This window comes from Triticum dicoccoides, chromosome 5A (assembly GCF_002162155.2).
Source record: "Triticum dicoccoides isolate Atlit2015 ecotype Zavitan chromosome 5A, WEW_v2.0, whole genome shotgun sequence".
Classification (NCBI taxonomy): domain Eukaryota; kingdom Viridiplantae; phylum Streptophyta; class Magnoliopsida; order Poales; family Poaceae; genus Triticum; species Triticum dicoccoides.
The window spans coordinates 592,648,590-592,720,209 of record NC_041388.1 but is presented as its reverse complement, the minus strand read 5'-3'; the positions used below and the strand labels follow the sequence as shown (position 1 = coordinate 592,720,209).

At 51.7% G+C, this 71,620-nt stretch overlaps 1 protein-coding gene across 1 annotated transcript; it reads left to right on the top strand.

The window, feature by feature from the left end:
- The first annotated feature begins 65,018 nt into the window (after positions 1-65,018).
- On the top strand, positions 65,019-68,397 carry LOC119303156. Its single transcript, XM_037580249.1, has 5 exons — positions 65,019-65,730; positions 65,815-65,973; positions 66,058-66,156; positions 67,773-67,883; positions 67,990-68,397. The coding sequence occupies exons 1-5, from the start codon at positions 65,206-65,208 to the stop codon at positions 68,173-68,175; spliced, it is 1,080 nt and encodes a 359-aa protein (XP_037436146.1). The 5' UTR covers positions 65,019-65,205; the 3' UTR covers positions 68,176-68,397.
- The last annotated feature ends 3,223 nt before the right edge of the window (positions 68,398-71,620 follow it).

Below are 71,620 nucleotides of genomic sequence, written 5' to 3'. Positions count from 1 at the left end.
CATGGTAATTTGCTTTGGTTATGAAACTAGTCCTAATATGATGGGCATCCAAGATGGATTTAATAAAAACTTCCATATAATGTGCATTGAATACTATGAGAAGTTTAATACTTGATGATTGTTTTGAGATATAAAGATGGTGATATTAGAGTCATGCTAGTTGAGTAGTTCTGAATTTGATAAATACTTGTGTTGAAGTTTGTGATTCCCGTAGCATGCACGTATGGTGAACCGTTATGTGATGAAGTCGGAGCATGATTTATTTATTGATTGCCTTCCTTATGAGTGGCTGTCGGTGTCAAAACCGGCGGATCTCAGGTAGGGGGTCCCGAACTGTGCGTCTAGGCCGGATGGTAACATGAGGCAAGGGACACGAAGTTTTACCTAGGTTCGGGCCCTCTCGATGGAGGTAAAACCCTACATCCTGCTTGATTAATATTGATGATATGGGTAGTACAAGAGTAGATCTATCACGAGATCGGAGAGGCTAAACCCTAGAAGCTAGCCTATCGTATGATTGTTGTTGTGTATGTTGTTCTACGGACTAAAACCCTCCGGTTTATATAGACACTGGAGAGGGTTAGGGTTACACAAAGTCGGTTACAATGGTAGGAGATCTGCATATCCGTATCGCCAAGCTTGCCTTCCACGCCAAGGGAAGTCCCTTCCGGACACGGGACGAAGTCTTCAATCTTATATCTTCATAGTCCAGGAGTCCGGCTGAAGGTATAGTCCGGCTATCTGAACACCCCCTTATCCAGGACTCCCTTAGTAGCCCCCGAACCAGGCTTCAATGACGATGAGTCCAGCGCGCATATTGTCTTCGGCATTGCAAGGCGGGTTCTCCTCCAAATTCCGTGTACCTGTTGAATAAAGTCTGGTTTCTTGTAGATATTGCGCTCCTTGGCTTCTACGCCCAATAATGGTCATTTCCCACGTGTCAAACGAATATGAAAAGTCTAAGTGTTTTTACATTCACACCCCTAGCCGCGTAAATGAGCTGCCCTATTTAAGGGGACGAGGATTTAGATCCAAACCACATCTTCCCCCCTTCGCGAGTGTTCATCAGAGCGCATCCGACAAAGGTCCATTCCACCAAGGCCAGCCATCGCAACTCCTCCTTTCGCCCTTCCAGCCCTCAGCCTGGATATTGGGAGAGATGCTCCGTCCCGCATAGCGAGCTAGTGACGCTCCAGACCAAGGGATTTCTCCCCCCGGCCTATATGATCCCGGTTCGAGCCAGTCTTGCCATCTATAACGGCGGAAAGCAAGCGGAGAGTGCCCCTAATCCCTCCAAAGGAGAGCGGGTATGCCTCGTCCCTTATTTAATAAGGGGGCTCGGGTTTCCAATCCATCCATTTCTCCGGGGGCTGCTGGAGTTCTACGGCCTCCAGCTACACAATCTCACGCCTGCCTCCGTATTGCATATCGTGGGCTTTGTAGCCCTCTGCAAGCTGTTTTTGGGTGTCGAGGCTCATTACAGGCTATGGAAAAAGTTATTCTGCCTTGTTCCCCGCTCTAAGGAGGGGTCAATGCATCAAGTGGGCAGAGCCGAAGTGTGGCGCATCACTGGGACCGGATATCTGTCCAGAACCCCAAAGAAGGCGTCCGAAGACTGGCCCTCGGAATGGTTTTATATAGAGGACGTCCCGCTGCCGGATCCTGTCCGGATCGGCCTCCCTGGATTCGATAGCGCTCCCTTCAAGAAGCGCCTAAGCTGGCGTCCACGGAGCCCTCAAAGGGAAAGTGACAGGGACATCATTTACCTGATGGGCCGGATAAGATTGTTAGCCCATTCTGGACTGACCATGATCGGGGTTATGGCCGAATGCATCATGCGGGGGGTGCAGCCGCTTCAGTATAGAAGCCACCCCATGTGGGACTTCAACGGGGAGGACGACGCCACCCGCTACAGCCGTAAGGGGCCGGATTCAGCTGCCGCTCTACTGAAGATCTTGTCCACTTTGCACAAGGGAGAAGAGGAGGAATTTCTCCGCGTCAACCCACAGGGTGGATTCCCTATGCACAATCCCCCAAGCTGGGTAAGCGATCGCATTTACTTGCCCATCCGTTTTGTATTCCCATTGTTAAATATTCAGTCTAACGACTTCAACGCAGGAACTGCGCCGGGCTGTTAAGGAAATAAACAGCCCTCCTCCACAACCCAAGGACCCAGGACGGTCCCTCAACCCGGCCTCTCAAGAGGATCCGGACATATCTGTGGAGCTGATCGATGGAGTGTTCCATCAATTGAGCAAGGACAACGCCTTGGTGGCCATTACGGCCGATTACCCAGGGCTAATCCCGGCCTCCCAGGTAACTGATATCGAAGTCCCAGTACCCCGAATAGGTGTCCGCCCTCTCGTGCTTTCAGTTTCCTGATTACAACCCAGCTTTGCAGGGGAGGTTTTTGAGACGAGAGGCCGAACCTGCGGCGGCAAGCCAACAAGGGGCCGCAGGGCCCCGTGGGCAGAAAAGAGGCGTAGTCCGGACAGAGGTGTCAGCGCAAAGGTATGGCGCGCCCCCTTATCCCAGGTGTTACACCTGCGAGGCATATTAACACTCGTGCTCTCTTCAGGACAAAGAGACCTCGCCGGACTATACCCGGAGAGGCTGCCAACCGCGCCTCCACCAACCAGGCTCCAAAGCATGGTCCGGAGGTGGAGGCGAACACAAGGCGCGCACCGGACGCTCCTCCGATGGAGAATGTGGACAGGTTGTCTGCCACCAACTCTGAGGTGGAGAGTGCCATGAACCACAGGCGTCGCCGGACAATTCTTCGTGACGCTTGTTTCTCCCAAGAGGCATTAGATGCCTTTAATTCGGGAGATGCGTACCTCCGTGCCGCTCAAAATGGTCTAGCCAGAGCCATGGAGCAATATGTAAAAGACATACGGGTAAGAAAATTTTGGTAATTATATATATATATACCAGTAGCCCCGAGACTTGAAACAGTTAGAATAACTGATTTAAGGATCATTTGTTATGCAGGTTCTTACAGAAAAGAATTCCCTACTGTCCAAGGAGCTGTAAGAGTGCAAACCCCAACTTGAGGCCGCACTAGCCGGGGCATGGGAGCCCAAGGAGACCCCCTCTGGTAATATACACTTCGAAAGATAAGTATTTTGCGAAGCACGGCATGGGTGCGAATCTGACAAATGAAATTGCATATGGCGCCGGATTGAATCCGGAAAGGCAACACCTCCTACGCCAGCTAAAGGCTGGTGAGAAGGTGCTGACAAAGGTGAGGCGGGAGAAGAACGATCTCCAAGATGCCAACACCAAGCTGGGCGTCGAGCTGAAAGATGTTCGTGCCCAGCTGTCAGACTCCGTTAAGGAGAATCAGCGGCTTCGGCGCGGCATATTTAGTAAGTGCTTGAATGAACCTTTGAAAGAAAGTTCGGCGGGGAAGTCGACTAACAGAGCAATGTCTGTAGGTGTGCTAACAGGTCATCCTACAGAGGAGATGCCCGGTTCTACGGGTGACCTTCTTCCCGAGCTCTCGCAACTGCTCGATCGAGTTCGGCAGGCGATGCAAGGCGTCGCCCAGGCCCTGTGGCCATCCATCTCCATGCCCGAAGGTCTTGGAGAGCTTGCGGAGAAGCTAAAGGGAGCACGGCGGCGCTTCCGATTGTGGAAGATATCGGCCTGCCGTCAAGGCGCTAGGGAGGCCTGGGCCATGGTGAAGACGCGGTACACAAAGGCTGACCCCAACCACATGGCCGAGGTGTTGGGGAACGTTGCAGAAAACAAAAAAAATTCCTACGTTTCACCAAGATCCATCTATGAGTTCATCTAGCAATGAGTGATCGGATGCATCTACATACCTTTGTAGCTCGCGAGCGGAAGCGTTCAAGAGAACGGGGATGAGGGAGTCGTACTCGACGTGATCCAAATCACCGGAGATCCTAGCGTCGAACAGACGGCACCTCCGCGTTCAACACACGTACGGTCAGCATGACGTCTCCTCCTTCTTGATCCAGCAAGGGGGAAGGAGAGGTTGATGAAGATCCAGCAGCACGAACGGCGTGGTGGTGGAGGCAGCAGTCACCGCAGCAGGGCTTCGCCGTTCTATTGCGAGAGGGAGAGGTGTAGCAGGGGAGAGGGAGGCGCCAAGACTTCAGGGTGCGACTGCCCTCCCTCCCCCTTTATATAGGCTCCCCTAGGGGGCGGCGGCCCTAGGAGATGGGATCTCCTAGGGGGGCGGCGGCCAAGGGGTGGAGTGCCCCCCAAGCCAGGTGGGGCGCCCCCCACCCTAGGGTTCCCAACCCTAGGCGCATGGGGTGGGTCAAAGGGGGCACACCAGCCCACTATGGGCTGGTTCCCCTCCCCACTTCAGCCCATGGGGCCCTCCGGGATGGGTGGCCCCACCTGGTGGACCCCCGGGACCCTTCCGATGGTCCCGGTACAATACCGGTGACCCCCGAAACTCTCCCGATGGCCGAAACTGCACTTCCTATATATAATTCTTCACCTCCGGACCATTCCGGAACTCCTCGTGACGTCCGGGATCTCATCCGGGACTCCGAACAACTTTCGGGTTACTGCATATTCATATCTCTACAACCCTAGCGTCACCGAACCTTAAGTGTGTAGACCCTACGGGTTCGGGAGACATGTAGACATGACCGAGAGGGCTCTCCGGTCAATAACCAACAGTGGGATCTGGATACCCATGTTGGTTCCCACATGCTCCTCGATGATCTCATCAGATGAACCACGATGTCGAGGATTCAAGCAACCCCGTATACAATTCCCTTTGTCAATCGGTATTTTACTTGCCCGAGATTCGATCGTCGGTATCCCAATACCTTGTTCAATCTCGTTACCGGCAAGTCACTTTACTCGTACCGTAATGCATGATCCCGTGACCAGACACTTGGTCACTTTGAGCTCATTATGATGATGCATTACCGAGTGGGCCCAGAGATACCTCTCCGTCATACGGAGTGACAAATCCCAGTCTTGATCCGTGTCAACCCAACAGATACTTTCGGAGATACCCGTAGTATACCTTTATAGTCACCCAGTTATGTTGTGACGTTTGGTACACCCAAAGCATTCCTACGGTATCCGGGAGTTACATGATCTCATGGTCTAAGGAAAAGATACTTGACATTGGAAAAACTCTAGCAAACGAACTATACGATCTTGTGCTATGTTTAGGATTGGGTCTTGTCCATCACATCATTCTCCTAATGATGTGATCTCGTTATCAATGACATCCAATGTCCATAGTCAGGAAACCATGACTATCTATTGATCAACGAGCTAGTCAACTAGAGGCTTACTAGGGACATGTTGATGTCTATGTATTCACACATGTATTACGATTTCCGGATAACACAATTATAGCATGAATAAAAGACAATTATCATGAACAAGGAAATATAATAATAATCCTTTTATTATTGCCTCTAGGGCATATTTCCAACAGTCTCCCACTTGCACTAGAGTCAATAATCTAGTTACATTGTGACGAATCGAACACCCATAGAGTTCTGGTGTTGATCATGTTTTGCCCTAGGGAGAGGTTTAGTCAACGGATCTGCGACATTCAGATCCGTATGTACTTTACAAATTTCTATGTCTCCATCTTGAACATTTTCACGGATGGAGTTGAAGCGACGCTTGATGTGCCTGGTCTTCTTGTGAAACCTGGGCTCCTTGGCAAGTGCAATAGCTCCAGTGTTGTCACAGAAGAGCTTGATCGGCCCCGACGCATTGGGTATGACTCCTAGGTCGGTGATGAACTCCTTCACCCAGATTGCTTCATGTGCTGCCTCCGAGGCAGCCATGTACTCCGCTTCACATGTAGATCCCACCACGACGCTCTGCTTGCAGCTGCACCAGCTTACTGCTCCACCATTCAACATATACACGTATCCGGTTTGTGACTTAGAGTCATCCAGCATCGACGTAACCCTTTATGACGAGCTCTGCGTCACCTCCATAAACAACAAACATGTCCTTAGTCCTTTTCAGGTACTTCAGGATATTCTTGACCGTTGTCCAGTGTTCCTTGCCGGGATTACTTTGGTACCTACCTACCAAACTTACGGCAAGGTTTACATCAGGTCTGGTACATAGCATGGCATACATAATAAACCCTATGGCTGAGGCATAGGGGATGACACACATCTCTTCTATATCTTCTGCCGTGGTCGGACATTGAGCTGAGCTCAATTTCACACCTTGCAACACAGGCAAGAACCCCTTCTTAGACTGATCCATATTGAACTTCTTCAATATCTTATCAAGGTATGTTCTTTGTGAAAGACCTATGAGGCGTCTTGATCTATCTCTATAGATCTTGATGCCTAATATATAAGCAGCTTCTCCAAGGTCCTTCATTGAAAAACTCTTATTCAAGTAGGCCTTAATGCTGTCCAAAAGTTCTATATCATTTCCCATCAAATGTATGTCATCTACATATAATATGAGAAATGCTACAGAGCTCCCACTCACTTTCTTGTAAACGCAGGCTTCTCCATAAGTCTGCATAAACCCAAACGCTTTGATCATCTCATCAAAGCGAATATTCCAACTCCGAGATGCTTGCACCAGCCCATAAATGGATCGCTGGAGCTTGCATACCTTGTTAGCATTCTTAGGGTCGACAAAACCTTCTGGCTGCATCATATACAATTCTTCCTTAAGGAAACCATTAAGGAATGCCGTTTTGACGTCCATTTGCCATATCTCATAATCATAGTATGCGGCAATTGCTAACATAATTCGGACGGATTTCAGCTTCGCTACGGGAGAGAAAGTCTCATCGTAGTCAACCCCCTTGAACTTGCCGATAACCCTTAGCGATAAGTCGAGCTTTATAGATGGTAACATTACCATCCGCGTCTGTCTTCTTCTTAAAGATTCATTTGTTTTCTATCGCTCGCCGATCATCGGGCAAGTCTGTCAAAGTCCATACTTTGTTTTCATACATGAATCCTATCTCGGATTGCATGGCTTCAAGCCATTTGTTGGAATCTAGGCCCGCCATCACTTCTTCATAGTTTGAAGGTTCACCGTTGTCTAACAACATGATTTTCAAGACAGGGTTGCCGTACCACTCTGGTGCGGAACGTGTCCTTGTGGACCTACGAAGTTCAGCAGCAACTTGATCTGAAGTTTCATGATCATCATCATTAACTTCCTCTCTAGTCGGTGCAGGCACCTCAGGAACATTTTCTTGAGTTGCACCACTTTTCGGTTCAAGAGGTAATACTTCATCAAGTTCTACTTTCCTCCCACTTACTTCTTTCGAGAGAAACTCTTTCTCTAGAAAGGATCCATTCTTGGCAACAAAGATCTTGCCTTCGTATCTGAGGTAGAAGGTTTACCCAATAGTTTCTTTAGGGTATCCTATGAAGACGCATTTTTCCGACTTGGGTTCGAGCTTTTTAGGTTGAAGTTTCTTGACATAAGCATCGCATCCCCAAACTTTTAGAAACGACAGCTTATGTTTCTTCCCAAACCATAATTCATACGGTGTCGTCTCAACGGATTTCGATGGAGCCCTATTTAAAGTGAATGCGGCAGTCTCTAAAGCATAGCCCCAAAATGATAGCGGTAAATTGGTAAGAGACATCATAGATCGCATCATGTCTAATAGAGTGCGATTACGACGTTCAAACACACCATTATGCTGAGGTGTTCCAGGCGGCGTGAGTTGTGAAACTATTCCACATTTTCTTAAGTGTGTGCCAAATTCGTGACTCAAGTATTCTCCTCCACGATTTGATCGCAGGAACTTGATTTTCCTATCACGTTGATTCTCAACCTCACTCTAAAATTCCTTGAACCTTTCAAAGGTCTTAGACTTGTGTTTCATTAAGTAGACATACCCATATCTACTCAAGTCATCAGTGAGGGTGAGAACATAACGATAACCACCGCGAGCCTCAACACTCATTGGACCGCACACATCAGTATGTATGATTTCCAATAAGTTGGTTGCTCGCTCCATTGTTCCTGAGAACGGAGTCTTGGTCATTTTACCCATGAGGCATGGTTCGCATGTCTCAAATGATTCGTAATCAAGAGACTCTAAAATTCCATCTGCATGGAGCTTCTTCATGCGTTTGACACCTATGTGACCAAGGCGGCAGTGCCATAAGTATGTGGGACTATCATTATCAACCTTACATCTTTTGGTACTCACACTATGAATATGTGTAGCATTACGCTCGAGATTCATTAAGAATAAACCATTCACCATCAGAGCATGACCATAAAACATATCTCTCATATAAATAGAACAACCATTATTCTTGGATTTAAATGAGTATCCATCTCGTATTAGACGAGATCCTGATACAATGTTCATGCTCAAATTTGGCACTAAATAACAATTATTGAGGTTCAAAACTAATCCCGTAGGTAAATGTAGAGGTAGCGTGCCGACGGCGATCACATCGACCTTGGAACCATTCCCGACGTGCATCGTCACCTCGTCCTTCGCCAGTCTCTACTTATTCCGCAGCTCCTGCTTTGAGTTATAAATGTGAGCAACTGCACCGGTATCAAATACCCAGGAGCTACTACGAGTACTGGTAAGGTACACATCAATTACATGTATATCACATATACCTTTCGTGTTGCCGGCCTTCTTGTCCGCTAAGTATTTGGGGCAGTTCCGCTTCCAGTGACCAGTTCCCTTGCAATAAAAGCACTCAGTCTCGAGCTTGGGTCCATTCTTTGGCTTCTTCCCGGCAGCTTGCTTACCGGGCGCGGCAACTCCCTTGCCGTCCTTCTTGAAGTTCTTCTTACCCTTGCCCTTCTTGAACTTAGTGGTTTTATTCACCATCAACACTTGATGTTCCTTTTTGACTTCTACCTCTACTGATTTCAGCATTGCAAATACTTCAGGAATGGTCTTTTCCATCCCCTGCATATTGAAGTTCATCACAAAGCTCTTGTAGCTCGGTGGAAGCGACTGAAGGATTATGTCAATGACCGCGTCATCCGGGAGATTAACTCCCAGCTGAGTCAAGCGGTTATGTAACCCTGACATAGTGAGTATGTGCTCATTGACAGAACTATTTTCCTCCATCTTACAGCTGAAGAACTTGTCGGAGACTTCATATCTCTCGACCCGGGCATGAGCTTGAAAAACCATTTTGAGCTCTTCGAACATCTCATATGCTCTGTGTCTCTCAAAATGCTTTTGGAGCCCCGGTTCTAAGTTGTAAAGCATGCCGCACTGAACGAGGGAGTAATCATCAGTACATGTCTGCCAAGCATTCATAACGTCTTGTTCTACAGGGAGAGCGGGTGCTTCACCTAGCGGTGCTTGTAGGACATAATCTTTCTTGGCAGCTATGAGGATGATCCTCAGGTTCTGGACCCAGTCCGTATAATTGCTGCCATCGTCTTTCAGCTTGGTTTTCTCTAGGAACGCGTTGAAGTTGAGGACAACATTGGCCATTTGATCTACAAGACATATTGTAAATATTTTAGACTAAGTTCATCATAATTAAGTTCATCTATTTAATGAACTCCCACTCAGATAGACATCCCTCCAGTCATCTAAGTATAACATGATCCGAGTTAACTAGGCCGTGTCCGATCATCACGTGAGACGGACTAGTCAACATCGGTGAACATCTTCATGTTGATCGTATCTTCTATACACTCATGCTCGACCTTTCGGTCTTCTGTGTTCCGAGGCCATGTATGTAGATGTTAGGCTCGTCAAGTCAACCTAAGTGTTTCCATGTGTGAATCTGTCTTACACCCGTTGTATGTGAACGTTGGAATCTATCACACCCGATCATCATGTGGTGCTTCGAAACAACAAACTGTCGCAACGGCGCATAGTTAGGGGGAATACTTTCTTGAAATTATTATGAGGTATCATCTTATTTACTACCGTCGTTCTAAGTAAACAAGATGCAAAAACATGATAAACATCACATGCAATCAAATAATAATAGTGACATGATATGGCCAATATCACATAGCTCCTTTGATCTCCATCTTGGGGCTCCATGATCATCTTGTCACCGGCATGACACCATGATCTCCATCATCATGATCTCCATCATCGTGTCTCCATGAAGTTGCTCGCCAACTATTACTTCTACTACTATGGCTAACACGTTTAGCAATAAAGTAAAGTAATTTACATGGCGTTTCTCAATGACACGCAGGTCATACAAAAAATAAAGACAACTCCTATGGCTCCTGCCGGTTGTCATACTCATCGACATGCAAGTCGTGATTCCTATTACGATAGCATGAACATCTCATACATCACATATATATCATTCATCATTCATCACAACTTTGGCCATATCACATCACAAAACACTAGCTGCAAAAACAAGTTAGACGTCCTCTAATTGTTGTTGCAAGTTTTACATGGCTGCAATAGGGTTCTAGCAAGAATGTTTTCTTACCTACGTGAAAGCCACAACGTGATTTGTCAACTTCTATTTACCCTTCATAAGGACCCTTTTCATCGAATCCGCTCCAACTAAAGTGGGAGAGACAGACACCCGCCAGCCACCTTATGCAACTAGTGCATGTCAGTCGGTGGAACCGGTCTCACGTAAGCGTACGTGTAAGGTTGGTCCGGGCTGCTTCATCCCACAATACTGCTGAAGCAAAATAAGACTAGTAGCAGCAAGAAAATTGACAACATCTGCGCCCACAACAAATTGTGTTCTACTCGTGCAAAGAGAACTACGCATAGACCTGGCTCTGATACCACTTTTGGGGAACGTTGCAGAAAACAAAAAAAATTCCTAAGTTTTCACCAAGATCCATCTATGAGTTCATCTAGCAACGAGTGATCGGATGCATCTACATACCTTTGTAGATCGCGAGCGGAAGCGTTCAAGAGAACGGGGATGAGGGAGTCGTACTCGATGTGATCCAAATCACCGGAGATCCTAGCGCCGAACGGACGGCACCTCCGCGTTCAACACACGTACGGTCAGCGTGACGTCTCCTCCTTCTTGATCCAGCAAGGGGAAAGGAGAGGTTGATGAAGATCCAGTAGCATGACGGCGTGGTGGTGGAGGCAGCAGTCACCGCAGCAGGGCTTCGTCGTTCTACTGCGAGAGGGAGAGGTGTAGCGGGGGAGAGGGAGGCGCCAAGACTTCAGGGTGCAGCTGCCCTCCCTCCCCCCCTTTATATAGGCTCCCCTAGGGGGGCGCCGGCCCTAGGAGATGGGATCTCCTAGGGGGGGCGGCGGCCAAGGGGTGGAGTGCCCCCCAAGCCAGGTGGGGCGCCCCCCCCCCCACCCATGGGTTCCCAACCCTAGGCGCATGGGGTGGGCCAAAGGGGGCACACCAGCCCACTATGGGATGATTCCCCTCCCCACTTCAGCCCATGGGGCCCTCCGGGATGGGTGGCCCCACCCGGTGGACCCCCGGGACCCTTCCGGTGGTCCCGGTACAATACCGGTGACCCCCGAAACTCTCCTGATGGCTGAAACTGCACTTCCCATATATAATTCTTCACCTCCGGACCATTCCGGAACTCCTCGTGACATCCGGGATATCATCCGGGACTTCTAACAACTTTCGGGTTACTGCATATTCATATCTCTACAACCCTAGCGTCACCGAACCTTAAGTGTGTAGACCCTACGGGTTCGGGACACATGTAGACATGACCGAGACGGCTCTCCGGTCAATAACCAACTGCGGGATCTGGATACCCATGTTGGCTCCCACATGCTCCTCGATGATCTCATCGGATGAACCACGATGTCGAGGATTCAAGCAACCCCGTATACAATTCTCTTTGTCAATCGGTATTTTACTTGCCCAAGATTCGATCGTCGGTATCCCAATACCTCGTTCAATCTCGTTACCGGCAAGTCACTTTACTCGTACCATAATGCATGATCCCGTGACCAGACACTTGGACACTTTGAGCTCATTATGATGATGCATTACCGAGTGGGCCCAGAGATACCTCTCCGTCATACGGAGTGACAAATCCCAGTCTTGATCCGTGTCAACCCAACAGATACTTTTGGAGATACCCGTAGTATACCTTTATAGTCACCCAGTTACGTTGTGACATTTGGTACACCCAAAGCATTCCTACGGTATCCGGGAGTTACACGATCTCATGGTCTAAGGAAAAGATACTTGACATTGAAAAAACTCTAGCAAACGAACTATACGATCTTGTGCTATGTTTAGGATTGGGTCTTGTCCATCACATCATTCTCCTAATGATGTGATCTCGTTATCAATGACATCCAATGTCCATAGTCAGGAAACCATGACTATCTATTGATCAACGAGCTAGTCAACTAGAGGCTTACTAGGGACATGTTGGTGTCTATGTATTCACACATGTATTACGATTTCTGGATAACACAATTATAGCATGAATAAAAGACAATTATCATGAACAAGGAAATATAATAATAATCCTTTTATTATTGCCTCTAAGGCATATTTCCAACACGAGGTCGGTCCTGTAGGGCCCGATTGGAAGGAGATCCCTGTAAGCTTAGTATACGGCCAAGTAGAGTTGGCCGCAAAGTATTCCCAGCAGGACTGTAAATTAGACATCCTGTTAGATGGTATTGAAGAGGAATACAATCAGTCAAAATGACTATGTAATGAAATTTATAATGCCTTCTAGCCGGATTATAGATCATTTGTCATGGATGGCCTTTTCGCTTCAGCCTCGGGACCTGACGGTCCGGAGTGTGTCCGAATTCCCATGCGGTTATATAGGAACCGGGGAATGCATGGAGACCAGGCGTAGGGGTTATTAGTGCGTGAACAGACAAGTGCCCGACTAGTTATGTCATATTACATGGTTAGTAAGAAACATCTTCTAGGGAGAATAGTTCCGTTAGGGGTTCCTTTCCCTGGGAGGCATGCCCTAAAGTGCATGTCCATGCTGCAAAAAGAAAGGCAGGAAAAACATCTAGGGGCGTATAGATAAATAAAATAAAAAAGATCATCTTTAGTTCATCGACCGAATATTCCCTTAAGAACGCTAGCTTTCGGCTTCACCCAGTCTGAGGTACACGTCCGGCTGACCCGGCAGTAACAATCGTAGAGGTGCTCCCTTTACCACCTAGCCGAACAATCGGGAACGTAGGGGTAAGCACATGAGCCAGGCAACCCAGCTTGGCCAAAACTTAAGTCATATCGATGCATATAATGGTGAATAAAAGGTACATGCGGAAGTGTGACACATGTGTTGGGCATGAAGCCCGTATAAATAAGCTTCTGTTTAAAGAAGCCCCCAGGTTTAATGAGCGCGGATAGCACGTCACTTTATGAGCCTTTAAAGGCTACAAGAGAGATTAAGAGGAGAAGAGGAATGTAAGACAGAAAGTATATAAAAAATGGACAGAGGAAGGAGACGAACACAGAGTCCGGCGCTAGGCATAGAATCTTTGGAGACGGGCTGTGTTCCATGGGTTCGGCTCGAGTCGGTTATCCGATGCATCTCGCAGGCGGTACGCTCCACCAGTCAGGACTTGGTCAATTATGAAGGGACCTTCCCACTTGGGCTTGAGTTTGTCCTTTTTCTTGTCCGGTAGTCGTAGAACTAATTCGCCAACATTGTAATTTTTGGCCCGTACTTCTCTGCTTTGGTATCTTCGAGTCTGCTGTTGATAGAATGCGGAACGGGCTTTTGCCACGTCACGCTCCTCCTCCAATGCGTCCAAGCTGTCCTGCCGATCGAGCTCGGCTTCTCTTTCTTCGTACATGCGCACTCGAGGTGAGTCATGAATTATATCGCAAGGCAAAACTGCCTCTGCGCCATACACCATAAAGAATGGTGTATATCCGGTGGTGCGATTCGGCATGGTCCGCATCCCCCAGAGTAAGGAGTCGAGCTCCTCTACCCAGTGCGTGTTAGATTCCTTGAGGGACCGCACTAATCTGGGTTTGATGCTGCTCATGATAAGACCATTTGCACGTTCGACCTGGCCGTTAGTTTGTGGGTGATAGACGGAAGCATAATCGAGCATGATGCCCATGTTTTTGCACCATAGTTTTACCTCGTCGGCCGTAAAGTTTGTGCCGTTATCCGTGATGATGCTGTGGGGGACGCTGTAACAGTGTACAACCCTGGATATAAAGTCTATCACCGGTCCGGATTCGGCCGTCTTAACAGGCTTGGCTTCTATCCATTTGGTGAACTTATCCACCATGACCAGTAAGTATTTTTGCTTGTGAGTTCCGCCTTTAAGGGGTCCAACCAAGTCAAGCCCCCAGACCGCGAAGGGCCAAGTGATGGGGATAGTTTGGAGGGCGGTGGGTGGCATATGGCTTTGGTTTGCAAAGAGTTGGCAACCGGTGCATCGTTGGACTAAGTCCTGGGCGTCTGCCCGGGCCGTCAGTCAATAAAAGCCTGTACGGAAGGCCTTGCTTACAAGGGACCGAGCTGCCGCGTGATGACCGCCGAGTCCGGCATGAATTTCAGCCAGGAGGTTCCGCCCTTCCTCTTCGGAGATGCACCTTTGAAGGACTCCGATAGTGCTTTTCTTATAAAGCTCTCCCTCGTGGACTTTGTAGGCTTTGGTTCGCCGCACTATGCAGCGTGCCTCATTTTGGTCCTCGGGAGTTCCTGCCTAGTAAGGTAGGCGAGGAATGGTTCCGTCCACGGGGCGATAACGGCCATTATTACATGGGATGAAGGTGTTATTTCATTGGCAGAGCCTCCGATTGTGTCGGAATGTTCGGTGTCGGGCAGTGCGGTTGGGTCCGGGCTGTTATTGTTCGGCTCCCCTTCCCATACTACGGATGGCTTGAACAGCCTTTCCAAGAAGATGTTGGGGGGGACTACATCGCGTTTTGTGCCGATGCGTGCCAGGACATCTGCCGCCTGATTATTTTCCCGGGCTACATGGTGGAATTCAAGCCCTTCGAACCGAGCTGACATTTTTAGGACGGCGTTGCGGTAAGCTGCCATTTTTAGATCCTTAGCATCGAGGTCTCCATTTATTTGGGATATTGCGAGGTTCGAGTCCCCGCGCACCTCTAGGCGTTGAATGCCCATGGATACTGCCATCCGGTGACCATGTAAAAGGGCCTCATATTCGGCTGCATTGTTGGAGTCCGTGTACATAATATGGAGTACGTATTGAACTGTGTCTCTTGTGGGGGACGTCAGAACGACACCAGCCCCCAGTCTGGCCAACATCTTGGAGCCGTCGAAATGCATGATCCAATTTGAATATGTGCCGTACTCTTTAGGGATTTCGTCCTCCGTCCATTCTGCGACGAAGTCGGCCAAGACTTGCGACTTGATGGCTCGCCGTGGCTTATAAGTTATGTCGAATGGGAGGAGCTCAATGGCCCATTTTGCAATCCGGCCCGTTGTGTCACGGTTGTTTATAATATCGTTAAGTGGTACTTCCGAGGCTACTGTTATTGAACACTCTTGAAAGTAGTGTCGTAGCTTCCGGGATGCCATGAATACCGCGTACGCAATCTTTTGATAATGCGGGTACCGTGATTTGCAGGGAGTGAGGACAATGGACACATAATAGACTGGCTTTTGAAGGGGGAATTTGTGTCCATCCGTTTCTCTTTCGACGACGAGCACTGCGCTTACAACCTGATGTGTTGCTGCAATGTATAATAGCATTGGTTCACTAATGTTTGGCGCGGCCAGGACTAGGTTTGTTGCCAGTATGGCTTTTATTTCATCGAGTCCGGCCGTGGCTGCATCCGACCATTCGAAGTGTTCGGTGCGCCGAAGGAGGCGGTAAAGGGGTAGGGCCTTTTCTCCCAAGTGGGAGATAAAGCGGCTTAGAGCCGCCACGCATCCGGTTAATTTTTGTATTTGTTTGAGGTCCTTTGGGATATCCAATTGTGACAGAGCTCGGATCTTGGCTGGATTTGCTTCAATTCCTCTACCGGATACAATGAAGCCCAAGAGCTTTCAGGCTGGGACGCCGAAAACGCGTTTTTCCGGGTTGAGCTTGATGTCGTGTGTTCGGAGGTTATCGAATGTGAGCCTCAAGTCGTCTACTAGAGATTCGACATGTCTTGTTTTGATGACCACATCATCTACATATGCCTCCACCGTTTTGCCGATCTGGTTTGCCAGACATGTCTGAATCATGCGCTGATATGTTGTGCCGGTGTTTTTGAGCCCGAAGGGCATTGTGTTGACGCAGAATGGGCCGTATGGTGTGATAAATGCCGTTGCGGCTTGGTCTGATTCTGCCATCTTGATTTGATGGTAGCCGGAATATGCGTCGAGGAAACACAACGAGTCGTGTCCTGTGGTAGCGTCGATAATTTGATCGATGCAGGGGAGGGGAAGGGATCCTTTGGGCAAGCCTTGTTAAGGTCTTTAAAATCAACGCACACGCGCCAGGATTTGTCCTTCTTTGGTACCATCACCAGGTTTGCTAGCCAGTCTGGATGTTTTATATCTCTGATGAATCCAGCCTCCAATAGCTTTGCTAGCTCCTCTCCCATGGCCTGTCTCTTAGGTTCGAAAAAATGCCGAAGAGCTTGCTTGACAGGTTTGAATTCGTTTAGGATATTTAAGCTGTGCTCGGCCAGCCTGCGTGGGATTCCTGGCATGTCTGAAGGGTGCCAGGCAAAAATGTCCCATTTCTCTCGTAGGAACTCTCGCAGTGCGGCATCTACATCAGGGTTTAAATGTGCCCCGATGGAAGCTGTTTTATTGGGGTCCGTTGGATGGACCTGGAATTTGACTATTTCGTCCGCGGGTTTAAAGGAGGTGGACTTGGATCTTTTGTCGAGTACCACATCGTCTCTATTCACCATGGAGCACAGCGCAATCAGTTCCTCAGCCGCTAGGGCTTCGGATAGTGCCTCAAGGGCCAGTGCGGCTGTCTTGTTTTCGGCGCGGAGTGCTATGTCCGGATCACTAGCGAGAGTGATGATCCCGTTGGGCCCAGGCATCTTGAGCTTCATGTACCCGTAATGGGGTATTACTTGGAAGATTGTAAACGCTTCCCGCCCTAGCAGAGCGTGATAATTGCTGCTGAATGAAGCCACATGGAACGTGACCTCTTCGGACCTGTAATTATCCGGCGTGCCGAACACCACATCTAGTGTGATTTTTCCTGTACAGCACGCTTCCCGACTGGGAATTATTCCTCTAAAGGTTGTGCTTCTTCGCTCAATGCGGTTCCAGTCTATTTCCATTTTTTGAAGGGTTTCCTCGTAAATGAGGTTCAATCCGCTGCCGCTGTCCATGAGTACCTTGGTAAGACGAAAGCCATCCACTATTGGACTGAGGACCAATGCAGCTGGTACTCGGGCTGTTCGGAATTTAGGTTCATCACTGGCGTTAAAGGTCATAGCCATGTCACTCCACGGGTTTATTGTTGCCACTTGGTAGATTTCGGCAAGGCTGCGAAGTGTCCTTTTTCGCATGTTATTTGATGCGAAAGTCTCGAAGACTGTTAATACCGTATTGGTGTCTCTGGGGTGGCTTTCTGTGGCCTCCAGAATTAGGAGATCTTCGCCAATTTTGGCCACCTGCCGGAGTATCCAACATGCTCTAAGGCTGTGAGTTGGTGTGGCGTCCTCTGTACTCTGAATTTTACAGGGTCCATTAAGCCATCTGTCGGTGTCAAAACTAGCGGATCTCGGGTAGTGGGTCCTGAACTGTGCGTCTAGGCCGGATGGTAACAGGAGGTAGGGAACACGATGTTTTACCCAGGTTCGGGCCCTCTTGATGGAGGTAAAACCCTACGTCCTGCTTGATTAATATTGATGATATGGGTAGTACAAGAGTAGATCTACCACGAGATCAAGGAGGCTAAACCCTAGAAGCTAGCCTATGGTATGATTGTTGTATATGGAGTTGATTGCCTACGGACTACAACCCTCCGGTTTATATAGACACCGGATAGGGTTAGGGTTACATAGAGTCGGTTACAATGGTAGGAGATCTTGAATATCCGCATCGCCAAGCTTGCCTTCCACGCCAAGGAAAGTCCCATTTGGACACGGGACGAAGTCTTCAATCTTGTATCTTCATAGTCCAGGAGTCCGGCTGAAGGTATAGTCCGTCTACTCGAACACCCCCTAATCCAGGACTCCCTCAGTAGCCCCTGAACCAGGCTTCAATGACGACGAGTCCGGCACGCAAATTGTCTTCGGCATTGCAAGGCGGGTTCCTCCTCCAAGTCCTTCATAGAAGATTGTAAACACCAAGAGTAGTGTCTGGCTCTGCAAAATAAGCTTCCACATATTGCCATAGAGAGAATAATATTAACACAAATCAAATCTGCTGACGTATTCCATAGTGCGTCATCACACTACAGCCAAGTCCTTCACTCGAATCGTTTTCACTTTTCCACCTCAGCGTGTTTTGCGAGGCGGTTTCCTTGGCACGTCTTGTCAAAGCAGAGATCGTGTACCCCCCTTTTGCGGGATTCTCATCAATACGGACGTGGGTAACCCAACCGCGCCACTTATCACGGCGCTTGGGAGGCAAGCGAGTTTTACTAGGGAGGTGGGGACGCACAACCGCATCCGCCCATATAAGGGGACAAGGATCCACCTTTTTACCTACGCCTTCTTCCTCCTTTGCCTATCCATCTCCTGCGCACCCGAGCTCCAGCGCCCAAGCCCGCACTTCCCACCTCAACCTTCTCCAGCAATGTCCGGAGCGGGAGGCAAGTGGATGGTCTCCTCCATCACGGAGGGCAAAGTCAAGAAGCTAAGGAAGGCCGGATACCTGTCCAAGGACATCGCGCACCGGCTTCCCGAAGAGGGGCAGGTTCTCCCCACCCCAAGGCCCCATGAGAGGGTAGTATTTATCCCCCACTTCCTCCGCGGACTAGGTTTTCCACTCCACCCATTTGTCCGGGGGCTCATGTTCTACTACGGCCTGGATTTCCACGATCTGGCTCCGAACTTCATCCTCAACATCTCGGCGTTTATCATCGTGTGCGAGGCTTTTCTCCGCATCCGCCCTCATTTCGGCCTCTGGCTCAAGACCTTCAACGTCAAGCCCAAGGTGGTGCGCGGCAGCCAGGCGGAGTGCGGAGGCGCCATGGCGGGCAAGATGTCCAACGTCCTATGGTTCGAGGGCTCTTTCATGGAGACCCTAAAGGGATGGCAATCCGGGTGGTTTTATATCACTGAGCCGCGCGATCCGAAATGGACCGCAGCCCCCGAGTTCCGATCCGGACCCCCTACGCGGCTTATGTCCTGGAAAGAGACGGGCCTGTCGTGGGGTGACGAAAAATAGGTGACCGGATTGCAAACATGCATCTAGTCCCTGGTGAACAAGCCAGTCCGGCTTGTTAATGTAATCCAGGTTATGCTCATCCGCCGGATCCTCCCGTGCCAACAATGGGATTTTAATCTGTGGGAGTTCGACCCGGCGCAGCATCAAACCCTCAGCAGGCTCTTCGACACGACGTACGAAGACGCCTGGAAGATGCTATTCAAGGGCGTCGAGGCTCCCGCATCCGCTTCCGAGGACCGCGGATACAGCTCGCAGCGTCACGCTAGCGAGGTATGCCATCTACACCTTTTACATGATGTTAAGCTTTTTTCATAGTTTGACTCTATGCGGGATCTAAACTCCCTTACCTTTGACAGGCTTGGCGGGCGATATCCGGACCGATTAACTGTCCGGCTCCGCTGCCCGAAGACCCAGCCCCAGCTCTACTAGCAAAGCTGCTGGTTTCGGCGCCTTATGTGGTGCCAGAGAAGAAGGCCAAGAAGAAGAAGACCACGGGGACTCGAAAGAGTGCCCGCAACATGGTGGTGTCGGACTCGTCATCTGATGAGTCCGAGACGCCCTCCTCCCGCGAAAACGAGGAGGAGGAAGAAGAAAACTCTCCCCCCCCCCCCAGCGGAGGGAGGAGAGAAGAGGAAGGCCGCCCCAACGGGGGAGGCCGAGGGGTCTAGGAAAAGGAATACCCCTCTGCCGGACTACGCCCCCAACGCCGAAGAGGGCAGAGAGGAGTGGCCAAACAGGGCCGAGCATCCGGCGAAATCGTAAGTTCGGATATCAGAGTAACTCATGATGTTCCTTTGTTGCACAGCTCTCCCTAATGTCGAATGTAATTATGCAGTCCGCCCCGGGCCGAATTTGATGAATCGTCGGGCGGCTCCCTGGACTCATCGGACGTGAACTCAGTTTCGTCTGCTGTCTCCCCCCGCACTGCAGACGACGCCGAAGTGGCATCGCGACAAGCTCCGGGGCAGGAGGAGGTGGTCCCGGAGGAGCCGCAAGGCAACCTCCCGGACTCCGGTAGTGAAGGGGATAAGGCTCCCCAGGGCTCTCAGTCCGGCTTTGTGCCGGACACCGCGCCGGAATCTTCCACAGTTCCGGACCGCGGTAGGTGAACTCCTTTCAAGAGGAGCAAGCCTTCTGAGCCGGCGGCCTCCGTCCAACCGGAGGTGCCGGACAATCTGCAGGAGGTGCTTGATGACACCTCCATCGACGAGGGGCACCGTACTATTATGAGTACGGTGATCCAGAAGGTTCGGTCCGCCAAGAGCGGACTGACTGAAGCTTGCGCTAGCCTTCTAACAGGCTTCGAGGTAAGTAAAAATATGTAAAAATATTACCGCATAGACAGTAGCCCCTGATGCTCTGTTTGGCGTTCGGAAAGAAAAGCCGAATAGAGGATCTATTAAATTTCGCAGGAGTCTAAAATAAAAGAGTAAATATGCGTATGCAGGCTTCGCTGCTATCCACCGCCGCACTGACTGCGGAGGTGGGTGTCCTGAAGCAGGACCTCGAGCGGACCAAGCGAGAGCTCGGCCTTGCCAAGCGGCGGCTCGAGGAGGAAGAAGGTAAGAAATACCTTACAGGAAAAGTGCCTATAAAAAGGCTTGATTGCAAAAAAGTAACAGGATTGTACTTCTTATTGTAGGGGCCACGACTGAGGTGGCGACCCTTAAGCAGGCGCTGTCTGAGGCCGAAAAGAAAACGGTCGTGGAGCGCACCGAGCGAGACAGACTTGGGGCTCAGGTCGGCGAGGTGCAGCAAGAGCTTCAGGCTCTCATGAAAAAACATGAGAGTTTGGAGCTGGAGTCGAAGGCGCAAGCATCCAAGCTTGCAATGGCCCTAGAGGCTGCCAAGTCTGCCAAGGCCGAAGCCCAAAAGGCCCTCCAAGAGTTGGAGGAGATGAGGAAGATAGCAGCGGGTAAGGCATTCTTTATGCAAAGCAGAATAATAAAAGTGAACTACCTGTTACTTAACCGAATCCGGAGCTCTCCAGGGGCATTCGCAGATCTTCCTCGCAGCGTATCCGACGCCGCCGGATTCTACCGAGCTGAAGAGGGTAGCTCGACGGAGAAGGTGTTCTGGTCTCAGTATTCTGAGGCCGGACACCCTGTGCCCTTGAGCGACCAGCTGAAACAGCTGGTCGAGCTCCACAAGGCGGCCGAGAAGGCCATGAAGGGCTTCATAGTTCGGCTGTGGCCCGGAGAGGCCCTGCTTGGGAGCTATTTTGGGCTGGTGCGGCGGCTGGTGGAGGCCTGTCCGAGGCTTGAGGTCATCAAGCGCTCCATCTGCATCGAAGGTGCCCATCGGGCCCTTGCCCGTGCGAAGGTGCACTAGGGTAAGCTGGACGGTAAGAAGCTTGTGAAGGACGGGCCGCCGCCGGGGAAGGAGCATCGCAAGCCCGAGAACTACTACAAGGATGTTCTTGCAGGTGCCCGCCTTGTGGCGGATGAATGTACCAAGGATGTGATGTTTGAATGAACTCGCTCGTGTTTATCCTGTGCGCTGAAAACTTGTTCATATGCGCTAAGCAATGCTTATTGAATTTAAAATATTACTTTCTGTGCGGACGTTTATCAAAAATTGAGAGATGGCCAGTCGTCGGCTTCTGCCCCCATGCCACTAGTGCTGGGGTGTTCGGGATAAACCTGAGCGCTCTTTTTCCCATAGTTGGGTCCTTCGAGGGAGGCGCTCAGCACAACGAACCAGGCAATCGGACTATAATGCTTGAACACTCTCACTTAGCCATAGAACTCTATAATTTTAAATTTCGGCGAAGCCCCTAGTTCGGAAGACCGAGTTCGGGGCGCTATCCACGCCTTGGACGGACAAAGCCAGCTCCTCGCTCGAAGTGGCATAAGCCTTTAGGGACTCGAAAAACCTCTCGAACAGCGACCGGTCTCTCGCCACATCATGACAGTCAGTTTTAGCTTTCTCCACTGAGGTGCTTAACCCAGCTGAACCGGGGCACAATCGCAGTGGTTCTCCTAGTGCTACCTTAGCCGATAGAGCGGAACGTAAGGCACCAAAACATAGGAGCCGGGCAAACCCAACTATTGACCCAAATCATGATTCGGAGCCGATGCATATAGTGCTATAAGTTCGGGGTGCCACACTTGTGAAAGTGTACGGACTTCTCACACCATTATGAGGGGTACTGAAGCCCCTGGCGTGTTTGCCGTACCATGGTGTACGGGTGCAATCATGTCATTTAATAAACATAAATGTGAAAAAAAGATAATGCAAAAAATAGACAAGAAGCTAAGCATTGTTTATAGAGAGGCTATTTATCAAAGCCGAACGATACAAATAGTGCGGTAAGCAAAAGATATTGGACTATTCAGTATGTCCTGACCAGGGGCAGGCCACAGAATTGTATTTAAAACAGATATACCGCTCGTAACAGAGACCACCTGGGAGTTCCATAATGCGGCATGGCTTGTCTGCCTCCCTGGATCTTGCATCGTTTGTGCGGCAGTCGAATTGCCGAATAGGTCGTCCCAAGTATGGAGTCCTGAAAGTAAGAAAAAATTAAAAAAAGAATCCGGCAGCCCCTAGTACGTTTTAAGCCGTATTTTTGGGCGTGCCATTATTGTGCCCCTTCCCCTGTGCCCATGGTATTTCAAGGGCGTAGTTATGTACGCGAGGTACTGGTTTCGCTATGTCGCGAAAGCTGGGGTTGGGGCCGCATTGCTATGCTTGCTCAGAGTGTGCCAGGCGGTCCTGTTGTGGGTTACTCCGGGCGCGCTTGGCAGTGTCTGGCTTTTTAATGGCCGGACTGGAGAATTGCCTGAGAAGGCTACTTTGTACCTCCACTGCGAGAGCCGCCGTATGCTCCTCCGTACGGAGGGAGCGTTCGGTGTTTCCATTGACCGTAATTACTCCTCGAGGGCCAGGCATCTTGAGCTTGAGATATGCATAGTGCGGCACCGCATTGAACTTTGCGAATGCGGTTCATCCGAGCAGGGCGTGATAGCCACTACGAAACGGGACTATATCGAAGATTAACTCTTCGCTTCGGAAATTGTCCGGGGATCCGAAGACCACGTCAAGTGTTACTGAGCCTGTACAGTTGGCTTCTGCACCTGGTATAATGCCTTTAAAGGTCGTTCTTGTGGGCTTAATCCTTGAGGGATCTATGCCCATTTTCCGCACTGTATCCTAATAAAGCAGGTTCAGGCTACTGCCGCCGTCCATGAGGACTCTTGTGAGATGAAATCCGTCGATGATTGGGTTGAGAACCAATGCGGCGAAGCCGCCATGACGGATGCTAGTGGGATGGTCCCTTTGATCAAAAGTGATCGGGCAGGAGGACCATGGGTTGAACTTTGGGGCGACTCGCTCCATCGCGTATACGTCCCGTAGCGCACGCTTCTGCTCCCGCTTGGGAATGTGGGTTGCGTATATCATGTTCACCGTCCGCACTTGTGGGGGAAAGCCCTTCTATCCATTGTTGTTTGGCGGCTTGGGCTCCTCGTCGTCGATGTGCAGCCCCTTGTCTCTGTTTTCGGCCCTTAACTTGCCTGCCTGCTTGAACACCCAACAATCCATGTTACTGTGATTGGCTGGCCTTTTGGGGGTGCCATGTACCTGGCACAAGCGATCGAGTATTCGGTCCAAACTGGACGGGCCCTGAGTATTCTTTTTGAATGGCTTTTTCCGCTAACCGGATTTATAGCCTTTGAATCCGGCATTGACTGTCGTGTCTTCATTGCTGTCGCTGCTAACCCGGCGTTTTTGCTTATTCTGACGTGTCCTGCCACTTTTGTCCTCGGTATCCGAATTACCAGGGTTCTTTGATAAGTTGTTACTGTGAGCTAGCCAGCTGTCTTCTCCCGCGCAAAAGCGGGTCATGAGTGTCGTGAGGGCTGCCATGGATTTTGGCTTTTCCTGTCCCAGGTGCCGGGCAAGCCACTCGTCGCGGATGTTATGCTTGAAGGCTGCTAGGGCCTCTGTGTCCGGACAGTCGACTATCTGGTTTTTCTTTGTTAGGAACCGTGTCCAGAATTGTCTGGCCGATTCCTCTGGCTGCTGAATTATGTGGCTTAAGTTGTCGGCATCCGGTGGTCGCACGTAAGTGCCCTGGAAGTTGTCGAGGAATGCGGCTTCCAGGTCCTCCCAAGAACCGATTGAGTCTACTGGCAAGATGTTAAGCCAATGCTGGGCCGGTCCTTTAAGTTTGAGCGGGAGGTATTTGATGGTGTGTAGATCATCACCGCGTGCCATGTGGATGTGAAGGAGATAATCCTCGATTCATACCGCCGGATCTGTTGTGCCATCGTATGATTCAATGTTTACGGGTTTGAAACCCTCTGGGATTTTATGATCCATTACTTCATTCTTGAAGCATAGCGGGTGTGCGGCGCCTCTGTACTGGGCTATATCACGACGCAGCTCGGAAGAGCTATGTCTGTTGTGTTTGGCCTGGCCGGATTTGTTGTATCCGGGGTGAAGATCATTGTCACATGCCGTAGGGCGCCTACGCGATCCATAGATCGATCTTGTTCGTCTTGCCTTATCCTCCAGTATGTCTCGCAGGTCTGGCACATTTTCCCGTGCCTTAGTTGAGCGGCGTCGGGGCATGGCTTGGGTGGAGGGCTGTCGGTGTCAAAACCGGCGGATCTCGGGTAGTGGGTCCCGAACTGTGCGTCTAGGCCGGATGGTAACAAGAGGCAGGGAACACTATGTTTTACCCAGGTTCGGGCCCTCTTGATGGAGGTAAAACCCTACATCCTACTTGATTAATATTGATGATATGGGTAGTACAAGAGTAGATCTACCACAAGATCAAGGAGGCTAAACCCTAGAAGCTAGCCTATGGTATGATTGTTGTATATGGAGTTGATTGCCTACGGACTACAACCCTCCGGTTTATATAGACACCGGATAGGGTTAGGGTTACATAGAGTCGGTTACAATGGTAGGAGATCTTGAATATCCGCATCGCCAAGCTTGCCTTCCACGCCAAGGAAAGTCCCATCCGGACACGGGACGAAGTCTTCAATCTTGTATCTTCATAGTCCGGGAGTCCGGCTGAAGGTATAGTCCGGCTACCCGAACATCCCCTAATCCAGGACTCCCTCAGTAGCCCCCGAACCAGGCTTCAATGATGATGAGTCCGGCGCGCAGATTGTTCGGCATTGCAAGGCGGGTTCTTCTCCAAATCCTGTGTACCTGTAGGAATAATGTCCGATTTTTGTAATGTAGCGCTCCTCGGCTCCCACGCCCAATAATGGATGTCTTCCACGTGTCAAATGAATGCGAAAAGCCAGGGCGTTTTTACATCCACACCCCTAGCCGTATAAACAAGCCGCCTATTTAACAGGATGGGGATTTAGGTCCAAACCACATCTTCTCCTCTCCGCGAGTTATCATCAGAGCGCTTCCAGCAAAGGTCCATTCCAACATGACCAGCCGTCGCAGCTCCTCCCCTCGCCCCTCCGGTCCCAAACCCGGGGACTGGGAGAGTTGCACCATCCCGCATAGCGAGTTAGTGTCGCTCCAGGCCAAGGGATTTCTCCCTCAGACATACATGGTCCCGGTCCGAGCCGGTCTCGCCACCTATAATGGCGGAAAACAAGCGGAGAGCACCCCCAATCCTTCTAAAGGAGAGCGGGTGTGCCTCGTCCCCTATCTAATAAGGGGACTGGTGAAAGAACATGCGGTGCCCCCATGTTTGGTTTTGGTAATTGATGACAATCTCTATGGACTAATGGTTTCCTTGAGTTATATTTGAAGGTTTTGTCCATAGGCTTTTCTTGGAGTACATGTGTTGGTTTCAAGGAGAGTTTGTGTCGACCAAGGTGTTATTCAAGGAATTATCCAAAGATTGGTCATGTGAGAGTTGAGCTTATTGCAAGCATGTCTTGAAGAAGAAGATTGTGTGATCATTCATGTCTACCTTCAAGACATCATTCAAATGAAGAGAACTGGAAAGGTTCAAGGATGATCAAGACTAAGTCAAGAGTGAATCAAGTTGATCAACTCACAAAGCGCAGAAGATGTACCGAGAGGGATCAAGTGATCCCATGGTATGGTAAGAATTGTCAATTACGCTTTGTGTACTAACCCATGGTCTTCGTGAGAGTTCTTTGTGGGGTTAGGTTGCGATGTGCAAGTTCAAGTGGAGCATCACGAAGAGATCAAATGCTTGAAGCTTGCCGTCCTTTGTGGTGATAATGGACTTGTGAAGATGTGCGAAAGAGTGGCTCACCCATAGTGGAGTATGGGGGAGCAATCAACTAGTCTTCATCGAGTCAACACAATTAAGAAAGGTGGTCCAACTTGAGGGAGTCAAGGTTGTCATCATCTAGCTCAAGTGGACCATGTGCAAGGCAAAGGTTTTCCCTTGATAGGTTTTCTATTTTACCGGTCTCATGATGGTAGTTGGGAGACCGGGTTATAGGATCGATTGCCGTACTATCAAGGGGGGCTCTCGATGAGTAGCTTGATCGTATCGTTCGTAAAGAGCTCAAACCATTGCATCCTTGCATCATCTTTCTTGGTTCTTGTTTGGTTCTCTTTGTGAGTCTTAGAGCTTATGGTCATCTTGATGACAAGCTTGAGTTCATCGAAAACGGAGTTCACATGCATCTTCTATGATGTTTTCCATGTTGGAGGTTTTGCCGGTTCTTCTCGGTTGGAGGTTTTGATGCTACTCGTCGTCTTGTTTCCAACAAGCTTGAGTTTGCTCAATTCGGAGCTCATATGCAGAAGTTATGGCAGTTCTAGTTTTCTTGAGAGTGGTTTTCGTTTGGTCCCAGCGGTAGTACCGCGTGCCCCAGCGGTAGTACCGCTTGGAGCTCTCAGCCGTTGTACCGCTGCTTCCGGGCGGTGGTACCGCCAACTTTCTTAGCAAAGACTTGGGCGGTTGTTCCGGCCAGGCACCGCCCAAGTACCGGTCAGGCCTCTGTTTTGATACGGTACTCGGGCGGTGGTGGCCCGGTTGGTCCGGTCGTACCGGTACCACCGGTGTCCGGAGCGGTTCGATCGCTCAGGACTTAGCCACCCGAGCGCTCAAGGCCATGCGGTTGCACCAACCCGATACCGCTCGACTACCGCACTCAGGGGTGACTCCCTTCTGTTCCTATGCGGTGGTTAAGCGGTGGCTGGGCGGTTGGTCCGGTTGTTCTTCTCAACCGGTGCTACCGCCTGGTCGCCCGGTTGTACCGCCTGGTAGGGTTATGCACGTATACTGTGAGTCCCGGTTGTACCGGGACCAGGAGCGGTAGTACCGCTCGTGTGCGGGCTGAGCACATAACAGTTGGATTTCCCCCCTCTTATAAAAGGGGGTCTTCTTTCCCATTGAACCTAACCCTTTTGAGCTTGTGTTCTTCCCCCTTTGTTGACCTTCTTTGAGCTTGCTAACTCTCATTCCCTCCATGGATTCTTGCTAGTTTTTGAGGAAAAAGAGAGAGGAGATCTAGATCCACATTTCCACCAATCACTTTCTCCTCTATGTGAGGGGTACCCCTTGGATCTAGATCTTGGAGTTCTTGGTGTTCTCCTTCTTGTTCTTCCTCCCATTTTCCTCCCTAGCATTAGTTGCTCCGGTGGGATTTGAGAGAGAAGGACTTGGGAACTCCGTGTGCCCTTGCCATTGCATTTGGTGCATCGGTTTGAGTTCTCCACGGTGATACGTGGAAGTGAAGTTTGAGAAGCTTATTACTCTTGGGTGTTTGGGCACCCTAGAGCTTGTTCCTCTTGGGTGCCTTGGCGCCCTAGACGGTTGGTGTTGTTCGGAGCTCAATCATTGTGGTGTAAAGCTCCGGGCAAGCATCGGGGTCTCCAATTAGGTTGTGGAGATCGCCCCGAGCAATTTGACGGGTACCGGTGACCGCCCCCAAGGGTTGCCAAAGTTACAGGTTCGGTGACCGCCCCAAGGGTTGCCATTTGTACGGGTTCGGTGACCGCCCTCAAGGGTCCCTTAGTGGAATCACGGCATCTTGCATTGTGCGAGGGCGTGAGGAGATTACGGTGGCCCTAGTGGCTTCTTGGGGAGCATTGTGCCTCCACACTGCTCCAAACGGAGATTAGCATCCGCAAGGGTGTGAACTTCGGGATACACCATCGTCTCCGCGTGCCTCGGTTATCTCTTACCCGAGCTCTTTACTTATGCACTTTACTTTGTGATAGCCATATTGTTTCTTGTCATATATCTTGCTATCACATAGTTGCTTATCTTGCTTAGCATAAGTTGTTGGTGCACATAGGTGAGCCTAGTTGTTTTAGGTTTTGTGCTTGACAAATTAACCGCTAGGTTTATTCCGCATTTGTTCAAGCCTAAATCGTAATTATTTTAAAACGCCTATTCACCCCCCCTCTAGGCGACATCCACGATCTTTCAACTGGGGTTTCCAATTCATCCATTTCTCCGCGGGCTTCTGGAGTTCTACGGCCTCCAGCTGCACAATCTCACGCCCGCCTCTGTATTACATATTGCGGGTTTCGTCGCCCTTTGCGAGCTATTTTTAGGCGTTGAGGCCCATTTCGCGCTGTGGAAGAGGTTATTCTGCTTGGTGCCCCGTTCTTGAGAGGGGTCTATATACCAAGTGGGCGGAGCCGAAGTATGGTGCATCGCCGGGACCGGATACCTATCCGGAACCCCAAAGAAGGCATCTGAGGACTGGCCTTCGGAATGGGTTTTACATAGATGACGTCCCGCTACCAGACCCTATCTGGGTCGGTCTCCCTGAGTTCAACAGTGCTCCATTGAAGAAACGCTTGAGCTGGCGTCCGCGGAGCTCTCAGAGAGAAAGCAACAGAGACGTCCTTTACCTGATGGGCCGGATAAGACTGTTGGCTCATTCCGGACTAACTATGATTGGAGTCATGGCCGCATGCATTATGCGGGGGGTGCAGCCGCTTCAATATAGAGGCCACCCCATGTGGGATTTCAACGGGGAGGATGACGCCACCCGTTACGGTCGTAAGGGGCCGGCCTCAGCTGCCGCTCTAGTAAAGATCTTATCCTCTTTGTACAAGGGAGAAAAGGAGGAATTCCTCCGTGTCAACCCGCAGGCCGGGTTTACTATGTACGATCCTCCAAGTTGGGTAAGTGAACAATTGCGCTTGCCCGTTTGTTTTATACTCCCATGGTTAGATATGTAGTCTAAAGACTTCAGTGCAGGAACTGCGACAGGAGGTAAAGGATATAAATAGCCGCCCTCCACAGCCCGAGGACCCAGAACGGTCCCTCGATCCGGACTCCAAAGAGGATCCGGACATATCGGTGGAGCTTATCGATGGGGTGTTCCATCAGCTAAGCAAGGACAATACCTTGGTAGCCATCACGGCTGATTACCCAGGGTTAATCCCGGCCTCCCAGGTGACAGAAACCGGAGTCTCATTCCCTTGAGAGAGATTCCACTCTCACGTTTCCGGTGTTTCTGACGACAACCGTGTTTTGCAGGGGAGATTTCCGAGGCAGGAGGCCGAACCTGCGGTGGCTAGCCAACGAGGGGCCGCAGGGCCCCGTGGGACAAAAAGGAATGCAGTCCGGACTGAGATGCCGGCGCAAAGGTATAGCGCACCCTCTGTTTCCCTGGTGTTATTCTGTCAGGGCATATTAACGTTCGTGCTATCTTCATAACGAAGAGACCTCGCCGGACTACATCCGGAGAGGTTGCCAACCGCGCCTCCACCAGCCAGGCTCCAACGTCTGGCCAGGAAGCGGAGGCGAGCACAAGGCACGCACCGGACGCTCCTCCGACAGAGGATCCGGATAGGCTGTCTGCCACAAATTCTAAAGTGGAGAGTGCCATGAACCACAGGCGTCGCCGGACAGTTCTACGCGATGCTTGTTTCTCCCAAGAGGCTTTAGATGCCTTTAATTCGGGAGATGCGTACCTCCGTGCCGCTCAAAATGGTTTAGCCAGAGCCACGGAGTAGTATGTAAAAGACATACGGGTAATAAAATTTTGGTTAAACATATATATGCCAGTAGCCCCCGAGACTTGAAGCAGTTAGAGCAACTGATTTAAGGATCATTTAATATGTAGGTTCTTACAGAGAAGAATACCGTACTGTCCCAGGAGCTGGAAAAGTGCAAGGCCCAACTAGAGGCCGCACTAGCCGCAGCAGGGGAGCCCAAAGAGACCCCCTCAGGTAAGATACACTTTGAAATATTAGTATTGTGCGGTGTGGGTGCAAATCTGACAAATCATATTGCAGATGGCCCCGGACTCGATCCGGACAAGCAACAACTCTTACGCCGGCTAAAGGCCGGTGAGAGTACGTTGACAAAGGTGAGGCGAGAGAAGAATGATCTTCAGGATGCCAACACCAAGCTGGACGTCGAACTTAAAGATGTTCGTGGCCAGCTGTCGGACTCCACGAAGGGTTCGACGCGGCATTTTTAGTAAGCGCTTGAACGAACTTCGAAAAAAAATTCGGCGAGGAAGTCGACTAACAGAGTAATGTCTGTAGGTATGCTCACAGGTCGTCCTGCAGAGGAGATGCCCGGTTCTACGGGTGACCTTCTTCCCAAACTCTTGCAACTGCATGAGCGAATTCGGCAGGCGATGCGGGGTATTGCCCAAGCCTTATGGCCTGCCCACTCCGTGCCCGAGGGCCTTGGAGAGCTTGCGGAGAAGCTGAAGGGAGCTCGGCGGCGCTTCCGGTTGTGGAAGATATCGGCCTACCAATAAGGCGCTAGGGAGGCCTGGGCCATGGTGAAGACCCGTTTTACGAAGTCTGACCCAAACCACATGGCCGAGGTCGGACCAGTGGGGCCTGATGGGAAGGAGATCCCTGTAAGCTTAGTATACGACCAAGTAGAGTTGGCCGCGAAGTATTCCCAGCAGGACTGTAAATTAGACAGCCTGTTAGATGGTATAGAAGAGGAATACAATCAGTCAGAATGACTGTGTAATTTTGAATTGACATGTGTAATGTCTTCTAGCCGGATTGTAGATCGTTTGTCGTTGCCGACCTTTTCGCTTCAACCTCGGGACCTGACGGTCCGGAGTGTGTCCGAATACCCTAGCGGTTATATAAGAACCGGGGTATGCGTGGAGACCAGGCGTAGGGGTCATCAGTGCTTTATCAGACAAGTGCCCAACTAGTTATGTTATATTACATGGTTAGTAAGAAACATCTTCCAGAGAGAATAGTTCCGTTAAGGGTTCCTTTCGCTGGGAGGCATGCCCTAAGGTGCATGTCCAAACTGCGTGAAGAGACACAGAAAAAAAAGCAGCTGGGGGCGCATAAAATGAGTAAAAAGATCATCTTTTATTTCACCGACCGAATATTCCCTTAAGAACGCTAGCTTTCGGCTTCACCCAGTCTGAGGTACACATCCGGCTGACCCGGCAGTAACAATCGCAGAGGTGCTCCCTTTACCGCCTAGCCAAACAATCGGGAACGTAGGGGTAAGCACAGGAGCCAGGCAACCCAGCTTGGCCAAAACTTAAGTCATATCGATGCATATAATGGTGAAGAAAAAAGGTACATGCGGAAGTTTGACGCATGTGTTGGGCGTGAAGCCCGTATAAATAAGCTTCTGCTAAAGAAGCCCCCAGGTTTAATGAGCGTGAGTGGCGCGTCACTAGATGAGCCTTTAAGGGCTATGAAAGAAAAAAAATGGGAAGGAGAGAAATGTAAGAAAGAAAAATGCAAAAAATGGACAGAGGAAGGAGACGAACACAGAGTCCGGCGCTAGGCATAGAATCTTCGGAGACGGGTGGCGTTCCACGGGTTCGGCTCGAGTCGGTTATCCGACGCATCTTGCAGGCGGTACGCCCCACCAGTCAGGACTTGGTCGATTATGAATGGACCTTCCCACTTGGGCTTGAGTTTGTCCTTTTTCTTATCCGGCAGGCGTAGAACTAGTTCGCCAACATTGTAATTTTTGGCCCGTACTTCTCTGCTTTGATATCTTCGGGCCTGCTGTTGATAAAATGCGGAATGGGCTTTTGCCACGTCACGCTCCTCCTCCAATGCGTCCAAGTTGTCTTTCCGATCGAGCTCGGCTTCTCTTTCTTCGTACATGCGCACTCTAGGTGAGTCATGAATTATGTCGCAGGGCAGAACTGTCTCTGCGCCGTACACCATAAAAAATGGTGTGTATCCGGTGGTGCGATTTGGCGTGGTCCGCAGCCCCCATAGCACGGAGTCGAGCTCCTCTACCCAGTGCGTGTTAGATTCCTTGAGGGACCGCACCAGTCTGGGTTTAATGCCGCTCATGATAAGACCATTTGCACGTTCGACCTGGCCGTTGGTTTGTGGGTGATAGACGGAAGCATAATCGAGCTTGATGCCCATGTTTTTGCACCAGAGTTTTACCTCGTCGGCGGTAAAGTTTGTACCATTATCGGTTATGATGCTGTGGGGGACGCCATAATGGTGTACAACCCCGGATATGAAGTCTATCACAGGTTCGGATTCGGCCGTTTTAACAGGCTTGGCTTCTATCCATTTGGTGAATTTATCCACCATGACCAGTAAGTATTTTTTCCTATCGGTCCCACCTTTAAGGGGTCCGACCATGTCAAGCCCCCAGACCGCAAAAGGCCAGGTGATGGGTATAGTTTGGAGTGCGGTGGGTGGCATATGGCTTTGGTTGGCAAAAAGTTGGCAACCAGCGCATCGTTGGACTAGGTCCTGAGCGTTTGCCCGGGCCGTCGACCAATAAAAGCCTGTATGGAAAGCCTTGCTAACAGGGGACCGAGTAGCGGTGTGGTGACCACCGAGTCCAGCATGAATTTCAGCCAGAAGGTTCCGCCCTTCCTCTTCGGAGATGCACCTTTGAAGGACTCCGGTAGTGCTTTTCTTATAAAGCTCTCCCTCATGGACTCTATAGGCTTTAGATCGTCGCACTATGCAGCGGGCCTCGTTTTGGTCCTCCGGGAGTTCCTGCCTAGTAAGGTAGGCTAGGAATGGTTCTGTCCACGGGGCGATAACCGCCATTATTACGTGGGCTGAAGGTGTAATTTCATTGGTAGAGCCTCCAATTGTGTCAGATTGTTCGGCGTCGAGTGGTGCGGCTGGGTCCGGGCTGTTATTTGCGGGTTCCCCCTCCCATGCTACGGATGGGTTGAACAATCTTTCCAAAAAGATGTTGGGGGGACTGCATTGCGTTTTGCTCCGATGCGTGCCAGGACGTCCGCTGCTTGATTGTTTTCTCGGGCTATATGGTGAAACTCCAGCCCTTCGAACTGAGCTGACATTTTTAGGACGGCGTTGCGGTAAGCTGCCATTTTTGGGTCCTTGGCGTCGAAGTCTCCATTTATTTGGGATATCGCGAGGTTTGAATCCCCGCGTACCTCTAGGCGTTGGATACCCACGGATACTCCTATCCGGAGACCATGTAGGAGGGCCTCATATTCGGCTGCATTGTTGGAATCCGTGTACATGATCTGGAGCACATATTGGACTGTGTCTCCTGTGGGGGACGTCAGGACGACGCCAGCCCCCAGTCCGGCCAACATTTTGGAGCCGTCGAAATGCATAATCCAGTTTGAATATGTGTCGTACTCTTTAGGGAGCTCGGCCTCCGTCCATTCTGCGACGAAGTCGGCCAAAACTTGCAATTTAATAGCTCGCCATGGCTTATAGCTTATATCGAACGGGAGAAGCTTGATGTCCCATTTTGCAATCTGGCCCATTGCATCGCGGTTGTTGATAATATCGTTGAGTAGTACTTCCGAGGCTACTGTTATGGAACACTCTTGAAAGTAGTGTCATAGCTTCCGGGATGCCATGAATACCGCGTATGCAATCTTTTGATAATGCGGGTACCGTGATTTGCATGGAGTGGGGACAGTGGATACGTAGTAGACCGGCCTTTGAAGGGGGAATTTGTGTCCATCCGTTTCCCGCTCGACAACAAGCACTGCGCTGACAACTTGATGTGTTGCTGCAATGTACAATAACATTGGTTCGCCGATGTTTGGCGCGGCCAGGACTGGGTTTGTTGCCAATATGGCTTTTATTTCATCAAGTCCGGCCGTGGCGGCATCCGTCCACTCGAAGTGTTCGGTGCGCCGAAGGAGGCGATAGAGGGGTAGTGCCTTTTCTCCCAAGCGGGAGATGAAGCGGCTTAAAGCCGCCACGCATCCGGTTAATTTTTGTATTTGTTTGAGGTCCTTTGGGATATCCAATTGTGACAAAGCTCGGATCTTGGCTGGATTTGCTTCAATTCCTCTACCGGATACAATGAAGCCCAAGAGCTTTCCGGCTGGAACGCCGAAGATGCATTTTTCCGGGTTGAGCTTGATGTCATATTTTCGGAGGTTATCGAATGCAAGCCTCAAGTCGTCTACTAGAGATTCGACATGTCTTGATTTGACGACCACATCATCCACATACGCCTCCACTGTTTTGCCGATCTGGTTTGCCAGACATGTCTGGATCATGCGCTGATATGTTGCGCCGGCATTTTTCAGCCCGAAGGGCATTGTGTTGAAGCAGAATGGGCCGGTATGGTGTGATGAATGCTGTTGCGGCTTGGTCTGATTCTGCCATCTTGATTTGATGGTAACCGGAGTATGCGTCGAGGAAACACAACGAGTCGTGTCCTGCGGTGGCATCGATAATTTGATCGATATGGGGGAGGGAGAAGGGATCCTTTGGGCAAGCCTTGTTAAGGTCTTTAAAATCAACACACGGGCGCTAGGATTTGTCCTTCTTTGGTACCATCACCAGGTTTGCTAGTCAGTCCGGATGTTTTATGTCTAATGAATCCGGCCTCCAATAGCTTGGCTAGCTCCTCTCCCATAGCCTGTCTCTTGGCTTCGGAAAAACGCCGAAGGGCTTGTTTGACAGGTTTGAATCCTTTTAGGATATTTAAGCTGTGTTCGGCCAGCCTGCGTGGGATCCCTGGCATGTCTGAAGGGTGCCAGGCGAAAATGTCCCAGTTCTCTCGTAGGAACTCTCGCAGTGCGGCGTCTACATCAGGGTTCAGTCGTGCCCCAATGGAAGCTGTTTTATTGGGGTCCGTTGGATGGACCTGGAATTTGACTATTTCGTCAGCTGGCTTGAAGGATGTGGATTTGGATCTCTTGTCGAGTATCACATCATCCCTGTTAATCGTGGAGCGCAGCGCAGTCAGTTCCTCGGCCGCTAAGGCTTCGGATAGTGCCTCAAGGGCTAATGCGGCCGTCTTGTTTTCGGCGCGGAGTGCTATGTCCGGATCACTAGCTAGAGTGATAATTCTGTTCGGCCCGGGCATCTTAAGCTTCATGTACCCGTAATGGGGTATTGCTTGGAAGATTGTGAATGCTTCCCGCCCTAGTAAAGCGTGATATCCGCTTTTGAACGGGGCCACCTGAAACGTGACTTCTTCGGACCTGTAATTATCCGGCGTGCTGAACACCACATCTAGTGTGATTTTTCCTGTGCAGCGCGCTTCCCGACTGGGGATTATTCCTCTAAAGGTTGTGCTGCTTCGCTCGACACGGTTCCAGTCTATTTCCATTTTTTGAAGGGTTTCCTCATAAATGAGGTTCAGTCCGCTGCCTCCATCCATGAGCACCTTGGTGAGGTGAAAGCCGTCCACTATGGGACTGAGGACCAATGCGGCTGGTGCTCGGGCTGTTCGGAATCTAGGTTCATCACTTGCGTTGAAGGTAATGGCAGTGTCGCTCCATGGATTTATTGTTGCAACTTGATAGACTTTGGCGAGGCTGCGGAGTGTTCTTTTTCGCACATTGTTTGATGCGAAAGTCTCGAAGACTGTGAGAACGGTACTGGTGTCCTTGGGCTGGCTTTCTGCGGCCTCCGGAACTAAGAGGTCCTCGCCGATTTTGGCCACCTGCCGGAGTATCCAACATGCTCTAAGGCTATGAGTTGGTGTGGCGTCCTCTGTACTGTGAATTCTATAGGGTCCATCAAGCCATCTTTCCAGTACGGTTCCATGCCCTGTAGAGGGTTTTGGCTTTTTGGTGTTTATCCCGGGTGTCCTGTGATAATGCACCCTCTTAGTTCGGATGGGATTACTATTCAAGGCCGGATTATCCCAAAAATTTATTTCGGTTTTCCAGGCGCTTTCCATCGCACAGTATTTTTGTACTATGGACGCCAAGTCAGCAAAGCGTGTGATATCACGACGACTTACGGCGTTAAGGATTCTCTTGTCCGTGCAATTACTGCAGAAAATTGAGATTGCGTCTTCCTCGCGGCAATCCTTTATCCTGTTCATAACCAGGAGGAATCTGGCCAAGTAATGATGTACTGTTTCCTCGGGCATCTGCCTGATTTGGGAGAGATCGCTTATGATTGGGTGGGCGGGTGTCGTTGAATCTGAAACCTCACCCAATCCAAGATTCGGAGGCCGAAGAGTTTCCGAACTCTGAAGTTCGGATTCTTGGATGTTGTCCAGTGAATCTGGCCCGTTGCCTGATCCTAAGCTCAGGTCTTGACTTACATCTCCCCCTCCGCGGGTATCCGGCTTGGAGGGGTCGGGAATTCGGACGTAGCTAGTCCTTAAAATAGATAAAGGGTCGCCGCACTGCGTCTCTACCACGACAACGTGGTGGGTGACTTGGGGAGAGTTAATTTCTCTTAGATCGGGTTTAAGCCCAACCTGGTCGTAATCCGTAGCGACCCCCAGGGCGGCGATGCGATCCAAGAGCTTGTTTACGGAAGAGAGCTCCATTGGATCTAGCTGCTCGACGAGCTCCGAGCTGACGTGTAGGTTGCTTTTGATGACCCGAGAGGTCACCATCGGTGTAACAGCCGAACAGGCGGTCATGAGGAAACCACCTAGCCGGAGGGTTTGGCCGACAGCCAAGGCTCCCTTAGCAACGGTGCCGTCTTTAAAGACGGGAGGAGGCATCCTTCCTGATTGTGACGGCACAGAGGAACTCTCGATGAAAGCACCAGTGTCGGTGTCAAAACCGGCGGATCTCGGGTAGTGGGTCCCGAACTGTGCGTCTAGGCCGGATGGTAATAGGAGGCAGGGAACACGATGTTTTACCCAGGTTCGGGCCCTCTTGATGGAGGTAAAACCCTACGTCCTGCTTGATTAATATTGATGATATGGGTAGTACAAGAGTAGATCTACCACGAGATCAAGGAGGCTAAACCCTAGAAGCTAGCCTATGGTATGATTGTTGTATATGGAGTTGATTGCCTACGGACTACAACCCTCCGGTTTATATAGACACCAGATAGGGTTAGGGTTACATAGAGTCGGTTACAATGGTAGGAGATCTTGAATATCCGCATCGCCGAGCTTGCCTTCCACGCCAAGGAAAGTCCCACCCGGACACGGGACGAAGTCTTCAATCTTGTATCTTCATAGTCCGGGAGTCCGGCTGAAGGTATAGTCCGGCTACCCGAACACCCCCTAATCCAGGACTCCCTCAAGGGCCGAGAGGCCTCTCTGTCGCGGCCGCAAGGTGGCCGGTCTGCCATGTCATGCGCTGGTGATGTAGGTGCTTCCTCCTTTGATCGGGGTAGCGGCCTGCGCTTCGGGTAACTCTTGGAGGGGCATTCGAGTTCATACTCTTCGGCCGCAAGGAATTCAGTCCATCTGCCAGCTAGCAAATCTTGGGCAGCTCTAAGCTGTTGCTGCTTTTTCTTGAGGCTGCTTGCTGTGGCTAAAAGCCTGCGTTTAAAACGCTCTTGTTCGGCGGGGTCTGATGGTATGACGAATTCGTCGTCATCGAGGCTTGCCTCGTCTTCGGAGGGAGGCGTATAGTTATCATCCTCGACCTCTTGGTCTGCCGCTCTCTCATGAGGGCTGGCTTCTCCATCTTCCTGTGCCGAATCTTGCTGAGGTGGGTGTTCTTCGGCGCTATCCGGGGTAGTATTATCTCCCATGCCAGAATCACCGTTTTTGCTTTGGCGGGATTTAGAGCGGCGCCGCTGACGCCGGCGCTTTGGCTGTTTCTTGGGGGCGTCATCCCCCACTGTTCCATCGCCATCTCCATCTTTTGGAGTATCCACCATATATATGTCATATGACGAGGTGGCCTTCCAGCGCCCTATAGGTGCTGATTCCTGTTCGTCTCCTACATCGTCGTCCATGTCGTCGATGTCTTCGGAGCCGAAGTCAAGCATGTCGGTTAGATCGTTGATGGTGGCTACAAAGTGGGTGGTGGGTGGGTTTTGAATTTCCTCATCGTCCGTATCCCACCCTCGCTGGCCGTAGTCCGGCCAGGGCTCTCCTGATAGAGAGAGAGACTTAAGAGAATTCAGGATGTCGCCAAAAGGCGAATGCTGAAAGATGTCTGCGGCGGTGAACTCCATTATCGGCGCCCAATCGGATTCGATTGGCAGGGGCGCGGGGGGTTCGGAGTCCGGGGAGGAGTCCGGATCCTCGGAGTCACGGGTCGTGCAGAGTGCGGGGCTAGCGCTCGGCTCGATCGCTTTTGGGATCGCAGCCCCCGAGGTGACGTCCAACCGCTCATCCTCGATTGGCGCAATAGGCTCCGAGTTAGGGGTCGAAACCGATGCGTGTGCGGCCTCCAAGACACTGTCCGGGGGCAGAGCTAGATCATGCCCCTCGAGATAGTGCAGCGCGCTTAGTCGTGGCTCGAACCCGTCGAAGATCAAGTCTCCGCGGGTGTCAGCCGTGTAGTTTAAGCTTCCAAACCTGACTTGATGGCCAGGGGCGTAGCTTTCGATCTACTCCAGGTGGCCGAGCGAATTGGCCCGCAGAGCGAAGCCGCCGAAGACGAAGATCTGTCTGGGGAGAAAAGTCTCACCCTGGACCGCATCGTTGTTGATGATCAAAGGAGCCATCGGGCCTAAAGGCGACGACACAGAGGAACTCTCAATGAAAGCACCAATGTCGGTGTCAAAACCGGCGGATCTCGGGTAGTGGGTCCCGAACTATGCGTCTAGGCCGGATGGTAACATGAGGCAGGGAACACGATGTTTTACCCAGGTTCGGGCCCTCTTAATGGAGGTAAAACCCTACGTCCTGCTTGATTAATATTGATGATATGGGTAGTACAAGAGTAGATCTACCACGAGATCAAGGAGGCTAAACCCTAGAAGCTAGCCTATGGTATGATTGTTGTATATGGAGTCGATTGCCTACGAACTACAACCCTCCGGTTTATATAGACACCTGATAGGGTTAGGGTTACATAGAGTCGGTTACAATGGTAGGAGATCTTGAATATCCGCATCGCCAAGCTTGCCTTCCATGCCAAGGAAAGTCCCACCCGGACACAGGACGAAGTCTTCAATCTTGTATCTTCATAGTCCGGGAGTCCGGCTGAAGGTATAGTCCGGCTACCCGAACACCCCCTAATCCAGGACTCCCTCAGTAGCCCCCGAACCAGGCTTCAATGATGATGAGTTCGGGAGTCTGGGACACCGGATAGGGTTAGGGTTACATAGAGTCGGTTACAATGGTAGGAGATCTTGAATATCCGCATCTCCAAGCTTGCCTTCCACGCCAAGGAAAGTCCCATCCGGACACGGGACGAAGTCTTCAATCTTGTATCTTCATAGTCCAGGAGTCCGGCTGAAGGTATAGTCCGGCTACCCGAACACCCCCTAATCTAGGACTCCCTCACCATCCTTCCAATACGGTTCCATGCCCTATAGAGGGTTTTTGCTTTTTGGTGTTTGACCCGGGTGTCTGGCGATGATGCACCCTTTTATTTCGGACTGGGTTTGCATTCAGGGCCGGATTGTCCCAAAATTTTATTTTGGTTTTCCAGGCGCTTTCCATCACACAGTACTTTCGTACTATGGACGCCAAGTCAGCGAAGCGTGTAATATCACGGCAACTTATGGCGTTGAGGATTCCCTTGTCCGTGCAATTATTGCAGAAGAATGAAATCGCGTCTTCCTCGCGGCAGTCCTTTATCCTGTTCATAATCAGGAGGAATCTGGCCCAGTAATGATGTATTGTTTCTTCGGGCTCTTGCCTAATTTGGGATAGATCGCTAATTTTCGGGTGGGTGGGTGGAATTAAATCCGAAGCCTCACCCCATCTGAGGCTCAAAGGCCGAGGAATTTCCGAACTCGAAAATTTGGATTCCTGGATGTTGTCCAATGAATCCAGTCCGTCGCCTGACTCTAAGTTCAGGTCTTGAGTGATATCCTCCCCTCCGCGGGTATCTGGCTTGGAGGGATCGGGAATCCGGACGTAGCTAGTCCTTAAGATAGATGAGGGGTCGCCGCACTATCCCTCTACCACGGCAACATGATGGGTGACTTGGGGAGAGTTAATCTCTGTCAGATCGGGCTTGGGCCCAATCTAGTCATAATCCGTAGTGACTCACAGGGCGGCGATGCGATCCAAGAGCTCGTTTATGGAGGAGAGCTCCATTGGATCTAACTGCTCGGCGAGTTCTGAGCTGACATGAAGATTGTTTTCGATGGATCGAGAGGTCATCGTCGGCGCAGAAGCCGAACAGGCGGTCATAAGAAAACCACCTAGCCGGAGGGTTTGGCCGACAGCCAAAGCTCCCTTAGCAACGGTGTCGTCTTTAAAGACGGGGCGAGGCATCCTTCCTGATGGCGACGACACAAAGGAACTCTCAATGAAAGCACCAATGTCGGTGTCAAAACCGGTAGATCTCGGGTAGGGGTCCCGAACTGTGCGTCTAGGCCAGATGGTAACAGGAGGCAAGGGACACGAAGTTTTACCCAGGTTCGGGCCCTCTCGATGGAGGTAAAACCCTAAGTCCTGCTTGATTAATATTGATGATATGGGTAGTACAAGAGTAGATCTACCACAAGATCGGAGAGGCTAAACCCTAGAAGCTAGCCTATCGTATGATTGTTGTTGTGTATGTTATTCTACGGACTAAAACCCTCTGGTTTATATAGACACCGGAGAGGGTTAGGGTTACACAAAGTCGGTTACAATGGTAGGAGATCTGCATATCCGTATCGCCAAGCTTGCCTTCCACGCCAAGGAAAGTCCCTTCCGGACACGGGACGAAGTATTCAATCTTGTATCTTCATAGTCCAGGAGTCCGGCTGAAGGTATAGTCCGGCTATCCAAACACCCCCTTATCCAGGACTCCCTCAGTGGCGGTCAGAGACGAGCGATGGTCTTTTCCTACCAATCTATCCCCCTAGGAGCATGCACGTAGTACTTTGTTTCAATAACTAATAGATTTTTGCAATAAGTATGTGAGTTCTTTATGACGAATGTTGAGTCGATGGATTATACGCACTCTCAACCTTCCACCATTGCTAGCCTCTCTAGTACCGCACAACTTTTGCCGGTACCATAAACCCACAATTTACCTTCCTCAAAACAGCCACCATACCTACCTATTATGGCATTTCCATAGCCATTCCGAGATATATTGCCATGCAACTTTCCACCATTCCGTTTATTATGACACGCTCCATCATTGTCATATTGCTTTGCATGATCATGTAGTTGACATCGTATTTGTGGCAAAGCCACCGTTCATAATTCTTTCATACATGTCACTCAAGAGTCATTGCACATCCCGGTACACCGCCGGAGGCATTCATATAAGTCATATCTTGTTCTAATTATTGATTTGTAATTCTTGAGTTGTAAGTAAATAAAAGTGTGATGATCATCATTATTACAGCATTGTCCCAGTGAGGAAAGGACGATGGAGACTATGATTCCCCCACAAGTCGGGATGAGACTCCTGACGAAAAATAAAGAAAAAAAGGAGAAAAAAGAGGCCAAAAAAGAGAAGGCCCCAAAAAACAAAAAAATGAGAGAAAAAGAGAGAAGGGGCAATGCTACTATTCTTTTTCCACACTTGTGCTTCAAAGTAGCACCATGATCTTCATGATAGAGAGTCTCCTATGTTGTCACTTTCATATACTAGTGGGAATCTTTCATTATAGAACTTGGCTTGTATATTCCAATGATGGGCTTCCTCAGAATGCCCTAGGTCTTCGTGAGCAAGCGAGTCGGATGCACACCCACTTAGTTTCCTTTTGAGCTTTCATACACTTATAGCTCTAGTGCATCCATTGCATGGCAATCCCTACTCACTCACATTGATATCTATTGATGGGCATCTCCATAGCCCGTTGATACGCCTAGTTGATGTGAGACTATCTTCTCCTTTTTGTCTTCTCCACAACCACCATTGTATTCCACCTATAGTGCTATGTCCATGGCTCACGCTCATGTATTGCGTTAAGATTGAAAAAGTTTGAGAACATCAAAAGTGTGAAACAATTGCTTGGCTTGTCATCGGGGTTGTGCATGATTTAAATACTTTGTGTGGTGAAGATGGAGCATAGCCAGACTATATGATTTTGTAGGGGTAGCTTGCTTTGGCCATGTTATTTTGAGGAGACATGATTGCTTTATTAGTATGCTTGAAGTATTATTATTTTTATGTCAATATTAAACTTTTGTCTTGAATCTTATGGATCTGAACGTTCATGCCACAATAAAGAGAATTACTTAGAGAAATATGTTAGGTAGCATTCCACATCCAAAATTCTGTTTTTATCATTTACCTACTCGAGGACGAGCAGGAATTAAGCTTGGGGATGCTTGATACGTCTCCAACGTATCTTTAATTTTTGATTGTTCCATGCTATTATATTATCAACCTTGGATGTTTTATGTGCATTTATATGCTATTTTATATGATTTTTGGGACTAACCTATTAACCTAGAGCCTAGTGCCGGTTTCTATTTTTTCCTTGTTTTAGAGTATCGCAGAAAAGGAAAATCAAACGGAGTCCAATTGACCTGAAACTTCACGGAACTTATTTTTGGAACGGAAGCAGTCCAGGAGACTTGGAGTAGACGTCAGGGAAGCTTCAAGGTGGCCACGAGGTAGGGAGGCGCGCCCTACCCCCCTGGGTGCAGCCCCCACCCTCGTGGGCCCCTCGTGGCTCCCCTGACCGACTTCTTTCACCTATATATATCAATATGCCCTAAAAACATTAGGGAGCAGAATAGATTGGGAGTTCCACCGCCAGAAGCCTCCGTAGCCACCGAAAACCAATCTAGACTCGTTACGGCACCTTGCTGGAGGGGGGGGGGAATCCCTCTCCGGTGGCCATCTTCATCATCCCGGCGCTCTCCCTGATGAGGAGGGAGTAGTCCACCCTCGGGGCTGAGGGTATGTACCAGTAGCTATGTGTTTGATCTCTCTCTCTCTCTCTCTCTCTCTCTCTCTCGTGTTCTTGAGGTGGTATGATCTTGATGTATCGCGAGCTTTGATATTATAGTTGGATCCTATGATGTTTCTCCCCCTCTACTCTATTGTGATGAATTGAGTTTTCCCTTTGAAGTTATCTTATTGGATTGGGTCTTTAAGGATTTGAGAACACTTGATGTATGTCTTGCACGTGCTTATCTGTGGTGACAATGGGATATCATGTGATCCACTTGATGTATGTTTTGGTGATCAACTTGCGAGTTCCGTGACCTCGTGAACTTATGCATAGGGGTTGGCACACGTTTTCGTCTTGACTCTCCGGTAGAAACTTTGGGGCACTCTTTGAAGTACTTTGTGTTGGTTTGAATAGATGAATCTGAGATTGTGTGATGCATATCGTATAATCATACCCACGGATACTTGAGGTGACATTGGAGTATCTAGGTGACATTAGGGTTTTGGATGATTTGTGTCTTAAGGTGTTATTCTAGTGCGAACTCTATGATAGATCAAACGGAAAGAATAGCTTCATGGTATTTTACTACGGACTCTTGAATAGATCGATCAGAAAGGATAACTTCGAGGTGGTTTCGTACCCTACCATAATATCTTCGTTTGTTCTCCGCTATTAGTGACTTTGGAGTGACTCTTTGTTGCATGTTGAGGGATAGTTATATGATCCAATTATGTTATTATTGTTGAGAAAACTTGCACTAGTGAAAGTATGAACCCTAGGCCTTGTTTCAACACATTGCAATACCGTTTGTGCTCACTTTTATCATTAGTTACCTTGCTGTTTTTATATTTTCAGATTACAAAAACCTTTATCTACCATCCATATTGCACTTGTATAACCATCTCTTCGCCAAACTAGTGCACCTATACAATTTACCATTGTATTGGGTGTGTTGGGGACACAAGAGACTCTTTGTTATTTGGTTGCAGGGTTGTTTGAGAGAGACCATCTTCATCCTACGCCTCCCACGGATTGATAAACCTTAGGTCATCCACTTGAGGGAAATTTTCTACTGTCCTACAAACCTCTGCACTTGGAGGCCCAACAACGTCTACAAGAAGAAGGTTGTGTAGTAGACATCACGGACCCTACGGGTTAGAGAACTATGTAGACATGACCGAGACACATCTCCGGTCAATAACCAATAGCAGAACCTGGATGCTAATGTTGGTTCCTACATATTTTACAAAGATCTTTATCGGTCAAACAGCATAACAACATATGTTGTTCCCTTTGTCATCGGTATGTTACTTGCCCGAGATACGATCGTTGGTATCATCATACCTAGTTCAATCTCGTTACCGGAAAGTCTCTTTACTCGTTCCATAATGCATCATCCCGCAACTAACTCATTAGTCGCATTGCTTGCAAGGCTTATAGTGATGTGCATTACCGAGAGGGCCCAGAGATACCTCTCCGAAAATCAGAGTGACAAAGCCTAATCTCGATCTATGCCAACTCAACAAACACCATCGAAGACACCTGTAGAGCATCTTTATAATCACCCAGTTACGTTGTGACGTTTGATAGCACACTAAGTGTTCCTCCGGTATTCGGGAGTTGCAGAATCTCATAGTCATAGGAACAATTATAAGTCATGAAGAAAGCAATAGCAATAAACTAAATGATCATAGTGCTAAGCTAATGGATGGGTCTAGTCCATCACATCATTCTCTAATGATGTGATCCCGTTCATCAAATGACAACACATGTCTATGGCTAGGAAACTTAACCATCTTTGATTAACAAGCTAGTCAAGTAGAGGCATACTAGGTCACTTTGTTTGTCTATGTATTCACACATGTACTAAGTTTCCGGTTAATACAATTCTAGCATGAATAATAAACATTTATCATGATATAAGGAAATATAAATAACAACTTTATTATTGCCTCTAGGGCATATTTCCTTCACATACTTTCACTAGTGTAATCAACATAATTGAACATCATGGTAATCCCTCAAAGTGCAGAAAATAATCACTCCAAAGTTTTTATTTCTGTCGGAGAAAGTAGGATGAAATCGCGTAGGTAGAAAACCACCTCAAAGTTGTGTTTCCAATCAATCTATTGAACCACCCCCAAAGTGTAATGGATAACCCTGGAGATCGTACTACGACAAGACCATAATATAGATCGTTCCACCTTTATGCCTACATTACCCCAATGTCACCATAGGTATCCGCAATTTAATTAGTAGACATGCATCAACTAATCTCAAATCTAAAATATTCAATCCAACATAAAGAAACTTCAAAGAGTAAGACTCAATTAACCACAAAAGGATATAGAGGGAGATGGACATCGTAATATCCCACTCTATTAATCAAGCTCATGGTACAATCAAGATCGGAATCCATCAAGAACGTGGGAGAGAGAGAGAGATCAAACACATAGCTACTGGTACAAACCCTTAGCCCCAAGGATGAACTACTCACTATCACCATGGAGACAACAAGGTTGATGAAGAGGCCTCCATGGATGAGTTCCCCCTTCGCTTGAGTGCCGGAAAAGGCCTCGAGATGAGATCGCTTCGGAATAGAGGCTTGCGGCGGCAAATAAATTGTTTCAGGTCTTGCTCCGAGGTTTTTCAAATATGTGAATTTATAAGCTAAGAATTAGATCAAACGGAGCCACAAGAGCCCCACAAGCTTGGATGGCGCGACCACGGGGTAGGCCACACCACTGGGTTTGTGGGCCCCACATCCATCTTCTGGTCCTCTCCCAAAGCTTCTAGGGTTTCTTATTTTCCATAAAAAGTCATCATAAATTTTCATCGTGTTTGGACCTTCCTATATATGGATTTTCTCTACAAAACCAAAATATGCAAAAAAAAAGAACTAACACTAAACACTAGATTAATAAATTAGTCTATAAAAATAATATAAAAGCACACTAAAACCATATATAATGATGTAAATATAACATGAATACTTCATAAATTATAGATACGGTGGAGACGTATCATTCAGGTACAATTTCTTCATTAACTCTTGAATATCAATCTTCTATTCTTTTCCCCATCCATGCCCTTGCGCGAATGGCGAGTCTACCATGACGCCTTGTTGAAAATCTAATGTAGATTAACCTAAACCATATGTCACACTGATCCCTATCAAGGCCGGGTAGACGGGCTAGCCATCCCCTTAGTCAGCCCGAGCATGTAAAGGGGAGAAGGGGAGTCGAGAGGTGGCAGATCGGTCAAGCAAACTCTTCGATGAAGAAATTGCTCGAGAAGACACAAAACCCTTATTTCTTACATGTCCGGGTATCCCATATTGCTAGCTAAGGGTGCCTTGGTCTTCCACACCTGAAGCGGCGATTACCGCGACACACCAAGGGCGTGTTTGTTTCCCCAGGGTTTGGCCCAACAGAGCCTACACGGAGGGAATGATGCAGGCTTTGGGCCAAGTTCTGCATCCTGTTTGTTTGCCTACATAACCGAGAGAGTATTTTGTAAATTTGGACCAAACCTCGTCTAACGCCGCCTGGTGAGCTGTTATGCCACCTCATCAAAAGGCAGCACCCGTACCCACTTGTCAGAAACGTCATCAAAACACTCTAATCGGCCAGTCAGTGATTTACGCAAAAGGTTTACCATAGATTAGGTGTTTTCTTTTATCGTAACAACTTTATTCATCAAATAATAGCAAGGTGTTTACATAGTGATGAAGAATGAATTCGGGGACATTGGATTCCCAAGATTCAGACTCATTAATGCTAAAATAGTGTTTTGCCAAGCAATCTGCTACCATATTTGCTTCTCTGCTGAAGTGGACAAAATGATGCTAGCAAACTCCATGGCCATGAGAGAACACTCTGCAATGATTGGAACATCAGTTCCCATATAAGCATTTTGATCAGAGATGGCCTCTAACGCCACCATACTGTCAGACTCGATGTTGAGTTTAGTGCACCCCAATTTTTCAGCTAGGATCAAACCACTTGGGATAGCCTACTTCTGCTGAATCGGCACTAGAAACATGGGGTAGCACATGGGTCTCTGCTGCCAGAAAATTACCTCTATCATCTCGAGCTATCTCCCTGCGGGCTCCTGTCATATTTTCCACATGAAATGATGCATCAACATTGACTTTAACAGCACCCTCGCTTGGCTTCTTCTAGCTACGATGGATCTTGCGTATAGGCTGGTTTGGAGCATAAGCTCGGACAAAAAATGTAGCTAGAACCCGTATAGACATAAAATAAAATTGTAGAACTGTATTTCCTCATACCTAGCCTTTAATGCGGTGATTTTCTGCATTTAACTCTTATTAACTAGTATATCGCTCATGGGATCTTTTGCGGAAAAAGGACCCTCATAAGTGCCACACGTGTAACACGACCACATGTCAACTCCGAACAATTTTGATGGCAATTTTAGTGGCGCAGGGATGGCAACTTTAGTTGTTAATCATGACAACTTTCTTTTCTGATGCCAAGTTTAATTTTTTAGATGATAACTTTAGTTATAAAAAAGTCAGGTCTAGAGTGATTCATGCCACACATGTGCCGCCTAGGGCATGTACAATGGAGGCAGCACTTGGTGCTGCCTCAGTACATCCACGACAGCAAATAAAAATGAGACCATAGTCTATGACTCTAGCTCAGTGGTTGGGCATGCGGTTGTGCAGCCTAATGACCCGAGTTCAATTCCTATAATTGACAGGTGATGCACAGGGGTTTTCCCCCATTTATTGAGGATCAAGTTTGGTGTGTGGTGGAACCACTCATCAAAAAATATCTTGATACTCATTTAAAAAAATCCGAGGACCATGTTTATCTTGGTACTCATACTAAAAATGGTCGTATGCATCCCTAGTTGGTGCAGAGGCCGGGGAAGTGAAATTCTCCCCCATAAAAAAGCCCCCATTTTTAAAGGACTTCTCCCGTGTCGCCCCTGCGCGGCGACCGGGGGGAACCCTAGCGCCACCGCGTCCTTGTCCCTCCCCCGACCTCTCCTCCTCGCCGCCGCCGGGCAAAGCCCGGTCAGCGGCGGCGGCGGCGGGATCTCTTCTCCCATGACTCGCTGGATCTGGCGCGGGCGGATTGCGGCGCGCTGGAGGTGGGGCGCGTCGGCGCGGGATTGGGGGCGACGGCAGGGCTCACGCTCACGGTTTCCCCTGGTGTGCGTGGGAGTTCGCTCAGGGCGCGTGGCGGCGGCCCTCGGCAAATGGTGGCGAGCGTTGGCCTCTCGGTGGCGCTCCGGCATGTGCATGCGGTGATGGTCCCTGTGCGCGGTCGGCGGCTCCGTCTCTGACCCGGACGGTGCGGGGGATGGCGGCAGCCTGACGTGGCCGACGATCTGGATGCGGTGGTGCCGGCGGCTCACTGAGCTGCTGGTGTTCTAGGGTTCTACCTGGTGGTGCTGGTGGTGACGGCGGCCCGTGCACGAGAATTGGATCCCTTCGAACTGATCTGGGTGAAAACTTGCCTTCGGCGTCTTCTAAGGCCGATGGTGGCGGCGCTATCTGTGTCGTTCCCTTCTTGAAGGCATCATCGTGGAGAAGTTCAAGGCCACTCTTTGCTATCTCTAGGGGAAACCCTAAATCGGATGATCGGATGACGGCGGCGCTCTGGTGTCATTCCTTCCTTGGGGGCATCATTGGAGGTACACACGTGATCGAGGGATCAGAGGACGGATTCTTTGGTGGAGCGGTGATTCATCTGACACACTGATGGCGTCGGATCTTGACGGCGTGGCGCGGTGCAGATTTGGAGTTCGCTGTGGGAGGATGGACTCGCGCAGGAGGATGACGCTGCCGGGCGTCGTGGTGGCGTCGATGGCAGAGAGACCTTGCACGGGACATGCAACAGTACAGCTCTGAAGATGGATTGGTGGTAGGTGGCTGTGGCGGCCTCATACCCGGCAGACATCCTGATTGGGACCTTAGGTCTTAAATGTTTAGGTTTGGCTGCGATGTCTGTTTGGTATTAAGCCCAAACTATCTGTGCCCCTTCATCAATTGGATAGGTGTAACAACAGTTGTTGTTTAGACGGTGACTTTACTCCTGCTGTTGTTTGGCTTTGTAAAGTCTAGTGATAATAATTAATAAAGTGGCCATATGCATCGCCTAGATGCAGAGACCGGGGGTCATCTTTTTTTAAAAAAAAGTCTATGACTCTAGCCACTCAATGCGAGCCACCGTCTATAGGACTAGTGACGCATACAAAGGAGGAATGAGTGCTCGTCCTTTTCTCGAACTAGGAGAGCATGAGCACATCAACCGGGCGCCATTTCTCTTGCTTTTTCCTCTTTATCTTCCTTTTGGCAGCGAGGAGACGAGTTCCTCTCTCTGCAGGAGTCCGCTTTCATCTGCAAGCAGCAGTTTGATATGAGCTGGACTGTTGAACCCAACGAGAAGACCTGGAGCACCTGTCCAGTGTGACCCGTTGGCTATGCCCTTATCATTTGGGAAAATGTCACTTGTCTCAAAAAGAAAAGGGAATGATAAGCGCCGGCGCGCCGGCCCAAACTTTGGGCCGGTAGCACCCCAGCCATACGATGCGAGCTGCGGGGTCGTTAGATTCCGCCCGACGCCCAGCTCACCCACGCCCTTGCCCTTCCTCCTGCTCGTGCCCATTGACCAAATCTACAGATGGTCCCCTGCCGCGACGCCGCTCCTCGCCGGAGGCAGCGCCGCTCCTCCTCGACCAGATTAATCGCTGCAACGCCGGCCCCAGCATCAAAAAGAACTCGTCCCTTGCTCGCCGGCCACCCGTGCCACCTGCACTCATCCCTCGGCCACCACATGACATTGACGCCTGCAGCTCGCCCGTCGGCCGGTTCCAGCTCTAGTCGCCATGGTTGCAACATCCCTGAGGCACCGCCGGCGCCTCCGCTCATCACCGTCATTCAGGTCGAACCACCTTGTCCTCGGCAAAAACACAAACTTCATTAGTTTGCGAGTAGTAGCAAAATCACATGCTGGTTGCAGCAAAAAAATCATCGAATCCAGCAAAAAGAACCACCATCACGTCAACCACTGCAAAAATTCTTGTGTATCTTCCCAGCAAAAATTCTTATGGGTTCCAGCATTTTTTTGCCGGTTCCAGCAAAACACATCTCGACGTCGTCCCGTTACATCACCGAGCAATAGAGGTTGCAACCTTTTCTCCATTCGCTTCCAGCAAAAAAACTATATGGTAGTAGCACCGTACCTCGACGTCTTCACCCCGGCAGCTGCTGGTTGCAGCAAAAAAAGAAGATGGTTCCAGCATCTCCAGGATCCTGTTCCAGCAAAAAAACTCTTGGGTAGTAGCACCGTACCTCGCCTTCTTCACCCCATGACGGTTGCTAATTGCAGCAAAAATGGACGATGGTTCCAGCTCCAGAGAACACCGCTTCCAGCATATTGTGTGGCCGGTTGCAGCTTTCCGGTCAGTGAGGTCCTCGCCTTGCCGGTTGAAGCTCATCGCTTGAACGGCTCCAGCACCACCACCGTCGTCCGGGATGTGGCTCTCACGGAAGGAAATTGGAAGCTAGCCATGGTGACTAGCGCGTCCGGCTGCGGCGACCATGGAGAGGAGCGCTCGAAGCTAGCCATGACATTCGCTTGCAGCTGCCGCAAGGTTCCTTGCAGCAGCCAGGGCGCGTCGCGCGCTAGCTTTTTGTGCCCCTCCTCATCTTATTTTGCTGCAGGGAAGAAGGGGATGGGCGGCGGAGGAGATGGAAGGGAGAGAAGAAACATGGTGCTGGGAGGGGTGTGGCTGAAGGTAGGGGATGAAGTGCGAGGGGAAAAGATAAGGCAGGAAGGAGCGGTGTCGGGTGGTAGGTGCGACATATGCCAATGGGTGGCTTATCATTGTGGGAGCCAGTAAGACATCGCCGGTGCCTGGAAACGGGATGAGGCGAAGACATGCACGCCGGCAAATCTTACCCAGCTTCGGGGCTCTCCGTGGAGATAACACCCCTACTGCTGCTCTGCGGGGTCTCCGCATGATCTCTAGATGAACAAGTAGCTACACAATGCTCCTTGAGCTGTTCGATGGGAGGAGGAAGAAGGGCACGGCTGGCTTGCTTCTCCTCCTTGTGTGTGTCTAAAACTAGCTGAGGGTCGAACCCTTTGCATGGGTGCCCCGGGGGGTTTATATAGGCCTACCCCCCGGGGGTACAATGGTAATCCAACAGGGCGCGGGGCCCTGCCGTCTGTGACTGCGCTCGCCGGCTTCTACGCCGACTGCTGGGGCCCGCCGGCTGGTGGGTCCCGCCGGCTACCAACTCCTTGGCAACAGGCAGGCCCCACTGCCAAGGGTCTTGTTGACGGCTGGTCACTGTTGCCTCAACCTGATGACGAGGGCTTCGTCAAGGTAAGCGTGGCTACAGTGCCGCCGTCCTGCGGGCGATCACTGTAGACATACCGCGTCTTGTCTCCCTAATGGGGCGTCTTCTTCGAGGGGGGAAGCGAGCCGGCTGCGGGGAGCCGGCCCTGTCTCGGGCTGACTGGGGGAGGTCTGGCCGCCTTCGGGCGTCTCTCTGCCCAAAGGGGCCCACCGCCCGTGGGCCATACTGGCGGCCCGTCGTGGATGACATCAGGGTCAACATGGCAACAGTGCCGCGCCGGACGGGTCACGGCCACTCCGTACGGTGCACTGTGCCAGGCGTGCTCCGGGATTCGGGGGTGGCAGGCTTTACTGTAGCCACGCCCCATCTCATCGCCGCTAGGTGGATGCAAACTTTGAGGGTACGGTCTCGGCCGCTCTATGGGATCCGGCTTCTCGGAGTCGGCCTTCTCGTGGCCGGCTTCTCGAAGTCGGTCCTCCCATGGCTTTCTTCATGAGGGCTAAAGTCGGGCCGCCTTCCAAAAGCCGGCCTGGGTGGCAGCCAGCAAGGGGAAGGTGGCCCCATGTCTTGGATTCCTGAGAGCCGGACGGGCTCGTAATTTTTTCAGAAGGGCCAGGGGAAGCCGGCTAGGCTACCCATGGCTATTTACTCTGACAGTAGTCCCCGAAGCTGATCGAGCTTCGAGGCGGACAAAGGGACGAGAAGCTTGGTTAGCTTCTTATCCTGAAGAGCCGGCTTTGCTTGTGCACGCCGACTTCAGAGAGCTCCGGCTCTCGTAGGCGGGAACGCGGGCCACGTGGCGACGAAATCCTGCCAACGCACGCGCGCGACGGGACATCGCCGCAGGCCCGGGCCCGCCACTCACAGGCCTCGGTCCGAGCGCGGATCTTCCATGGCCCACATGGACCGCTCGCCTTCCCGCGGCGGTTTTATTCTGCCATCATGGCACAGTAATCGCGGGACGTGGGGGAGTGGGCACGATCGATCCCCACACTTCCCCACGCCGCGCCTCCTCGGCTCCGCCACGGGAGCCTATAAGTAGGGGGAGGAGGGGGGCTACAGAGGTTCGCACGCTCTCTCTCGCTCCGCCCCTTCTCGTCCTCCTTTCTTCCTCTCGTTGCCGCGGCAACCTCCCATCTCAGCGCCGCCGCGCCGCCACGTCGTCTTGCTCCCATGGCGCTGTCGAGCTCATGGGACGGCTCCATCGTCCATGAGGACCATGTTGATTTCCTCTGCCAGACTCGGCGCCTACCCGACGCCAACCTCATGCGGGTCCGCCTGGCGCCGGAGACGGAGATCTCGCCGGCACCGGAGGAGGGTGAGCGGGTCGTCTTCCGCTCGCACTTCCTACGCGGCTTCGGCCTTCCGGTGAGCGGATTTTTGCGCTTCTTCCTCGAGTTCTACAACCTTCAGCCGCATCACCTCACGCCCAATGCGGTGATGCTGCTGTCGGCCTTCGTCTCTCTCTGCGAAGGTTTCTTGGGGCTGCTCCCCACGCTGGAGCTCTGGGGGGAATTCTTCCAGAGCAAACTCGGCACCGTCGTCGCAGGCGTGCCCGCCCCCTGCGGGGCCTTCATCGCCATGAGGAGGGCGGGCGAGAACAACCCATTCCCGCCCATCCCCCTGATCCAGTCGGTGAAGATCTGGCAGAAGTCATACTTCTACGTGAAGAACGTCGCCGAGCAAGGAGACCACGTCAACCTGCCGGCTTACGTAGCCGGCCCGCCGGCTGGGAGGCAGCCCTCATGGATTTTCCGGTCCCGGTCACTGTCTCAGGCCGGGAACGCTGCCGTCTCCCGACTTCGGGTGATGATCCAGTCGGAAGGTCTGAACGGGGCCGACTTGGTGGCCGCCTTCATGGAGCGCCGGATATCTCCTCTCCAAAGCCGGCCCCACATGATGTGCCAGATGAGCGGCCGCTTCGACCCAAGCCGGCTGAGCACCCGGGAGATGCCTCACGCGGAGGTGTCATACATGGTTAATTATATCTCCAATTGCAAGCTCGCCGAGGACTGGCGATACGGCAAGGCGCCGTATTCTCGCGCCAACCCTCCGCCCATGGTAAGCTTTCTTCTCTTTCTTCTTTTCGTTGGTAGCCGGCTTTATGATGGCCGGCTTCAGATCGGTCGGTTCTTCTTAGCAGAACCCTCTTCTCCCGCCGACGACCGGGGCAGCAGGGATAGAACGCCAGTACGCCCCCGACCGCACGGCGGACGACGTCGACGACCCGGACTTGGGGGCGGCCGCCATGGAAGACGCCGTCGTGGGGGACGATGCCGAGCCCGGGGCACAAGGCTCACCGCCAGCTTCGAGGACTGGCCGGATGATTTCGAAGCCGAAGTCGCCCCGCATCGCCAGCCGGCGGCCGACCATCAGGGCGCGGGCTCGTCCATCGCGCCGGCTGCCGGCGGCGGTGCACAAAAGCGTCGGGCCGCTTCAGGCCTCTTCGGCAGTCGGCCGAAGAAGTCCAAAGCCTCTACCGCGGCGACCAAGCGAGATGAGACGGCTGCGAACGCGGCCCGCTTCCGCAAGGCGGTGAAGCAGCCTCAGGCGGTCTCAGCGTAAGTCGTCAATTGCCCTGTCGCAGGCTTTTCATCATTCTCTTCTTGTTCGAACATTCTTCTTAACTTTTTCCCGCTTGCTGGACAGGGCGCCGCTTTCCCTTGAGCGGGGTCCGGGCGGCTCCGTAATGGGGCCGGCTGGAGGGTCTTCGAGCTCCCGCCGCGTGGACCCCCGCGCCGATCTCAGGGAAGCCACGGAGCGGAATGCCCGTGAGGCGCGGGAGGAGCGCGAGTCGGCGGAAAAAGCGGCCGCCTAGGCGGCGAAGGAGCAGGCCGGCGCGGCAGCCAAGGCCCAGGCGGAGTCGGCGACCGCGGAGACGGAGGCGGGGGGTTCGCGCAACCAGCCTCCGCTGCTCGCCATTCCCCTCCGAGCCGTGACCCCTGACACCCCACTGCCCTTGGCGGAGGAAATCGTCCGAGACCCGCCGCTGATGGAGAGGAGGGAGGACTCCGTGGCCTTCGCGAGGAGAGCGCCACCAGCAGCGCCAACCAGAGTGGGCCAAGGCGGCCAACCATCAGCGGCGCCAAAGGAGCCGGCCGGGGATGAGCCGGACGACAGAGCCGGCCTCGAGGTGCGGCCGGTGATGCGTCGGCACGCAGGGGGAGGCGCCGCTCCGCCGGAGTCGCACCGAGTCGCGGGCGCAGGCCAGTCGGCTGAAGATCCGGAGGCGGCCAGCACTGCCACGTCCGAGTGGACTCCCAGCGGGGGGACTGGCGAGCTGAATGTGGCGGCTCAAGGGGTACAGAGCCGGCTTCAAGCTCAGGCCGCCCTGCTGCAGCAGTTTACCCAGGAGTTCCTATCGACGCGAGCCGCCATCCGGGTGAGTCCTTCATTCTTGGCTGTTTTGATCTCTTGATTTCTTCCGTGGGGGCGCGTCAGCGCACCCACTGGGTGTAGTCCCCGAGATTCGGGCCGACTGCTGCGCAGTCGGGTCGAATCTTTCTTGACAACCACCTCATCTTTGCTTCTTGTCTGAATCTTTCAGGAATATCATAACCTCCGTGCTGCCGCCTTCAACTCCCAGGCTCGGGATTTGAGTCGGAGGACCGACGACCTGGCCGACAGCCGAAGTAAGTGCTTGATTTTGTCTGTCTCCTATGGGGGCGCGTCAGCGCACCCACTGGGTGTAGTCCCCGAGATTCAGGCCGACTGCTGCGCAGTCGAGTCAGATCTTTCTTGACGACTTTTTCCTTATTGGTTTGTCTTTTTCTTTGTCTTCAAGGGCCAACGCCGACTTGAGGAAGGAGCTCGGCGAAGCGCAGGCCGCCCTTCATACCAAGGACGCCGAGTACGCTGCCTTGGTCCAGGAGCGTGACCGCCTGGCCAAGAAGCTGGCTGACCAGGAGAAGAGCCACAAGGCGGCCATGCAGCAAGCGCAGGATAGCGAGGCCGCCTTGAAGGCATAGTATGAGACCGAGGCGGCGAGCTGGGCTGAGACCCGGCGAGCGCTTGATGAGGGCTTCGGCCGCATCGAGGACTTGATCAATGGTAAGCCGCCTTCCTCGCTCCTCTCCTGCCCCTTGGCGTCTGGTTCTTGTTCTAACTTGTGCTGCTGCCTATTTCCTTGCGCAGACTACTTTCCCGGCTACTCCGCCTTTGCCTCCCAAAGCATCGAAGCCCATCGCGAGGCACGCCTTCAGGCGGGGGCCAACATCGCGCCGGATGCAAACCGGACGCTTGAGGAGCAGCTCTTGGCTGCCCAGGCGCGGTTGCAGCCGGCTCATCGGATGCTTCGCCGGCTCCAACGTGCCGGGGCGCAAGTGTTGGCCGCCCTCTGGCCCGGCGAGACGATCCCCCGCACCCCAAGCCGGACTGCCGACTGGTTGGAAGTCGCAGTCGGTCGCTTTGAGGCTTGGAAATCGTCGGCGGCCCGCCTCGGAGCCGGGCGGGCGTTGGAGTTTGTTCGAGCTTGGTACCCAGGGCTGAGCTTGGACCAGCTGCGCACTTGGCGGATGGAGGCCGAGGCGGAGCTAGAGGAGGTGAGGCCGGCTATCGCCCAGCGTGCTTCGATGATCGCCGAGTGCATTGACATCAGCATTTTTGCACCCGAAATCGATGATGACGGTGTTGCCCAGTCGGAGGAGTGGTTCGGGCTAAACCCGGCGGTGGGCGAGGACTCGGCGGAGGAGATCGCTTTCAGCGACGAGGGCGAGGATGACGAGGAGGAGGACGGCGAAGACGTCGAGCCGGCTGGTGGAACAACCGGCCGACCTCAGGCCGACCGTGCCTCCAGCAACGAGGCGCGTGGAAGCGCGCCCTCTGCGGGAGGCGGTGACCAAGCCGAGGTTCGGCAGCCGGCCGCTCCTTCAGCCGGCACAACCGTCTCTACCAACCAGCCCAGCTCGTCGGTCGCTCCGCCGGCTTGACCTGCCGTCCTTATTTTTCTTGCTTGTTGTCTTTTGAACAATCTTCATTAAGTTTTCGCAGTTCCACCCACTAGGGGTGTATCCAAACTATGTTGAATGCTGGCCTCTCGGAGGTCTTTTATGTAAATGTTATTATGTGCATGTTTGGTTTCCATTCGCGTATGCTTTTTATCCTTAGGCTTTTTCCTCTGCCGCCTTCCCTCTTTGGGGAGGCACGTACTTGAGCTTTCTTGGATTGAAGTGAAGTGAATGGAAACCGGCCGGCCGGCTACTCTGGTAGCCATTCGGCGGTGGGAGAAAAACTGGCTTTTGTTATATTAGTCCGTTAGTCCCTAGCCGTTTTTCGTGTGGGCGCCCGTTCCTGCCTTTAACTCTTGCCAGTCGGACAGCCGGTTCTTTGAACTGCGACTTTTGGCAAGAGAAAGCTTGGGAGCCGGCACACTACTTGTCTGACTGCGGGTAAGACTTCTAATATAACTCCAGTCGGCCAGTCCCCGGGCCAACTAGTCGAACCCGGTGCCGGACGGAACAAGTAAATGAAAAGGCAAAGTCATAAGCATGATACTTTTCATTCATAGATAAGAGATGGCAGTCCCCGAGCCCTCCTCGGGGGGCCTATTGTCTCGTACTTAATACAAAAGTTAGCGTGATACATACTGTATTTCAACTGTAAAATCTTCGAAGGAGGTTGGCGTTCCATGGTCGTTCCGACTCCTTGCCGGAGTCATCTCTCTTGCGTGCCTTCGGCTTCTGTGCGTCGATCAGGTAGTAGGAGTCATTGCCTAGAGCTCTGCTGATGAAGAAGGGGCCTTCCCAAGGGGCCGAGAGCTTGTGCTGGCCGGCTGTTCGCTGGATCAAACAGAGCACAAGATCGCCCTCTTGAAAAGATCTTGGCCTGACCTTTCGGCTGTGGTAGCGGCGCAAACCCTGCTGGTAGATGGCAGACCGGCTGAGGGCTAACAGCCGGCTTTCTTCCAGCAGGTCTACACCGTCTTCTCGTGCTTCCTTGGCCTTCGCTTCTGTGTACATGGATACTCGAGGCGAGTCGAACTCGATGTCAGTTGGGATGACCACCTCGGCACCATACACAAGGAAGAAAGGGGTGAAGCCGGTTGACTTGTTTGGAGTAGTGCGCAGACTCCAGAGGACAGTTGGCAGCTCATCGAGCCAACAGCCGGCTGAACGCTCCAGAGGTATGACCAGTCGGGGCTTGATGCCGGAGAGGATGAGGCCGTTGGCTCGCTCGACCTGGCCGTTTGACTGCGGGTGGGCGACGGACGCTAAGTCCAGCCGGATACCTTGGGCTGCGCAGAAACGTGCCAAGGCTCCTTTGGCAAAATTCGTGCCATTGTCGGTGATGATGCTATGTGGCACGCCGTACCGAGTCGTTATGTCTGCGATGAATGTCACAGCAGTCGGCCCATTCAGCTTCTTGATCGGCTTTGCTTCAATCCACTTGGTGAATTTGTCCACGGCGACGAGCAGATGCGTCATGCCGCCGCGCGCCGTCTTGAATGGGCCCACCATGTCCAGTCCCCAAACGGCGAAGGGCCAGGTGAGGGGAATGGTCTTGAGTGCCGAAGCTGGCATGTGTTGCTTGGAGCTGAAGAGTTGGCACCCCTTGCAATTTTTAACTAATTCTTTGGCGTCGTCCAAAGCGGTTGGCCAGAAGAAACCATGGCAGAAAGCTTTGGCGACGAGTGATCTTGAAGCCGCATGGTGTCCGCATTCTCCTTGGTGAATGTCTCTGAGGATTGCGATGCCCTTCTCTTGTTCGACGCACCTTTGGAGGATTCCAGTGACACTGCGCTTGACGAGTTCTCTGTTGACGATTGTGTATGCTCCGGCTCGACGTTGGATTTGTCTTGCCTCTGTTTCGTCAGCCGGCAGATCTTGGTTTACTAAGAAGTTGAGGATGGACTGAGCCCATGACGGAGCCGCGACTTCTCCTACTGCCAATGTGGCTACAGCCACCAGGGTGGGCGGGCTGTGTGGTGAAATGCTGGAGTCGGCCGCCGGCTGTTGTGCTGGTGCAGTCCCCGGGCTGGCTACCGCAGTCCCCGAGCCGGCTACTGCAGTCCCCGAGCCGGGTGTGGCAGTCCCCGAGCCGGCTACGGAGGTCTTGGGGTCGCTTGCTTGGTTCTTCGAGCCGGACCCGGCCGCGTCGGGGTCAGGCAGCACGAAGATGGAATCAGACTCTGGAGACGGCTTGATAGACGACTTGAGGAGGCGTTGTAGAGCGACGCCGGTTGGTATTGCTTGCCGAGTGGAGCCTATTCGAGCCAGGGCATCGGCTGGCTCGTTGTCGGCTCGCGGTACGTGGAAGAACTCGCATCCTTCAAAGTATCCGCTGAGTTGTTGGACCAGGAAGCGGTAGCTTGCCATATTTGCGTCCTTGGCGTCCCAGTCGCCGGATGATTGCTGGATCATCAAGTCCGAGTTGCCATAACATAGGATCCAGCGGATGCCGAGTTCCTTGGCAAGCCGGAGCCCGTGTATGAGCACCTCGTACTCGTCCACGTTGTTGGAGGCGGCAAAGTGAATTTGCAGCGTGTATCTGAGCTTGTCGCCTTTGGGAGAGGTAAGGACGATGTCGGCTCCCAAGCCGGTGCGCATCTTGGACCCGTCAAAGTGCATGCGCCAATGGGTGGAGTCGGGAGCCGGCGGCAGGTACTGGGTCTCGGCCCAGTCGACGAGGAAGTCGGCCAGTGCTTGGGACTTGATGGCGGTGCGGGGCTGGTAGAAGATCGTGTAAGGGGCCAGCTCGATGGCCCATTTCGCCACCCGGCCGGATGCGTCCCGGCTGCCTATGATCTCGGCTAGCGGGGCGGTGCATACGACCGTGACGGGGTGCTCTTGAAAGTAGGGCTTCAGTTTCTTGGCGGTGAAGTGCACGCCGTAACACATCTTCTGGTAGTGTGGGTAGTTCTGCTTTGAAGCGGACAGCACCTCGCTCAAATAATACACCGGCCTCTGGACCGGCTGGGCTCGGCCTTCTTCTGGGCGTTGGACTACGATGACGGTGCTGACCACCCGGCTGGTTGCGGCGACGTAAAGGAGCATGGGCTCTTTCTCAGTCGGCGCCGCGAGGACAGGCGGCGTGGCCAGCATCTTCTTCAGCTCGTGAAAAGCTTGGTCGGCCTGGTCGTTCCACTCGAAGTGAGTGCTCTTCTTCATGAGGCGGTAGAGGGGGAGAGCCTTCTCTCCGAGTCGGCTGATGAAGCGGTTCAAGGAGGCCAAGCATCCGGTGAACTTTTGGATGTCTCGAAGCTTGGTGGGGATCGCCATTCTCTCGATGGCCTTGATCTTCACCGGGTTGCATTCGATGCCGCGTTCGGAGACCAGGAAGCCTAAGAGCTGGCCGGCTGGCACTCCGAACACGCATTTCTCGGGGTTGAGCTTGATTTGGAACCGGCGCAGGTTCTCAAACATTTCCTTGAGGTCTCCCAGCAAAGTGCCACGCTTCTCCGTCTTCACCACAATGTCGTCCATATAGACGTGAGCGTTTCTGCCGAGTTGCTTGAGGAGGCACTTCTGCATGCAATGCTGAAAAGTGGCACCGGCATTTCTTAAGCCGAATGTCATAGTCAGGTAGTAGAAGGCTCCAAATGGCGTGATGAAGGCAGTCTTCAGGCGGTCATCCGGATCTAGCTTTATCTGGTGATATCCTGAGTAAGCATCCAAGAAACTCAGCAGCTTGCATTCGGCCGTGGAGTCTATCACTTGGTCAATCCTCGGCAGGGCAAAGGGATCTTTGGGGCAAGCCTTGTTGAGGATCGTGTAGTCTATACACATGCGCCACTTGTTATTCTTCTTTAGCACAAGGACCGGGTTGGCGAGCCACTCTGGAAAGAAAACTTCCATAATGAAGCCGGCTGCCAGAAGCCGGGCTATCTCCTCTCCCACAATCCTGCGTTTCTCCTCCGACAGTCGGCGAAGGGGTTGTTTGACTGGCTTTGCGTCTTCTCGGACGTGTAGTTTGTGCTCGGCGAATTTCCTCGGAACACCCAGCATGTCCTTGGGGGACCATGCAAAGATGTCCCGATTCTCACGGAGGAAATCGGCGAGCTCGCCTTCCTATTTGCTGTTCAGGCTTGCCCCGATGACGGCAAACCTCTCTGGATGCTCGGGGTCAAGAGGTATCTTCTTCGTCTCCTTGGCCGGCTGGAAATATCCTTGAGCATCATGCTCCTTGGGGTCGGGGGACATGGCCGACTGCTTGCCGGCTATGGCCACACTCGGTCCAACATCTTCTTTTCTTCGGCAATCACAAGGGACTCGGCCAGCCGGCTGCTGGCTGCTGCGCACTCAGAGGACTTCTTGTAATCGCCGGCTACGGTGATGACGCCTTTGGTGCTTGGTATCTTCATCTTGAGGTATGCATAGTGGGGAACTGCCATGAATTTGGCCAAGGCAGGTCGGCCAAGCAATACATGGTAAGGGCTCTCCAGGTCCACCACTTCGAACCAGATCGCTTCCCGGCGGAAATGCTCCTTGTCCCCAAAAAGTACACAATCTTGATCTTGCCAATGGGGGCGCAGGACAGGCCAGGTACGATGCCATGGAACACTGTTCGAGTGGGCATGAGCTGCTTCGTCTTGATATTTAGCTTCTCTAGGGTGTCACGGTACAGGATGTTGATGCTGCTCCCGCCGTCTATCAGCACGCGGGAGAAGCGGGCAGCGCGTCTGTCCGTCGCGAGGGTGGCTTCCAGGACCAGCGCATAAGAGCCGGGAGACGGCATCACCTCTGGATGGTCGGCCCGGCTCCAGCTGATGGGCTTTTCTGACCAATGCATGTGTCCGGCGGGGTTGGCAGCGACCACGCTGACTTCCTGGTGCTCTCGGTGTTTGCTGCGCCGGTCTTCGGGCTGGCTCGTAAAGACGATGTAGGTCGCTTACTCGTCAGGGAACTCGTCATGCACGGCTCCGACTGCGGGCCGAGCGGCCAGAGGCGGCGGAGGCGGAGGCGGCGGGCCGGCAGGCGGAGGCGGCGCGAGCCCCTCGCCTTTGGAGATTCGGGTGAGCCAATGGCACTTCCGGGTTGTGTGGTTGGACGGCTTCGCGCCGCTGTGGAACTTGCACGGGGCGTCGAGAGTTTGCTCGTAGGAGAAGGCCGGCTGCCAAGCCGGCCGCCCGCCCTTGGGCTTCTTGGGCGCGGGTCGCCCTTCAGGCGGCGCCTCTTCAACTGTGGCCACCTGCCGACTAGCGGGAGGCGGCGCGGGGCCCTTGCGCTTGTGGTCGTTCGAGTGTGGGCGTCGGCTGGAATCCCCAGCCGGCGTCTTGGGCGTCGGGTCGAGTACTTTCTCGGACGCGTCTACCCGAAGCTCGGTCTTCATCGAAGAGTCGGCGGTGGCGTACTTGTCCGCTATGTCCAGAAGCTCGTCGAGGGTAGTCGGCTCGTCACAGAGGAGCTTGTGCTTGAGGAGGGTGCCTTCTCGGCATCCGGCTGTGAAGTATTCTATGGCTTGCACCTCGTGCACCCCCCGCAAGAATTGCGGAGCTCGGCTCAACGCGTGAGGTAGTCGCGAGTGGACTCGGCCGGGCCCTGTACGCACAGGGAGAGCTGCCTGGGCTTGGGGGCCTGCTTGTAGGTGCTGGTGAAGTTGCGGATGAAAGCTTTGGTGAAATCTAGCCAGCTGTTGATGCTGAGAGGCTTGAGGCTGTTGAGCCAGGTCCGCGCGTGCCTTGCAGCATGAGGGGCACGTACTTCATGGCAACATGCCGGTTACCGTTGGCTATGCTGACCGCCGTGGAGTAGTCGATCAACCAATCTTCCGGCTTCACGGAGCTGTTGTACTTGGGCGTGTCTCTTGGGAGCGAGAACCCTCTGGGGAAAGGCTCGTCGCGGATGCGGGGGCCAAAACAAGGCGGGCCGACATCGTCTTCTTCTTCCAGCGCCAGGGATCGCGCCAGGCGGTCGATCCGATGGCGAGCGTCGTTCTCGCCGACTCCTTCGCGGCGACCTAGTCGGCCACTGAGAGTCGGGTGCGCCACTGGCGGCGGGGCGGGATATCTCTCTCCACGGGGTCGAGGCGGAGGCGGGTTGCCCCGCCATTCCATGGCTCAGGGATGGCCATCCGCATCTCGCTCGATGGAGATTCGGGTCCGGCTTCGGCTGGCCGCCGGCTCTTTCTCACGCCGCGTGCGGGTGTTGCTCGTAGTCGGTGTCCGGGACGTCGCGCCGTGATCTCGGCGCGGGGGAGGGCTTCTCGCGCGGGGTCGGCTTTGTGCCGCCGTGCGGCTGCATCGATCAGCTGCTGAATGCGCCGGGTCATGTGGGGGAGGTCTTCGGCCTCCAAGCCGTCCAACTCGTCAACGGCCGCCTGGGCGGCGCGCAGGTTCTCGAGTGGAGTGGCGTAGACTGGGTGGTCGACTCCCAGCGTGTCGGCGATGACGGCGCCGCGTTGCTTGACAAGGCCGGCCCGGCTTGGCCCGCCCGGGGCCGGCGTGCCGAAGGCGGCGCGGTCAGCTTCGCGCTGGTAGGCCTCTGTGAGGCGTCTCACGGAAGCTAGCCTCCGGCCCTCTGCAAGGAGGGCGAGGCGGCGTGCCTCCAGTGCTTCGTCGTCGGCATTAGCCGGGAGCGGGGTGGAAAAGTCGTGGGCCGCCGCGTGCGGGGCGTCGTGGGCGCTCTCGTCGGCCGGGCCGCCGTGGCCGATGACCATCACCTCGGTGGTGACAGTATCGCGGCCGTCGGTCCGAGGAAGCGGGTCATTGTAGATCGCGACGTTGGTGGGGAAGGTGTCGAAGGAGGCCGTGTCGGAGTCGACAGGCATCGGGTCGGTGGAGCCAACCGACTCCGGATCCTCAACGGGCTCGCTGGAGACATGGAGCTGGCCGAGGAGGTTGGCGAGGTGGTCGGTGCCCGCATCGGAGGCGAGCTCGTCGGAGATGAGGGTTTCGTCGAGGAGATCGGCGGGGCTGCTCGCCGCACAGATGCTGGTGACGCCTTGCAGCGCGTCGTGGCAAGCACCATCGGGCGTGCTGGGCTGGCTACGCTCGCTGGGGAGGAAGAGGGTTCCCGTCCAGGACAGGTCTCCGGACGACGGTGCACCTGGCCCCACGGTGGGCGCCAAATGTCGGGTGGTAGGTGCGACATATGCCAACGGGTGGCTTATCATTGTGGGAGCCAGTAAGACGTCGCCGGTGCCTGGAAACGGGATGAGGCGAAGACATGCACGCCGGCGAATCTTACCCAGCTTCGGGGCTCTCCGTGGAGATAACACCCCTACTGCTGCTCTGCGGGGTCTCCGCATGATCTCTAGATGAACAAGTAGCTACACAATGCTCCTTGAGCTGTTCGGTGGGAGGAGGAAGAAGGGCACGACTGGCTTACTTCTCCTCCTTGTGTGTGTCTAAAACTAGCTGAGGGTCAAACCCTTTGCATGGGTGCCCCGGGGGGTTTATATAGGCCTACCCCCCGGGGGTACAATGGTAATCCGACAGGGCGCGGGGCCCTGCCGTCTGTGACTGCGCTCACCGGCTTCTGCGCCGACTGCTGGGGCCCGCCGGCTGGTGGGTCCCGCCGGCTATCAACTCCTTGGCAACAGGCAGGCCCCACTGCCAAGGGTCTTGTCGACGGCTGGTCATTGTTGCCTCAACCTGATGACGAGGGCTTCGTCAAGGTAAGCGTGGCTACAGTGCCGCCGTCCTGCGGGCGATCACTGTAGACATACCGCGTCTTGTCTCCCTAATGGGGCGTCTTCTTCGAGGGGGGAAGCGAGCCGGCTGCGGGGAGCCGGCCCTGTCTCGGGCCGACTGGGGGAGGTCTGGCCGTCTTCGGGCGTCTCTCTGCCCAAAGGGGCCCACCGCCCGTGGGCCATACTGGCGGCCCGTCGTGGATGACATCAGGGTCAACATGGCAACAGTGTCGCACCGGACGGGTCACGGCCACTCCGTACGGCGCACTGTATCAGGCGTGCTCCGGATTCAGGGGTGGCAGGCTTTACTGTAGCCACGGCCCGTCTCATCGCCGCTAGGTGGATGCAAACTTTGAGGGTACGGTCTCGGCCGCTCTATGGGAGCCGGCTTCTCGGAGTCGGCCTTCTCGCGGCCGGCTTCTCGAAGTCGGCCCTCCCATGACTTTTTTCATGAGGGCTAAAGTCGGGCCGCCTTCCGAAAGCCGGCCTGGGTGACAGCCAGCAAGGGGAAGGCGGCCCCATATCTTGAATTCCTGAGAGCCGGACGGGCTCGTAATTTTTTCAGAAAGGCCAGGAGAAGCCGGCTAGGCTACCCATGGCTATTTACTCCGACAAGCGGTCTGACTGGGTCCACCAAATACACGCGTCTCGCGCAGGGGCTAATTGCGTGAGCGCACGGCGGAAAATTCGTACAGTGCGCCGTTCTCCAACGATTCCCAAAAGAAAATTGGGGAACCCCGCAAAACGCCATGGCGGAACGAAATACGCCCGGCTATGGACCCCGTCCGAAACCTCAACTTTGGATCCCTCCTCCTCCCCGAACGTGGCAGCCCAGACCCGACCCGACCCTCCCTGCCCTGCCCGGCGTGCAGCAAAAGGCGCCGACACTGCCATGCCACAGTAGGCACCAAAAAAGAGAGCCCGAAACGCAACACGACGCCATCATTTGCTGCTCCATTCGAATTTCGAACGCCGCCGGCCGCTCCGCTCCACCCCCCAATCCCTCCACGCGAAAAGCCACGCCGCGCACCAAAGCGGCGTCACGACACCACACTCCACTCTAGCCACAGGCCACAGCCAAGCGGCGGCAGCTCCGGCAGCGCGGCTAGCAGGAGGAGAGAGAGATGAGGAAGGCGGCCGCGGCCTCGCGCTACGCCTCCTACGACGACTCCCCGTCGCCCTCCCCGTCCCCGCGCCGCGCCGGGCCCGCCGCCGCCGCATCGGGGACGCCGGGGCAGCAGCACGGGAGCCGCGCGCTGGTCGCCGTCAGATCCGGCCGCGGCGACCTGCGCTGCCAGGCGCCGCAGCCCCAGCCGCACGGCAACCTGGGCTCCGTGCTCCGGCGGCTCATCTCCATGGACAAGAAGCCCAGCGCCAAGAACCTGCTCCCCGTCCCTCCCGCCGCCGCCGCCGCCCCCGCGAAGAACGGCAGCGGGGCCAAGCTGCCCGGTCTGTCGCGGAAGCTGTTCCAGAAGGCGCCGCCGGAGGCCAAGAAGAAGGCCCTCACCGAGGTCAAGAACAGCGGCAACGCCAACACGCGGACGCTCGCCATGGTGCTCCGCAGCGAGCGGGAGCTCCTGTCGCAGAACAAGGAGCAGGAGGACGAGATCGCCGCGCTCCGCCTCCAGCTCCAGCAGAAGGACAGGGAGGTGCGCCGCTGCTAGTGAACACACATCCCTTCCTCCTCCTGTGTTATCAATTGCTGATGGAGTAATCGTGGTAATGGTGAGTAGGTAGAGCGGCTCAAGGATCTGTGCCTGCGCCAGCGGGAGGAGATCAGCACGCTCAAGGACGCCGTCCTGTTCCCGGACACTGAGCCGGACCGCCACGTCCGGGATGAGATTTCGGCTCTCACCGGGCAGATCCAATGCCTCGCCGATGAGCTCGCCCAGGCATGTTCTTACGATTTCTGATGCATTCCTAATCCTAGTGCAATCTTTCAGTACCAATCTAATGTTCGGTTGCTATTGTTTCAGGTCAAGGCCGAGAAGAACACCTCAAGATCATGTTTTGATGATGAATATTGCTCCTCCCCAAGCACGCCCGTGCTTAACGAGGAGACCGCCTTCTCTCTGGTATGATCGTTTGCTGCACAGTTCTTTTGTTAAGATTGAACGTGTATATGCCAGTTTTGTTTTGCAGATGCTTCAACAATTTTATTTGTCACTATTAGATGGTGTACATATTATTCCGCAAATTGCTTTTGGTTGTTTTCTTGAATTCAGACTTGTGTGACTACGTTTGCAACACACATATCTTTCGGAACCTGCTAATCCATGTGCTATGGTTCAAAAATAATATCCCCTTCGATCCATATTAATTGTCGCTGATATCCATATTAATTATTGCTGATTTAGGAGTAATAATCCAGAGGCCAACCATGCCAATGCCAGAATTTGATGTCTTCATAACTGCAAATGGTTAACAAACGGTCACCCCACCGGCCACTGGCAAACGGCCTTCTACAAGATTTTACTATTTAAGAATCAGAGAAAAGTATACATATTTATACATGAAAAAGAGCACACAGGACGATCCAGGTCAATCTTTGCTACGCAAATTGTCCATGGAAACAGTGAAAGGAGAAGATTTGACCGAATTATGCTTTGATATAAAAGATTCATACTACTAATGTACTGTGCCATGTTACAATTGGTAGAGGGGATCGTATACTCCCTCTGTTTGTTTTTAGTCTGCATATAAGATTTGGTCAAAGTCAAACTTTGTAAAGTTTGACCAACTTTGTTGAAAAAAATATCAACATTTGCAATACTAAAGCTATATGGTATGAAAACTAATTTCATGATGCATCTAACAATATTGATTTCATATTGTGAATCTTGATATTTTTTTCTATAAACTTAGTCAAAGTTGATAAAGTTTGACTTTGACCAAATCTTATATGCAGACTAAAAATAAACGGAGGGAGTATTTATTACTATTAAATGGCCCTAGCAAATGTTTAACAGCCATTAAGCTATATAAATGACATTTGCATTGGGCTAACCTTAATATTTTTGTTACTGTTAAATGGCCCTGACAAATGTTTAACAGCCATTAAGCTATACAAATGGAAAATATATCTGCAAAGGCTTTTTTTAGAACCATGCTTTTAATATTTGGAATGCGCTTCTAGAACGTTTTGGTTTGCGTGTTTCTTATGTCCTTTTTGGAGGAATGCCCATTATTATCAATATTCTCATGGACTTTGATGACTTAATCAAAAGTACACCTCACACCTTAATTCAGATACAGCAGGAGTAACTTTAGTCTACTGTCTCATGCTTTGTCCTGCTTTCTTTTTTTAAATACGGGTACACCACATTGTTAACAACTTCCAATTGTTCTTAACTTGTTTTGATGTTAAGTTGTTAGATTTATCTCATATTCAGTTCATACTCTTTTTTTTTTTCCAAGTGATATTTGAGAACACTTTCTGCGCCGCCAAATTTGCAAGGACAATCCCTTACCTATGTTTCATGGTTATAATTTGTTTAGTCTGTTCCAGACTCCAAGTTCCAACTCTTCTCAAGAGCTTTATCATTCTTGCCGTTTGCAAACTATCTGTTGCAACAAGAGCATAAAAATACCCCCTACACAAATGAATCCTACATTGCATGACTGATGGCCACCTATCTGTGTGACTTGAATGACTGATCGTGTCCATTTTTCCTATGTGCTGTCATCGCAGGAGTGCAGCATCGGCGAAGCGGAGACGCCACCAAACTATGGTAGCCCTGACGAAATGTTCGTCAAAGATCTCAACCCCTGCCTAACACCTTTCTCCAAGAGCAGATCCGAGGTATCACCGCCTACTGCCAGCACAATTTTCATCCATTTTCGCCCTTATTTCATCCTCGAGCAGCCAAAAAGCATTTCTCTCATCTCGACCCTGAACTTCTTGCCAGGAGTATGAGGAATCCTTGAGCTCTCACCGCAGCAAGGCGAGGCCGGACCCCCACCTCTCCAGCTCGCGCCGCAGGCCGATGTCGAAGAGCTCCGACCACCATCACAAGCCCACCTCGGGCACGGGGAGCAGCAAGCGGCGAGCGCACCGGTCCGACCAGGACAAGTCCTGCCAGAACCTGTTTTAGACCGTGAGTGAGCTCGGGCGTTGGAGTTGTTGTGTAATAATGATGTGCTATGCTATGCTATGTGTGCGTGTGGTTGCGAGCTTGGTTGTGCTTTGGTTCTTGATGGTCGATGCCTGCCAGATGTATGAACTCTGATGGTTTGATATGTTTTTTCCTGGAGAGATTCAGCCGTAATGTTTCGCTCGTGATTTCTGAATTGTGACAGGGATGTTATTTTTTCAATCTTTAAGGAGTACATCTTGTATTTTGGCTCAAACTTTGATCATAGTTTGACTCCGTTCCAAAATATAAGGTGTAAATTTTTTCATGAAAGCCAAACGCACAAACAACTGATGCTCTGCGGCCCCTTTTTTTCTTTCTCTTTTTTTGTTCTGATTCGAATTTGAGGTGCTCTCCCTCAGCCAGCCTCCGGCTGTGGAGATGTTCTGTATGATACCCTGGGACCTTGTCCTTTCCCTCTACTTAATAGTAATAATGTACGTGCAATGCATTTTATATTAGGTAGAATATTAGTTGCATGTTATATTAGGTAAAGATATATTTGTTGCACGTTGGTATTTGGTAAGATATCAATTACTTTTTTCACGGAAATGGTACGATATCAATTACATGGCAGATTTTATGAAACAGCGTGGAGTCAAAACGTGTTTATAACCAATGGTGTTGGAAATATGAGCAAGTTACTACAAGATTTAATCCAAATAATTATAAGATAAATCATGACTACAGTAGCAGAGATTAAACTAATCATGCAAACTAGCATAGCAGATGAACAGATCACATCTAGGGCACGTACTAGAAACATGAATTCTACCACGATCTCGAACGGGAAGGATAGAATCACATACGGTGCAGCGGGAGCAGCACCGTCGGCGTTGACGTTGTCGCCCATGTCGTCGAGGATGAGGCTGCCGAGGTCGGGAAAGAAGTCGTCGTTCGCGAAGTCGTCGCTGCCAGCAGTCGCGCGAGTGCGCTCCCCAAAAACCTGATCGCCCCTCTCCCGTACAGGATCACGAGAGGCGGGATTCCGGAGGCCTGCTGTACCTTCTCCCGGTGCACGCCGAAAGGAGGGATGGAGAAGACTTGCTTGGCGGCACAATGATCTGGAACGGTGGTGAGAAACCATACGAAGCGGCGGCGGCTAGGGTAGACGTAGAATCGGAAACGGTTCAGTAATTAACGCGTCCGTTAATTATTAATTAATGACTCATTAATTTTTCCTGAGCAGAAAAAATATAGACAATGTGCATAGCTCTGTCCTCGGCTCGGCTCAATCCCGCAACCCGCGGCGTGTCGTGACGAGGCGTGGCGTGGCGTGACGTGGCGAGGCGAGCGAGGAGGAGGAGGAGCGCGCGTGTAGGTATCCTCTTCTCATGCTCATACAAGTGGTAGAAGAGCTCACCTTATAAAGAGGTGCAACTCTCTCTCTCAACTTCCGGGGTGGGACTAAACTTTAGCCTCACTCACTCCACTCACATGTGTGCATGAATGGGCCAAGAGAATTTCAAAATTTTAGTTGGGCTTTGGGCCAAAGGCCTACTAGCAAAATTCCAATAATCCCCCACAAAGTCCCATTGGCACATCTCATCATTTAGTTTCAAAACATTGTTTTTATACCGGTGCTTAGTGGAGACTGTGAAGTTGAACTTCCACTTAGAGATTTATGCTACACTAGATCACAACTTGAATAGTGGACTATGCCTTGAACTACAAGTTTTCTGCGAGACTAGTTTCACACAAATTCTTGACCGATACTGGGCTGCCGCAAGGCTTCCCCGTGGGTGGAGCGTATACATCATACTCCATGGCCTTTTCATGAATTTATTAGAGAACACCCAATTCTCACAGACTGCGACGTTAACAGTCAAATTCATATAGGTGTGTTCCTCAGAAGATGTTCTGCAGGACAACATCTCTGCTTACCCGAATAAGCCACTTGGAACACATTAAGATAAGTATCAACCTGCCATGCAGATCAGGAGAGTATTGCATCTTCATGGAGTGGGATAGGTAATATAGGGATACTCTCCTCCCAGCTGACCAACAGCTTGTCTCCCACTTCTACTTCACGAGATCTCCGATCACATAGAGTGGGTTACCACTATGGACAACTCATGCGGCGGGTCTCAGACCCATCTCCATTGATGCATTATCTATCACATTACGTGATAGACCCTTTGTGAAGGGATCTGCCAAAATTTTCGACGTTTGAATATAATCCAACGTAATAACTCCAGAGTTCCTCAATTTTCTGACAGATTTCAGTCTCCTCTTCACATGCCTTGAGGACTTCATATTGTCCTTTGAACTATTTATTTTGATGATCACAGTTTGATTATCACAGTTCATCAGGATAGGGGGTATTGATTTTTCAACCATAGGTAAGTCCATCAAGAGTTCATGAAGCCACTTTGCTTCAACAGTGGCAGTGTCTAATGTTGTGAGTTCTGCTTCCATAGTTGACCTCGTTAAGATGGTTTGCTTGCAAGACTTCCAGGAAACAGCGCCACCACCAAGTGTGAAAACATAACCACTTGTGGCCTTAATCTCATCAGCATCAGATATCCAGTTTGAGTCACTATAACCCTCCAGTACCGTTGGATACCCGGTGTAGTGAATCCCATAGCTCGCGGTGCCTTTCAAATAACGCATAACTCCCTCAAGTGCATGCCAATGATCATCTCCCGGTTTTGACACAAACCGACTCAGCTTGCTCACAGCAAAAGAGATGTCAGGCCTCGTGGCAGTCGCCAAATACATAAGCGAGCCAATAATCTGAGAATACCTCAGTTGATCTCTAGCAATCCGTCGGTTCTTTCGAAGCAACACACTAGCATCATATGGAGTTGGAGAAGGCGTGCAGTCGCTATACCCAAAACGACTCAAGACCTTTTCCAAACAGTGAGACTGAAGCAGTGTGATCCCACCATTCTCATCTCTCAACAACTTGATGTTTAAGATAACATCAATTACTCCTAGATCCTTCATCTCAAAACAGCAAGATAAGAAATCCTTAACCTCCTTGATTAAATCAAGTTTGGTTCCAGAGATCAGTATGTCGTCGACATACAGACAAAGAATAACTCCTTCGTCCCCACCATAGCGATAGTACACGCACTTGTCATCATCGTTTACTACAACGCCGGCAGTAGTTAATGTTCTTTCGAAATTCTCATGCCACTCCTTAGGAGCTTGTTTAAGGCCATATAAAGACTTTAATAACTTGCACACCTTTCCTTCCTGACCAGGTACTACAAAACCATCTGGCTGATCCATGTAAATTTCCTCCTTCAACTCTCCATTGAGGAAAGTTGTCTTAACGTCCATTTGATGAATGAGAAGACCATGTGAGGCAGCCAGTGATAGTAGCACCTGAATTGTGGTCAGTCTAGCCACGGGTGAGTAAGTGTCAAAGAAGTCTTCACCTTCTTTCTGGGTATAACCC

Excerpts from the sequence above, each read along its gene's own strand:
- LOC119303156 (XM_037580249.1), top strand. The coding sequence starts at position 65,206 with ATGAGGAAGGCGGCCGCGGCCTCGCGCTACGCCTCCTACGACGACTCC. Across the intron at positions 65,974-66,057 it reads TCGCCGATGAGCTCGCCCAG|GTCAAGGCCGAGAAGAACAC; the intron begins GCATGTTCTTAC and ends CTATTGTTTCAG. Across the intron at positions 66,157-67,772 it reads AGGAGACCGCCTTCTCTCTG|GAGTGCAGCATCGGCGAAGC; the intron begins GTATGATCGTTT and ends CTGTCATCGCAG.